The following is a 72089-nucleotide window of genomic DNA, read 5'->3' on the forward strand; positions in this document are numbered from 1 at the left end:
TTTAATAATTCTTACTCTTTGAAGTGCCTTAGGCATAATTCTCCTAAACCTCAACTATTTCTGTACACAATATCTTCATTATTTTGAAGTCGGTACCAGTTTTAAATATAAAAATATTTTGTCATAGAACTCAGTATTATTAGCTGGTACCGTCTTCAAAATAATGAAGATTGTGTACAGAAATAGTTGAGGTTTAGGAAAATTATGCCTAAGGCACTTCAAAGAGTAAGGATTATTAAATTATTTAATACTTTTTTGTTCATTATAAATTATTATTGTTTCTACCCTGGAAGTCGGTTTTAATTTTTTTGTTAATTCGATCTTAGACTAATAATAATTTGAAAAGGACGACACTACGATGTTGCCACTTTTTAATTCCTTCACTTTTTGACAGACTATAGATAATTATTAATTACTAGATGATGCCCGCAACTCTGTTGCGCCAAAACATTTTTTCGGAACAAAAAGTATCCTATGTCCTTTCCCGGGACTCAAAGTGTCTCCATGCCAAATTTCAGCAAAATCGGTTCAGCGGCTTCGGCGTGAAGAGGTAACAGACAGAGACACACTTTCTCATTTATAATATTATATTAGTACTACTTAGCTGAACCGATTTTGCTGAAAGGCATGGAGATTCTTTGAGTCCTGGGAAAGTACATAGGATACTTTTTATCCCGGAAAAATGTACGGTTCCCGCGCGATGAACGAGTTTTTGCGCAACGGTGTTGCAGGCGTCATCTAGTTTTCCATATTTCTCATAGCATTACTCCCTGCTCCCTAGGCATTATGTAGAAAATGGTTCCCCTAATTTTTAAGAAATATCTAATGTAAGCTACATCCACTTCGTGCCTATCAACGTTTTTTTTAATCTAGTATTTTTTGTCCCCAGCCCGCGAGCCGCGATAAGATGATGTCTCGGTCGGCCTTCGCCCTCGCCGCCATCGGCCTCGGACTATCCACCTTCAGCGTCCGCCAGATGATCATCCATCAGTCCAGACGATTTTAGACAACGCGGCAGCGTAGCACCACGCGCATGCTACACCGCCATGTTACAGCAACACCCCAACGTAACGCACATTATAAAAATGGGAAAAAGATAAAAATCTTAAAAAATGGAATTTTACCGTAGCATTATAATTTTAAAGGATTAAAATTTGTAAAATCCATTTGAAAAGATTCGATTATTATTGGTAAATTTGCGTCCCACTTGGCAACACCGTGAACAATGACGTCATCACATGTGCGGTGCGCGACCCCCAACTAACACCTAACACGGTCTAGCTAATATTGTATAAATTGGATTGTAAATTTGTTTTGATTTTGATTGATTCGGTATGTATGAGTATTATACATACCGAATCAAAACAATATATTTTATATTTATTGTAAAAATGTAATTTATTTCTTTTTATCTGTGTCAGTGTTGCCACCTGTTAGATAAATTTTAGTGTAAGTCGGGACTTATCCGTGATTGTGGTGTGGATGGACGATTGTTTCTCGTTTGTGATGGAAGCCAAATACATGTAGACAATAAGACTTGTTGTTTTATTCCCTTATGTATCCATAGCCATTTCTGTAACTTTAAAAAATTACATCAGAATAAAAAAAAGAAATTTTAAAACTATAAATATTTACTCACAAATACAAACAAAAATGTAAGTACTTAAACTATTTTTCACAACAATCAAAATCAACAAATTCATATTTCATACCATGTTTAATTAATATCAGAAACAGAACTTTTAACATAATCTCAGAATATAATTTACAGTTGTGCCTAAACTTGATAATGAAGTTTATATTATTGCTTATTGTAAGTTGGACATTGAACTAGGGCAATAGTAAGTACCTACTACCTATAAGTACAGATTAACATTTTCTATGCACTCTTCTTTATGCAATGGACATACTGAATAACGAGAAACATCACTTTGCATCTCTTTCAAATATTAGTCAGTATTTTCCCTTTCCTAATAAAATTATACACAATGGATATGGTATACAATGGTTTGCCCTTGTCTATCAAGCGGCTTTTTCCATATAACAGACAAGGATAAAACATTGTATTGCATCTTATGCACTGTTTAAATTTTTTATGAGTAACGCGCCTCTAGTCCACCGCTAACTGCGAAATATCTGCGAAACAGGTATAGAGCGAGATGCAATATAACGCTTTGTCGTGTGGCGGATGAGACAGTAAAAGCATAGTAAAGCGGCTTGTATGTGTGCGCCATAGTATCAATGCGTCGCCACGTACGGCACACAACAAAATCTCGGCGGCACCACCTAGTAAAACTGGCCGAGATTTTGTTGTGTGCCGTACGTGGCGACGCATTGATACTATGGCGCACACATACAAGCCGCTCGCGGTGCCTTTGTATGAAGATTTAACTTACTTCCCCTCTTTTTACTATAGTAAATCGGTACGCCGCTGTTTCGCAGTTCGCAGCGTCGGTGGACCAGAGGCGTAAGGGGGTTTGCAAAAAAAAAAAACAACATAGACTACTGTAGAAAGAGAAATAAAGAATTGACGCCTCTCGTTCTTCCTAAACTCCTAAACCTACCTAACATATTGTGTTTAACATTTAGTATAATATAACTTGTGACTATAGTTAGTATATACTAATCTACTCCATAACCAGGAACTGTAGACAAGTGGCAAAGCGCTAACGCTAGCGCTACAAAATGTATGCGATTTGACATAAGTCATCGCTTCGCTAGCGAATACTAATGTCAAATCCATACATTTTGTAGCGTTAGCGTTAGCGTTTTGCCACTTGTCTACGGGGGCTGTAGATTTATATTCAGCAACCTATTATAAATAGCTAACATCCACACCTATCTATGATAATAAAATATATTTTTTCTAAAATTGTAGGATAATCAACAGTTAAATGCTGTAATATTTCAGAGGTAGCAAAGCTGGATATAAAATACTTTGAAAATAAACTTTAGTGCCTCAATATACTTTTAGTAATAATTACAAACCCACTTACTAATAATATTTACGCAGCGTTCCAAGGTTTGCTGTGTTGCTGTCTTTTTCTGTCATGAGACGTAAGTGCTAGACAAAGATAGGCATACCTCTGCTGTGCAAACAATGCAGTACTCAATATAACAGTGCAGCTTGTAATATTTTTTTAAGGTATAAGGGAGTTAACTCCTATCAAACTGTGCTGCATTAAAATTTATTTGAACTATAAAGAATTATAACAGTGTAATTTGCGCCATGTAGGATGGCGCAATTACTACAAATTACAATCAAATGCAATTTAACATTAATGCGTACATTCAGTTCGTTTAATTTAGGCCTACTCGCCGTAAATATTTTTGGTTTTGAACATATTGAATTGGATCCTAAATACAGAGATTTTTTGCGCCTTGACGTGGTAAGCAGCCGGTCATTCTACAGTTGTTTTATTAGTCGTCCACTAACTTGTCTCTTTCACTTTTAATATATATATTGACTTTGCGTTTTAATCGCGTACATTTATTCGAGATAGCAGTATTATGTACTTTTGCACTGCGTTTGCATGTGGAAACGAGATAGCAATATGTACTTTTGCACTTCTATTGCATGTGGAAAAGAGATAGCAATATGTCCTTTAGCATAGACATAATATAATGCTAAAGACCAACAAAGAGTGCGAGAGAGAAGAAAATCCTTTATGGAATTATAACAAGATGAAAAAAGAGAGGCAGTCTAATGAAAATTGTAACAACTTTTATTTGACAGGTCGTCAAAAGTCGTCAATCGTTTTTATGCCCTTTCGGTATTTGCAATTTATTATTTAAATCGTATGTTATTTTCAACAAATACTATTATATATAACAATAATAACTTGTGCTGTGAGTGATTGCAGTGTAAATCATAGGAATAATCCTGAAAAATATACATTTCACACGTAATTAATCTTCATGTCCTAATTGCTACGATGTGTTTATTTTTGCTATATTCTGGTCTTTAGTTCTCTATTTCAAATAAAATATTGTGAATCCTCCCTTTTACTTTCATATTTTGCGTAACTAAAGGTACTATTGTTCCTATATTACACAAATTTTGAAGAAAAATTTTTCATCAAAATTTCTTACATATACGCTAGTGCTTGAATCAAATTTATCGATATGCTTATCGATATTTTACAATAACATAAATCTAAAATAAAAATCATTTACCTTTATATTTATCACCTTAAGCCCGGCCGCACATTATCCGAAATTTCTGATCAGAAAAATTCGGACGCCCGGCGGAACGCACTCTGTTCATACATTTTGTTGTAGACCCATCATACTAAAAGAATTTCTGACGTGTCAAAATGTATGAGCGGGGCGGGGCGTCCGAATTTTTGTGATCAGAAATTCGGAAAATGTGCGGCCGGACTAAAAAGGACATATTATCTTATTTTAACTAATATAATATAGTATAGTATATAGTATAGTATATATTATATAGAGTGACTCTAAAACTAGAGGAAGGTTTATATTTAAATATCATAATCATTTGTTTTACAGATTCCCTCAAGATCCTCTAATAAGAGGAAAATGGCTGAAATTAATTGGGCGTGTTGGTTGGAATCCCAAGAAAAATTCAACAATATGTAGCAAACATTTCATTGAAAATTTTTAAAGAAAAATTAGAATAAATACTATTTTGGTTAAAGGAGCTATCCCAACTTTATTTGTGCCAGTAAGTTTGACATACTGTTGCACTTGTTACTGAAGCAATTATTAAAAATAAGCAATTATAAGCAATTAATGCTTTTTAGTTCATTTAAGATTATACTTATATGAACTAAAAAGTATTAAATAATCCTTATTCTGTACTCAATCTTCATAATTTTGAAGTCGGTACCAGTCCTAAGTATATAAGTTGGTGTTATACTTATTCTGTCAGAGAACTGGCGATTAGGTTAGCTGGTACCGATTGCAAAATAATGAAGATTGAGAACAGAATTAATACTGAGTACAGAATAAGAATTATTCTGTACTCAGTATTAATTTAAGTATAATATTACTATTGTCATTGCCTTGGAAGTCGGTTTTAATTTTTTGTTTAAAAATAATAATTTTACTCATTTTAGCTGTCCTTAACGTTTTCTATACTTACAGTTGGTGTTTTGAAAAATCAAAATCAAAATTGCTTTATTTCTGAACAAATCTAAAATAAAATATATTTTCAGAATACATGGTGCCTACCACCGGTTCGGTAACTAAGCCGACGAGAAGAACCGGCGTAAGAAACTCGCACGCCCACTTTTTCCAAAAAAAGTGAGAAAATAAAATAATCTTTTAAAACAAAATTTACAATGCTGTAACTAAAAATTATACAATGTAAACATAGATAGATACATAATAATTGTAAGTCATGTAGAAGTAGCCTTGCAAGCAGTCATTCAGCATTCTACTCCCAAGATGTGCCATCAATTATGAAATCATTTTGGCTTTGGCACAAAACGTTCTTTGACTACTTTTTTAAATTTATTAATCGAAAGATTTTGAACGTTTTCAATAAAATATTATGATATTTTATAATATGTATTTAATTTAAGAATAAAATATAATATACTATGTGTGTTGTTTACTTTCAACGTTTACTTTCAATGTAAGAACTGATTTACCAGATAGATTTTACCTGAGTAATAAATAAGTAACTTTATAATGTGTTAAGTGTAAATTATTTAATCCTATAAGAACCTCATGTCATAACATATCCGACGATTGAAAAATCATTCCAAAAGAAAATGTGTATCTACTTTTCAATCGTCACCTTTTTTTGCCAATTAAAATTTATGATACCTAATTTGAAATACAAATCTATCAAAGTTGCATATTATTTATTTCTTATAGAAACTCAGGTAAAATAACTCGAACGGACTAAACTATCAATAGCAAAATACTATACTATCGATAGTAAAATATACATCACTAGCACACGCACACATTGACAGATCAAAAATGGTCACGCATTTTCGAGTTGTCAGGTGGTCTTTACGACAGTATATATTATGTCTATGTCCTTTAGCATTGCTATCGCAAATCGATCCGAGCTAGCAACATGAGCGAAAGAGACAAGCGATACGTTTACTTCTGCTTCTTTGTGCAGCCGAGCAGCTGTGCGAGCGGCAGGCAGTGCGTCTTCCTATACTTGGCCGTATGCTAGGGCCGCTTGAAGTATCTCTCGTCGATCCTCTTGGCCAGGCTGACCAGGCTGGTGCACTTACTGACCGTGTCAGCGAGCCGCCGGCACGGCAGCCGGGTTGTGATGATCGTGAATACGTGACCGAACACTAAAGCGTCTAGCTCCGTTGGCCTGGAATAGATGAGTTTTTTTTTATAAAAATAATGTGGCGTGAAATTAAAAAAATATATTATAGAAGTTTTCGAACCTGATTTTGCTGTTGTTTTGTTATGTAGGTACAACTTGGTGAAGTTAAGAAACACCTTTTACATTTTAAATTAATTAATATTCATAAAGAAAAAAAAAGTAAACAAAAATAAATAACTCCACTTTTAACACAAAATGTTTTTTTTCAAGCATGCTCCTCTTTCCAACTAAAGTCAATATCTAAATTCAAAAATCAAGTCTTCAGCGCACATCCCATCAGTTGTTACAACCTTTACATTATTATCTACAAAATACAGAAAAACAATTTTCATACTCGAAGAAAAAATAATTAACTACAAGCGCCATCTAGTGCGCAACTAAGAATTTACTAACAAATTTATGAAGGTAGTTTACTGACCACATACAATTATTAAACTTAACTACAAAATATTAACCTGAATATTTTCCAAGTAAATCAAAGTTATTTTGGAAGTCATTAAATCGGTTATTGGATATTATAGCATCCTGAAGTCCACCTTTTCTATTCCCGTGACTAAAACTGTCAAATTTATTTACATAACTACAAATACTACTTGATAGAATTGTTTATACTGTATAATGTTGAAGGTGTTACCTAGTTCCTTCAAAATTGTTACCATCAATTACTTCAAAATCGTCAAAATCAACCATCTCTTTCAACGTGTCTTCGACCAAGTCCAGGTTACTTTTAACACTTTTGTAGAGATTTTTTTCTGGGGTAGCTAAGATCTCAATTTCATATTTCAACTTTTTTGTAGATGTCTCTTCTACCTTATCGATTATCTCATGCATAATATCAACTATAAATCGGAATGTATCATCGATTCTAGGCTTATTGTACTCGCATATTATTTTTGGTTTTTTCACTTGGTTTGAAATAGGCTTATAACCTAAAAAATATTTTGTTCCTTAACAATATCCTACGATTAGGTAATAAAATAGATGATTACCGCCTTCTAAATTTTTGTATAGTGGCGGTAATCTCTAACATCAGGTGATCCCGCATTTTTATGTTTTAAGAAAAAATTGAAATGAAATAATGTCTAACCAAAGAAATCCTTTCCATATTTAAAACTGTCTCCACTCATGCCAAGGATGCATATTCTTGACCTCGCGTTGGGTTTAGTCCCTTTGTCGTCTGTGTCACGGAACCCAGTGTTCAATCCCTGAGTTATCAAGTTCTCTTCTTGGCACTGTCGACATTGTTGTGTACATTTTTCTAGAATCTAGATGGACGAATTATATGTGGACTTTTTATGACGGGATAGGGTGCCCTACTAGACAGATAATAATTCTTCGTCCAAGTAGACAGATAATAATTCTTCAGATACACAATTTTATTAAGCAACGGGCATTCTTCGTCCAAGTTGACAGATAATAATTCTTCAGATACACAATTTTATCAAGCAACGGGCAGTACAACAGTGCACCGCTTTTGCATTGAAGAAGTGTATTTTTTGTGCAGGCTACGAATAATAAAAAATAAGGAGTAAGGAGTAACTGTGTCAAAAAATTTGTTCCACAAGCTACAAAAAGAAACCCGAATACATGCATACTTTATGCAAAAAGAGACCCGAATACATGCAAGAATTTTGTGTGACAATTATTGTAAATGGCTTTATTTCGTTTTCAGTGTTAGTGTTTCGTAGCTATTGTCATATTTAAGTGTGCGAAAAGAAACTAATTTCAAAACGGTTGAAGTATGGGAGTTACGTTTCCTTAGTTTTTATTATTCGTAGTGTGCAGCAAATAAATTTCTACTGCCTAAGGGCTCAGACTATGACAATATCTTTATTTATTTACCGTCAATTTCAAGCCTGTTATATCTGTTATCTTGACAGCATGTCGCAGGAGCACATCAGATATAGGTTTAAACATAAGCGGCGCTTTTGGCCCGGTCGCGGACAGCAGAGCCCTAACGTGGCCGTATACGAGGGCGTCTATTTCTGTGGGGCTGGATGTAAGGGTTAGGGATTAGGAATAGAAATATACGTCATAAATCATAATATAAGTTGATCAAAACTACTACTACATTCATTTCAAAGATCAAAATTTTGTCTGGAGCCTATACCAAATATAGGCTCCAGACAAAATTTTGATCGCTTGACAATTATAATAATTGTCGTTGCAACAAATGGCAAAAAAAGGGTTCCGTTGTTTGCCATTTGGTTACGGAACCCTAAAAAGGGATATGTGAAATGCTAGTTTTTAGATCTCCTTGGTAAGGCGAAGAGTAAGGAGGTGCATGAAATCGCTTTTGGCGATCAGTGATTTTATAGACGGATCGTTGTTGGAAGATCGAGTTCATTGATTGAGCAGGTCAAATATGTTCAAACCTATTCGTTTGTCTCAATAAAATTAACCAATGAGACTTTAATTACATATTGAAATGCGCTGAAAACTTGATTTTCACATTGCAGGATAGTTTCTATAGTGCTTCAATAACTTACGTTCCAAAGAAGAATTCCTTGTCACCTAGGCGCTGACTTAACGAATTACAGCACTGCTCTACCTGAAATTTAGTTACATTTGTTAAGAATATTGGTATACATATTCCTACGTGAAGAAATTTTAAAAGTTATAGTGCGGTAAACGTAGAATTTTGTATTTTAATACCGAAAATTTTTGAGTGGCATATAAATTATAGAGCTACCCCAAAATATATTATAGCTGTGTATTATGTAAATTGTAATATTCGTGCGCGAGAGAAAGGAACAAGATGCAACGAAACTTTGCGTGCTCCGCAGCCATATTTAATTAATTATTACTTAATTATAAGCAAAACAAGTCTAAGGGACGAAGCATTTTAAATTACAAAATTCTAAATAAATCCAGCGTGTTTTTACGCCGTACCGTAATCGTACATTTTTTGGGTTAAAAACGTGCAATTTCTATCTTCATACTAAATTTTGATCATGACCATACAGCAGACAGAAATACTTTCGCATGATATTAGTATGCATAATTACATGTTTTTTATATTATCTTTCCTTAACTATCCTGCTCTACTACAGAGCAGAAACAGGCACCTTGGTCGCTACTCGCGACGAATACTCATCCACAGAGGAAATTAGTGACACCAACCCACCGACATAGATCAAGATAGATTCCGCATGTCGCTCCATTTGTATGAAAACGAGCGTGCCACTTTTTTATAGCTACTGTGACGTACCGATGATAAGAAAAGTGCCCATTATCTAGGCCAATGTTTCTATTTGAATTTCTACAGCTCAATACGGCACTTTTAGACATTTAGGCATTTTTAAAATTCCGATTGATTCGATCCGTCCGATTTCGATAGCAGACTAAAGAAAAGACTTTCGAAAGACGAGCATTGCTCGTCGTTTGGGAGAGCGATATAGCACGCGAAGTACATACACATGCGGTATCTATCATGATCTCTGTGCACCAACGACATCGTTCAATTTATGAGCAGCATTGGGTTGGGTTATATATACAATAGATCCTCAAGGGTTGCAGTGACATCAGGGCTACTATGAGCTGCCTTCAGGACAAAAAGAAATGTTTATTGTATACTCACATCAGCCAACACCTGGTCCAGTGTCTTATCGTGCCAGTGCAGAGCCTTCAGTCTCTTGACGACGGCAGCTCGTTTGGACCTCGTCTGTATCCAGCCCAGCGGCCACGGGTATACCGATGAGTTGCGGACTTTCGTCACCGCGTTGAATGTCTCTTGGTCTAGCCATGATATGTATAACTGTAAAAAGAAGGTAGTAGATGTAGCTACGTGTTATTAAAACTTGACACCATATTTTTAAAGGAGGAGAAAATATGTTGGATCTTTTAAAGGTGACTTTCCGATCCCCGAGGCAAGCAATCACGACGGAAAAAAAAGCCACCACTTTGTGAACTAGGCCAGGGGTTCCCAATCTTTTTCAGCCTGCGGCCGGCGCAGTTACACGTAAAATATTTTGTCACGGCGCCCTACTCTACCTAGATATTAGGAAAATATATATAAATAAATACCTTTAATAATGATTATAGTTAGGTTAAGCAGGTAAATAGTAATGAACTAATATTTAATCATCTATCTGCTTTACATAATTAATATTATAATTTAATTTTATAATATTAATTGTGGTTTCAGATAATGATGAAGGATCGACTCACGGACTACGGCGCTCCTCTTGCCTTTCCACGGCACCGTGGCGCACAGTTTGGGAACCCCTGAACTAGGCTATATGTTTCATTTTGCTTTACGCCTACGAAAATGAAAGCTATAGCCTATAGTCGCGCCTTAATTGTTAATTTTTGTAAAAAAAATATAGACCACAAAAGGTCTTTTTATATTTTATCACTATGCTCTGGGCATACCAAACATTAAAATAAGCATACGTTTTTTTATTAAATACAATAATTGTTTGGTCATACCTCTGCATTAACCAGGACATTGGTAATAAGACTCATGTAGGCCCTCATCTCTGCCCGCTCCTCCGACGACAGTTTGGAAGTGAGCGTCACGCCCTTGTTGGCGGCAAACTGAGCGATGGACTCCAGCTCGGGGACCACGAAGGCGCCGCATTTGATGAACGGCACCCGCCCCGACGGAGACATGAACTCCGCGTTCCACCGCATCTCTACTTCGAACGGAAGGTTGCACATCTGAAAAAACGGGTAGTAATTAATGTCAATGGAAATTGCTGGCAAAAAGATCTTTGAATCTCTTTTGCACACCAAAGAGATTCAAAGATCAAAGGCAAAGGAAGAAAATTCATACCTATTCAATTAAATTAAATTATATTTATTATGTTGTTACAAAAGTATTAAAAATAATAACATTGGTACTGTTCATTCTGCCATGAATTATTATGTGGCATTTCAATAAAGTCATATCTTCTATCTTCTTCTATATATACATATAAAACTCAAAGGTGACTGACTGACATGGTGATCTATCAACGCAAAGCCCAAACCAGTGGACCGATCGAGCTGAAATTTGGCTTGCAGGTAGATGATATGACGTAGGCATGCGCTAAGAAAGGATTTTGATCAATTCTACCTCCAAGGGGTTAAAATAGGGGATGAACGTTTGTGTTGATACTTCGTAACGCGAGCGAAGCCGCGGGCAAAAGCTCGTTATAATATAAAGTCAATAAAGTAAGTTTTTTATTAAAGACTAGCGGTCGCTCGCGGCTCCGCCCGCGTGAATGTCGGTTATCGCTCACTAAGAGGGCTTACAGACGAACGGCACGTGTCGGCGGCAGTTGACGGCAGGCGATGGCACGTGTCGGCGGCAGTCGGCTGCACGTGTCGCTTGCAGTTGTGACGTACCGCGTAAAGGTAAGCGTCCACAGGTCGGTATCGTACGCAACGGACGTCTCGCATCAAATAGATATTTATTTTACAGTACGTCCACTGTATCGGTAGCGTACGGATTACCGACTACTGACTAGCTAGTATGTTTATCTTCAAATTAGTCCAAACAAAGTTCCTAAGTCACTGCTTTTGACTTTTCAATCCACATCCCCTTTTTGAGCATTCATTTACTAGGCTAGTGGGTAATCCGTACGCTGCCGATACAGTGGAAGTACTGTGAAAAAATTATCCGTTTGATGCGAGACATCCGTTGCGCATGATACTGCAGAGCTAAAATGGTCGCTTTGGAGAATCATATAATTAATTATAATATGATTAATTTTTAAACTCCACTTTGCATGCAATTCATATAGTGATTCACTTAGATTAATGATTGGTCCCGCGAGCGGCGCTCGCGCGCGGAGACCAATCATTAATCGAAGCGAATCACTTTTAAACTCCACTTTGCGTGCAATTCATATAGTGATTCGCTTACATCAATGATTGGTCTCTCGCGCGCGGCGACCAATCATTAATCGAACCGAAGCACTATATGAATTGCACGCAAAGTGGAGTTTAAAAATGAATCATATTGTGATTCAATATATGATTCTCCAAAGCGACCATTTTAGCCCCGCTGACCTGTGGACGCTTATCTTTAGGAGGTACGTCAGAACTGGGGGCCTACCACCACCTCTACTAAGGGACACCGTTCGACAGATGAGCAATATTACTTTAACATCAAACTAGCGGTCTTAAAAAAGTTGATATTTCACAGCGGATTTAACAATGTTTTGCATTTTTTATGTTTTTTAGTAAAATGAGGTAAAATGATTATATTTGAAAGTAAGTATGGTAATGTTATTACTTATTATAATCATACAACCAAGCGTTCTGGAAACATTATAGTTTTAGGAAAGGTTGTGGTAGGCCCCTGCAAGCGACATAAACTGTCGACGGCTGCCGTCGGCTGCGGCCCACACGTGCCCCCGACACGTGCCGTTCGTCTGTAAGAAGCCTAACATCTATCATACTGACACTAACATCGACTATGCAGTCATATCCGCAGGCTGCACAGATTGTCTTTCTGTGGATGTTAAAGTTGTTAATTATGAAAATATTTAAATGTACTTAATTAATACTAATTAAGTTTTCACTTCTACCGGCAGTCCCAGAGTGCCTTACTCATAGATCTAAATTCCCCTCCCGCACGCGCACCCCTGCCTCGACATATTATTGTGTCCAGCGTTGCTGACTTTTTTGTAGATAAAGATCTACAATTAATTAGAACATTTTATGGTTCTGTCTTTTATAGTTTAAGCAGTATACGCAAAATAAGTAATTCCGAAAAACACAAATATCTTACAGAACCCTATTTTTTCCAAAATAAAATTTAGCCTATATTACTCGTGGATAAAGTACCTTTGGTGAAAGAATTTTTAAAATCGGTCCAGTAGTTTTTGAGCCTATTCATTACAAACACACAGTTTTCCCCTTTATAATATTAGTGTAGATAAAAAAATTACAAAATATATTATATAAATCAAGTACCGAAGTTATTATATAATTAATACATTAATAAATTATTACCTTTAAAAATGCTTGTACTGCAAGACAGCTTGCATTGTCAGGTAACAGTATCTGTTCTACCTCGTAAGGCTGGAACAGCTTCACGTTGTCTGGCCATGGCTCTTGTGCTGAAAATACCATTAAAATCATTATAAAAATATATAATTAAGATGACACATACAATATGTATTAGTCACAAAATATCAGACAATCAAACTTCAAACTGTATCTTCTCTGGTGTGGTATCAATGGATGGCAGTTATAATTCACCATCAACTTCATACATTTTCTTGTCGCAGCACATATCACATTAATTAAAAAGTCCAATATTTTATTTGCATATTCTTTTAACATCCTATCTATATCCACTACAGTGGTGTACTCAGTCGCTAAATCATATAATAATATGATGCTCAATTGTACATTGACACAAATAGATTTACTGACATGTTCAAATTTAGATATAAATGATATGTGCAATGTAATGCATGAGCCAAGACTATGTCATATAGATATAAATGGGATATTAAAACTAAATGCCAGAGTGCCAGTAAAACTAAATAAGCTTTTTAGGTACTATATTTCTCTAAACTTTACAATACTTGAAGACGTTAGGGCAGTTCTTGAGACGTCTAGAATGCAGGGTATATAAAAGTAGGAGCATATTATTATACTCAGTATTATACTATTACTAGAACAGGGATGGTGTACATACCCTTTTTTAAGACATGAATTAAAATAAAAACATTCAAAGTCATTGTGGAATGTGTTTAGGGATAGGTATATCAGGCAAAATTAAATACATCATGTTTGATTAAATTTATACTGGATGTTGCCCGCTACTATATTATTGTAGAAATTTTTCTTTACAAATACACAATTCCGGGAAGCAAAAGATATAAAATTTCATCACACCAAAATGTCTAAGAAAACTTTGTCTGGTTCAAGGATTTGTAAGTAAAAAGTTAACAGACAGACACAATTTCTGATTATAATATTAGTATGGATAGAAACACGAGTTTATAGACATCAAACACACTGGGCTCAAATAAAAAATACCAAAAACGAATCGTTCTTCTGACGTCATGTCTTTCATTTATATCACCGTAAACTAGAGCAGACTGAAGCTGAAATGGTGAAATAGAAGTCTTTCAGGAGGATAAGGTACATCCCGCATCTATAATTAAATAACTGTGTCACACAAAAGCTTTAAATATAGTAAAAACAATTATTATGTAATTTGCGTAGCTAAATAAACAAACGGTGTACAATATTTATTAATATCTTACCATTTAAGGACGTAACTATGGAGTCCGCTAAAGACATTTCCGGCATAATTCTTTAGATTCGATGGCAAATAAAAAGTTTATTTTACGTAAAATCACAGAAAAAGTAATTATCAAAAATCAAAATTCCATTCACATTTCACAGCGAGACCTTGAAATTGACATGAAATATGAAAGTACTTTTCTTTACGAATGATATTTTGTGCAAAGGTACTACCTACGGATTATGCGCCTGATACACGGTTTTTAAAAAATGGTGGTTTGAAACAGCTGAAGTTTGAACAGTGTTGAATACATAGATAAAGTATTATAGTATAGATGTAGTCTTAGCCCGTCATCGCGTGGCCACTTTGTGCTTATTTTCATACAAATAGTGTGCGTATATTTTCTTGAATATTTCTATTTGTCGATTATTTCGAAGCACTTTATGATACAGGAAATTGCAGGAAAGAAAGTCAAATAAGACCATGCGCGCACGGGCAACTTAGTTGCTCGGCGATTTATTTGTCTCTTTCGAAAAAATAATTGCCATGTCGCCGGGGTGCGCGCACGAGAGCGACAGCAACCCGACTTTTTTCAGTTTTTTTCTTAACAGTCATCAACATGGATTTGGTCGAGACGGCTGTGGTCGTTGCATTCGCTATAAAAAACCGAAGAAAGCGTCGAAAAATAGAATATTGGGTGCATCCACTATGGAGCGATCGGCTGACTCTCGGGAAATTTTATACTAGTTTTATGAAATTGAGAGCATACCCAAAAAATTTTTTTAGTTACTTTAGAATGAGTGTCGAAAGTACTCTAGTATTTTAGAAACTCATTGCTGCAAGTACACACAAACTCACGCAGCGGCGGTCGAGTGGCAACTGGCCGGTCGGCAACTTTTTTGTTGCCCGTGCGCGCACTTGCATAGAAACCAATAGGGAAGGAGACTGTTGCGTCGCGGGCTCTGGGCAACGAAAAAGTTGCCCAGAGTTGCGTCGCTACGTGCGCGCACTTTCATACTAGCTCGTAGACTTCATCAAGAGACAAATAAATCGCCGAGCAACTAAGTTGCCCGTGCGCGCATACCCTAACTGTTCATGATATCGATTAACTATACTGCCGTGCAGACACTAAAGCGCAGTAAGGCGCATTTTGGTGATTTTCCGTTTTTGATATATTCTAAATCAACATTTTTTTCTCTTTATTTCTGGCTTACTCACATTATCCTACGTTAAGAGCGTTTACGTCGTACGCATAAATTCAAGTTTCATGTAATTCAGTGCACTTTTATTCACACAGAAGCAAGTGCGACTGTGTGCGTGAGTTGGTTCATTATAGTCAAATCAAAAGATTTTGATCCGTGCGGAATGCGGATGCAATGTCGATGCGAGTCGATTTATTATTATTGATTATGATTTACTATTACATTTTAGCATACTATTACTACCATAGACTTAATAGGTATATACTGTCGTATAGACCACCTGATAACCCGAAAATGCGTGACCATTTTCGATCTGTCAATGTGTGCGTGTGCTAGTGATGTATATTTTACTATCGATAGTATAGTATTTTGCTATCGATAGTATAGTCCGTTCGAGTTATTTTACCTGAGTTTCTATAAGAAATAAATAATATGCAACTTTGACAGTTTTTATATTTCAAATTAGGTATCATAAATTTTAATTGGCAAAAAAAGGTGACGATTGAAAAGTAGATACACATTTTCGTTTGGAATTATTTTTCAATCGTCGGATATGTTATGACATGAGGTTCTTATAGGGGTAAATAATATACACATAACACATTATAAAGTTACTTATTTATTACTCAGGTAAAATCTATCTGGTAAATCAGCCCTTACATTGAAAGTAAACAACACACATAGTATACTTATTATATTTTATTCTTAAATTAAATACATATCATAAAATATCATAATATTTTTTTTACAATTATTTTTAACCGACTTCCAAAAACGAGGAGGTTAGACGTTCGGCTGTGGATATATTTTTTATGTATGTTCAACAATGACTCCGCCGTTTGTGATCCGATTTCCAAATTTTTTCTTTTGTTGCACATTGTATTGTTCCGAGTAGGTACCATGTTCACAAAAGTGGTGGTCTGGTGATGGAAACCATGAGAAATCGAGGTGACTGCTTGATATTCAAATAGGAACATATGGTTATTTTGAATTTATATGATGTATTTTGACAACATTTTTTTGTAAACATTTTTTTAAGCTTTTTGCATTAAATATCAATATAATTAATAATAAGGTTTTAAAATACATTAAAAAATCAATAATTATTTTTTTCTGAAATACTCAATTACGGGACCAGACTGATGTGTCGTGAAGCATTCATAAATAGCTAGCGACAGCCAGACTTTTGTCATTTAATAAAAGCTGAAAGTTTGCCTGTTTCTGACCACTACAGAGGTAAGAATGACCAGCAACTATGGAGTTTCGGTCGCGACTCGCGGTTACTTAAGGAGGTATCCAGTTCTGAAGGTCTACCTGACCTTCGAGAAAGAGTAAAGCTCAATATCATAGTTTGTATTCTTCGCAGTTAGTTGAGAAATCTCGTCTTCCAGAGCTGGACATCTTTGACTGTTGTTTCCCACTGCCAGACACCCTCATGACTCAAAGTCTAATACTTTAAGAAGGTTTAAGGGTGCCTGGCAGTGGGAAACAACTGTTAATTATTATTTTTAACAAAAAATTAAAACCAACTTCCAAAGTAAAAACAATAATAACATCCATATTATATGAACTAAAAACTATAAAATAGTTTTTCCTATCTAATAGTGCCTTTTTCCAGATTCGGCTAAAAATCAACTATTTCTGTACTCAATCTTCATTTTGAAGTCGGCATTCATCAGCATCATCATTACTACGACAGCGTAGTAATGATGATGCTGATGATGAATGTGATTTGCATAGTAGCATATGCTTTCAGTTCTTAAAACAACGCCTAAACCCCCAAACTTGTATCTATAAGGGATCCGGAGTTCTCTTTGTATCCTCGGAACCATAGTATACCTCGGTGCAAAATCTTGCGTTTTAGTAGCATATGCTTAGGATGCTTCTTATAAAACCAAAATCACTGTATGTTTTCATATACATTTCGAGGAGTTCCCTTGATTACTCATGGTTTCCATCATCAGGTCACCACTTTTGTGAAAATGGAACCAAATTGGAGTGAAACCTCATACAACAAAACAAAAATTTCAAAAATCGGTTCACAAACGGCGGAGTAATCGTTGAACATACACAAATAAAAATTAAAAAAATATATATATCCACACCCGAACATATAACATCCTCCTTGGAAGTCGGTTAAAAATGTCCGGCACTGAAAGAAGTGATTGCTACACTTACTGTAAATAATATAAGTTATGAAATTCAGCTTTACTCTTCCTCGAAGGTGAGGTAGACCATCAGAACTGGATACCTCCTTAAGTAATCGCGGCCAAAACTCCATAGTTGTTGGTCGTTCTTTTCTCTGTAGAGGTCACAAACAGGCAAACTTTCAGGTTTTCTTATAGCTTTCAGCTTTGCAGATAGATATGATTTAGGCATGAAACTAGCACATATTATTCTATTAACTGTACTAAACTTCGGAAGTCGGTCAAAATACTGCTATTCAAATACGAAAGGTACCTTTTCTGCGTGTTGGTTTTCACATTCATCTTTTTCCGTTATTGTTTCTTCAGTTGATTTACTTTTATATTGCCTGAAATACAAACAGAAAGCACACAAAACATGTTATTTGTAAGACTAAGTAAGTAATTAAATGAAAAAATAAGTTGAAGTAAGGATAACAGTGATAATTATAGCAACATTTTGGCCTCTCTTGCCTTTTCCAAACTTTCCAAATTTTCTACATTTTTGCGTTTTCTTTTCTTTGCTAAAAACATCTTCATTTTGTTTCCCATTAGTTCTGTAATGTAATGTATTTTAATAGTAAAATTATTTTCCGCCATAAAAAATACATACATAAAATATAATATATTACTTACCAACAAAATAAAATATTTTTCTTACCAAAGAACCAAGATTTTTCGATCGCGCTATAAATGTTCACCAGTCTGGTAAGCGCGACAAGGGTCAACAAAGGTCATGCGCAGCACGGAGCGATACGTCCTTCCTTCAGCAAGCCTTGCGGCGGACTAATTTGAATTGCTTTGCGCGCAGCGATTTATAGTAGTTTTAAAATATTTATAGAAAAAAAATGACAAAATATTTGTTGATTTTTAAAATGTATGTTTTTAATTAAAGTGTTCTTCTATCATATGAAGCTATTATTATATTGAAATAAGTAAGCTCAATAGGTAAAAATAAGGTTTTAAATTCTTGATATTTCTCATTCTTTGAATTGAAATTTCTTATAGTAATATAACAAAATGAAAAAAATTTTTCTCCTAACTGTTTGCTTAAAGATCTTGTCAATAGGTTATTATTTTTTTCTTATTAGATCTGTCGCTGGTTTCGTAAATTAAAAGCTTCGAAACTGATACTAAAACGGAATTTAAGAAAACCTCTGTTAAGGTATCGAGATTTAATGTACAAATACTCTAAAAATCGTATTTTTTTCTCTACTTACTGTAAGGACAGTGAAATTTCCTATAAAAATAAGTAATCAACATTTTTATAAAGATAAGTGGTTGATGACTTATTCAAGTTTTAAAAGTACAGTTTTAAGCCAAATTGAGCGTGAACGGCGTAAACGCTCTTAAATGGAAGTATTTTATTTTTAACCATAAAGTTTTTTGAAAATGCAGTAACGATCCCATTTTACCGCTAAAAAGACATTATTGCTATATAAATCGTAGTAAAATCACTTGCTGCAAGGATTTTTTTGTGATTTCAGATTAAAACGCAGTAAATACAAATAAAATACTGTTTTTTAAATAGTTTCGTATACACACACAGTCACGTGAAAACCTAATTAAAACGCAGTATATGTTAACTCCATACAAACAGTTTTTACTGCATTTAATCAGTACTAGTGATTACTAATTAAAATGCAGTAAATTCAGGTATGATACTACATTTTAAAAAGTTAATTGCTATATCTATATAATCTACTAGCGGCCCGGCCCGGCTTCGCACGGGTGGACATTGGTTTTTAAATTATTTTTTTTAAATAAAGGTAGTCAATCTTTAAGTTAAGCAGAACATAAAAATAGTTTACATTATTTAGCCTGCAACTACTATATTATAATTATTATGTACATATAACACATTTTTATTGTATTATTTTTTTTATATTTTTATATTTTAAGTGTTATGTTTGATTATTTTATCCTTACCTGCAGAACTATAAGACTATAGTCTTATAGTTCTGCAGGTAAGTAAGTATAGTCTTTGCGATAAGTAAGTATAGTCTATAATTTATAAAGCATAAGCAAGAAGGAATGTTTTGGTAGATTTTTCACACAATTATTAACACTTAATACGGTTCCCTTTTTTCTCTCATTAAATATAGCCTATATTCAGCAGAAATAGTGTGGATTAAAAAATATGCATTAATACTTCCATCGTGCATCGGCATCGTGGGTATCGCAGACACAATAGATCTTCAATTGTTATGCTGGCAGCCGGCTGCCGCTATTGGAGATTTATAGTTAAAGAAATTAATTAATTATAATAGCAATCAAAAATAATAGTCATTCAAAACTTATTTTAAAAAGTTCTAAAAATATTACTTTCGTAGTCATAACTTAAATATAGCCTATATTCAGCAGAAATAGTGTGGATTAAAAAATATGCATTAATACTTCCATCGTGCATCGGCATCGTGGGTATCGCAGACACAATAAATCTTAAATTGTTATGCTGGCAGCCGGCTGCCGCTATTGGAGATTTATAGTTAAAGAAATTAATTAATTATAATAGCAATCAAAAATAATAGTCATTCAAAACTTATTTTAAAAAGTTCTAAAAATATTACTTTCGTAGTCATAACTTTTAAAGCTTTTTTGAAATTAGGATTATAATAATGAAGCACGATAGTCTATATCAAATCAATAAAGCAGCACCCGGCTGTCGCATAACTATTGAAAATCTATTGTGTCTGCGATTCCCACGATCCAGGTAATATTTACGTGGACTCTCCGGGCGAGTCTGTGGCACTGATAATTAAATCTCTCCCCTACCGCACGCACACCCGCGCATCGCGCCTTGACGCCCAATTCGCAACGTGCAGCAGAAATCGTAATATTTTAATTTCGCCATAACATTAAAACCAAACGTCCAATTTTAATCATTCAAAGACCAAATATTATCTACATTAACTGTACTTAGTGATGAAATAATTTATTTTGATAAGGGTCAATAGCATGATTTAAATAAACGCATTTAAATATAGTCCAAAAAAAATTCTAGATTTTTTAATAAAAAAATGGTTATTGTGCCTCACTCAACATAGATAGGTATAGTGTGTCGCGGACTTTTTTGTAGATATTTAAAAGATCTATAATTACTTAGAACATTTTATGCCTCTATCTTTTATAGTTTAGGCAGCGTACGCAAAATAAGTAACTTTTCTGGTTGATTTTTTAAACCTTGCGTCCGAAAATCCCAAATATCTTACGGAACCTTATATTTTTCCAAAATAAAAATTAGCCTATGTTCAGCAGAAATAATGCAGGATTCCAATGGTAAAAGAATTTTTCAAATCGGTCCAGTAGTTTCGGAGCCTATTCGACTCAAACAAACAAACAAACAAAAAATCAAATCTTTCCTCTTTATAATAGTAGTGTAGATACTACTTACTAAAATGCAGTATTTGTATTGTATTCTTTGAAAGAGTTGTATGTATGCAATTCGTACAACTATCTTTTACAAAAAGATATAAGTCCTTGCAGGTAAATCGTATTTTGATATTCAATTATAATGATTATTATTGCATGGTGAGGTCAATATTAGATTTTACTATATCAACAATGGTTAAAATGACACCATATTAATTAACGATAAGTGTAGTCGCTTAATTTTGGCCGGTTTTAATTTTTATTGATGACAATTGATAAGTTACTAATTAATATACCACTTATTTCTCAGTTCCACCATTTTATAGATTTTTGTGTTCCTTTCAGTGCCAATTATGAACTGATTAATTTTATAATGAAGTGCTTAGTATTCCTAATGCACATAAAAATGGTATTTTTTAAAATATAGTTCTAGGTATTTACAGTTTTAAGCATTATTTCAAAATAACGATGTTAACGTACTAAGAGAAGATATTAATTGTTAGTTTTTTTACTGCAAAAATGCAGATTTTTTAAGAAATTTTTAGCTTAGAAACGAAGTTCAAATGAAAAACGCAACCTATTTGATTATTAAAAATAAAATTTTCATAATTAAATTATTATGATGTTCATGGTGTTCTAGAACACAAAACTAACTAAAATGCAGTAATGCACCTTTTTTACTGCGTTTTAATATGTAATTCTGGGTTTTTTTCTGTGCAGTAAAGGGGCCCCAAAAATATTAATGCCTGTAATAAATTATTCATGGGGTTTTCAGGGCATTCTTTACGTCTAGGATTAAGTTTACGTTATTCCCTTTGAGATAAAGTTGAAAAAGAACAAAACAAATACATTTTAAATTATTTTTTACGTTTTTAAACTTTAAATGCGTTTTCTCCGAATCATGATTTTGCACTAACTGCGCTTTAGTGTCTGCACGGCAGTATAGTTCAAGTGATGAGAATCCGTAAACACACGTAAAAAGCTATGCAATTTTTATAGCCAAATTATTAATTGATGTGACATTTTTAGCACTAATGCCTTACATAGCACGAATAAGGGATTAATAAACTTATAAATTATCTTTTTAGCTAACAAAAATACCGATTGAAAAGCCCAAAAAACGTTGTTCAAAACTTGCGTATTTAATGTTAAATCCACGTGTTTGAGGCATTCTTTGACCATTCTTATGGTTTATTATTTAGCGGAACCACAAAACTCAACAATATCTAGCATTAAATGTTCACTTAAAACCTTTATTAACACTTTTATTACATGAAATATGCAGACCGACTCCTTTGTTATGTCCTAGTAAGTAGGACATAGCATTACACGCTTTTGACGCTTATACACCGATATAAGGCTCTCTCCAGTCTATAGTACCTCAATGGTTGAATAGATGGTACGTGAATAGGACATCTCTTCGCTCGCAACTTATGGCGGCTCTCGACATAGGCGAACGCGTTGGCCAACGCGTCTGCAGACGCGTTGGCCCAATGTGTAGAACGGGCGTTCGCGCGTTGGCCAACGTCTAAATACCTACGGCCAACGCGCGAACGCCCGTTCTACACATTAGGCCAACGCGTCTGCAGACGCGTTGGCCAACGCGTTCGCCTATGTCGAGAGCCGCCATCACACACAACCTGGTGCCCTTACCTATCTAATGGCGGCTCTCGACATAGGCGAACGCGTTGGCCAACGCGTCTGCAGACGCGTTGGCCCAATGTGTAGAACGGGCGTTTGCGCGTTGGCCGTAGGTATTTAGACGTTGGCCAACGCGCGAACGCCCGTTCTACACATTGGGCCAACGCGTTCGCCTATGTCGAGAGCCGCCATAACATAATATATAATATATAGTCTGTCAAAAAAGTGAAGAAATTAAAAAGTGACAACATCGTCGTGTCATCCCTTTCAAATCAATCTAATGAAAAAGGGATGACACTACCATTTCGCCACTTTTTAATTTATTCACTTTTTTGACTGACTATAATAATTCATTTAATATGCTTATCTTAATAATTAAAGAAATTAAAAAAGTGGCAACATCGTAGTGTCATCCCTTTTTTTCTTATATACTACCCAAAAAAAAAAAACATTTGACAAGTGACGTACCCATCGGTCAGCGTCCAATTCATAAAATATTTTTATTTATTTCGATTATCGAAGTAAAACACAAATTATAAAGAAATAACTGTATTCATCAAGAATCCTGTTTTAAATAACTATCATATTGAAGTTATATTATCATGGCTGATGTTTTAGACATTGAAAATTCTGAGGAATTTGAGGTTGATGAAGATGGGGAACGTAAGTCGAAATTAACCCAAGTTCGTAATAAAGCAATAAATTTTTGGATAACGTTATGCATAATATAAAATAAGCTTAAAGTGTGAAACAAAATTTTCATCTAATATTTATCTTAACGACTAGTTTGTTCTGGTTTGAGACTTGAGAGGTTATGTGTATTTACTACTTTTACTTTTCTGCCTATTTTCATCTTAAATAAATTATCTTCGTAAATTAACTTAAACGTCAATTACTATTTCTTCAATTTTTATTTTTAATTTGTATTTTTTTTAGAGGGAATTGCCCGTCTGAAGGAGAAGGCGCGAAAACGCAAAGGCCGTGGTTTTGGTAATGAGGCTGGCAGTGGTGGTGCCGAGAGGGGGAACAGAGGAAGGTAATGCGCATAGTATAAATACGCAAAATCTACCTCTAAATTAAAAAATACAACTACTGCTTTTGTAGCCCTTTAAATAGTTGCTTCAACTACACCATGTTAGCTATTCAAATAAGATTCTTATAAATTATAGGAGTATATAATATTAGAAAGTGTATACTTGTTTATATTATTATCTTACAGTGCCCCTTCTGCATTACAGATACGATAGTCTAGCTCCGGAAGGGGATGGCAATACCCCAGGCCCCCAGCGGTCTGTGGAGGGTTGGATTCTATTTGTCAGCAACGTTCATGAAGAAGCTCAAGAGGAAGACATACAGGTATATTTGAAAAGATCTTGTAATATCATTTAATGTTTTATAGATAACTGTTAAAAGTCCCTTGGCTACATAATTAAAATTTTGTTTGTTAGTGAGTGTCACTATACCTATAGCGTCAGTGACGCCGCGGCAATGAAAATTGTATGGTTTGGAGTCGAGCACAGCGACATTAACGCGTCTGTGATGTCACTTACCTACGCCAAATCATACAATTTTAACAGTCGCGGCGTTACTGACGCTTTAGACACTTGCTTTGAAAGGCTACCTGAAGCAACACCACTACATTAGATAAGCTCCTAATGTTTTGGAAATCTATTGCCAAAATTTGACATCATTTAGTACAGATAATATATTTTACACTTCATAATGATGTTGTCTTTTGCTCACACAACAAAAGATTTTAATCCTTACTATTGTTAGCTTCATTGTACCCCTTTTTTTGGTTTTCAGAATCAGTTTTCTGAATTTGGAGAAATTAAGAATATTCACTTGAATCTGGATCGGCGTACTGGTTTCCTCAAGGGTTATGCTCTGGTGGAGTATGAAACATACAAACAAGCAGCTGTAAGTAATCCATCCAACCTATAGCCAAGCACTAAAATAATTGGCCACTTCCACACAGCTGATTACAGGGGCCTGAAATATAATTTTATCTGCTGTGTTACTGCAGTCATAAGGCAAATTAAAATAGGCCAAGTGTGAGTGGGACTCACGCAAGGTGGGTTCCGTACCACTATAAAAGTAGGTAAAAAAGTAGGTAAAAAATGTGTTTTAGCCGAAGCCCTCCTTAATTATAAATTTTATTTCAATATTATTATTAATTATTAAAGTATAAATAAAACTGAGTATTTTGTGAACATTTCAGGTGTCATTGATACCGACCAACAAAATGTATAAAAAATCATGTTTGTTGTATGTTGTTTACATATTAAATTGATTTTGTTTTTAGTATTTGTTGTTATAGCGGCAAGTGGCAATAGAATTACATAATCTGTAAAAATTTGGGGAAAATTACATCCTGGAGACAGACAGACAGTTTTTAAAGTCTCAGTTTTTATGGAATTGTATGGGTATGGAACGAAAGTCGATCAGTGATTCTGAATCACTGCACAGACTTTCTTACCATGTCCAAATTAATCTTGAAATAGGAAGGATGTTATGATATAATATTATACCTAATTTCTTACTACAGAGTGCTCGCGAGGCATTGGATGGGGCCGATATCCTAGGACAGGCTATCTCAGTGGACTGGTGTTTCGTCAAGGGACCAACTAAATCTCACAAGAAGAGGCGATAGACTTTGCACATATTTTATTCTTCTACTATTAGAAGTTTAATGTATCGCACCTAACATGCCAAAGTGACTGTGAAGTCCCTTTAAAACTTTACTCATTCATGCAGTTGTTGAAATATTGAATCAATGTTCTTTTTCAATGTGTTTCAATTAATTCAAACATCAAACTGTTTCTTAACAATCCAATATCATTTCTGATTTATGATCAAGAGACCAAATGAACATATTACTTATTTTAAGTGACTGGATAAAAGTGCTTGCTTTGGTTTGGGGTGAATTTAAATTATATTAATATTTGAAAATACTGTAAGTGCTGTGCATAATTCTTAGCACTTATGTAAGCTAGACTTATTTTATGTAATATAAGATCTTCTAAATTTAGCGTTTTTTATTATAATTAATAACATCTCTAAGTTACAGATATTTACCTAAATTGGTAGGTTTATTACTTTTTATTGCAATATCTTTAGGTAAAAAGTATGGAAAATACAATTTAAAGCAATATTTTCCATACTTTTTACCTTCGAAGTTACAGATATTTACCTAAATTGGTAGGTTTATTACTTTTTATTGCAATATCTTTAGGTAAAAAGTATGGAAAATAGAATTTAAAGCAATATTTTCCATACTTTTTACCTTCGAATAACAAAAACTAAGAAGGAGAAACCGTATCAAAAAAATTGTTCCGATTCTACAAAATGTGACCCATTACACCCAACATACATACTTTATGCAAAAAGAGGCCCGAATACAAGTAAGTATTTTGTGTAATTACTGATTATAGAAGTGACTATTGTCAATGGCTTTATTTTATCAATTTGAATGTAGTGTTTCGTACTATCTTTCGTAGCTATTGCCATATTATTTTAGTGTGCGAAAACAACATTGAAAACGATTAAAATATGGGAGTTACGATTCCTTTATTATTCATAACTTTTTACTTTAGAAAATCAAAATGTGTTGGGACAATTAACAATTTATACTAGCGTAGAGTCTAGTAAAACTGAACACAACAAATTCAACCGTAACTCCAAAGCGCTAACGCACATAATATTACTTATTTCTAAGTTCTAAGAATTTAAAAAGTCGCGCGCATTCTCACGCATTCAAGCGCACACAAGCGAATCTACGCGTCATCACTGTAGGCACACATAGGGTTCGACATGTTGCGAATTTGATGCTTCGACTCTGCGCTATTATAAATTGACCCTTATTGATTGCAATATTATGAAGTTCAATATTTAATCAAATATTATTGCATTGAACTGTTTATCGCATAAAAAGACAAAATCTCTGAAAACTAGGCATGTCCATAAGAATCACAGCACACATATCAACTTTGAAAGGGATCTTCACCGTATCGCCTCGCCGTCAACCTAACGTATGCATGACCAAAGCTTATCAGCAGCTCCTGTACGTCAACTCGGCTACGACTCGTCGTCCCCGCGCTTACGGCTCGCCGACCACTGGCCCCAGATCAGTTTACAGTAAGGGTGGACAAAGAGACGTAAGCTTGGGGATGACGAGCCGTAAGCGCGGGGACTGCTAGTTGATCACGCATCGCATCCCGGTTTAAAGCCTGTTCCAAGTCAAGGCGATTTTGTTACGATTCCACTTAGTGTGTGTTGCAGTAAGGAGTTTCATACAAACAATATTGAACGGCTCAAGGCAATACGGTGCCAATCCCTTTCCTAGTTGATATGTGTGCTGTGAGTTGTTTCTCTGCATATACTAGAGGACTAAGTCAATGAAACAATTGGTTTTTCTTAGCCATATATTAAGTTTAAGCTATAGAGCTTGCGTTGGATGCTATACGGGGCCATAAGTCTGCACACTCCTTAGCGACGGGTCCTGTGATGGCTGATCCTTTCATTTCACCTTTGTTATTCACTATGACCCCTGCATTGTCCTCAAAGTATATAAACACCCCGTCCCGCCTTCTGAAAGGTTTCCGCTGCCGAATCACCACCGCAGGCATTACCTGAAAAATATTATTTATGATTAGCTAAAGAACTTAGTTCTTAATATTCGAAATGATCATAAATTACTCTCAGTCAGCCAAGGCAATATCAACAGTCAACAATTCAGTGTTAGAAGTAGCGAAACCATTGGCATATCATCACATATTAAAAACTTTTAAATCATTTATAAATCTAGGTCTAGTTTATTTCAGGCATATTTGTTAGTATGATAAATAATTTTGCTGCACTTTAGCAGGTCTATCAAACAGTAAGTTATTTTAAAGAGCTTAATCACTGTTCTCATAATTTAATATCTGACAAAAATACAAAAATTACACACACAGTCAAATTGAACATGCACAAAAGAGTTAGTCTTAACCCAAGTTCATGATATTTAAGGATTATAAATTAGTGTGGTGCTTACCTTTTTCCTGAGTTCGGGTTTACCCTTCTTGACGGTGGCGACAATCATGTCTCCTGAACCAGCGGCGGGCAGCCTGTTCAGGCGACCCTTGATTCCCTGCACGGCAATCACATACAGATTCTTGGCTCCTGAAATGTTGTTATAATTTGTTACATATAGATCACACATGTAGCAAAAGACAGCTCCGAATATCAACCTCCATACACTGAAAATAAGAGGTTATGAGGGAAGTTAGAGTACTTAGTGAAAACTACATATATAAGTAAAACAACAATCATTTTAAGGTACTTCAGACACAGCCAAGGAAAATATCATCATATTTCAAAAACACAACGTGTTCTAGATAAAGTATCATCACCAGTACCCGTGTTCTCAGCAGTACAATGACAAGTTTAGGTTATGATACAAAACATTCGCATTTTACCTGTATTATCGGCGCAGTTGATGACGGCTCCGACTGGGAGACCCAGGGAGATACGGAACTTCGCTCCCGCGGAACCTCCACGTCCTTAGGAAACAGAAAATAAACACTTTATTCATCTCTACTTATGTACACTCACTACACAACACATGAACGAGATGTATGTAAAATATGGAAATAAACATGCATTCACAGTTGTGGGGGCAAAATCAACTATATTCGCTTAAATTTACGAAGATTTGAACATTATTTAACCCGATTAAAACAGATTTATTTTAGAAACGAACCTCTCTTAGACATTTTGTTGTGTCAATTTTTTGAAAAGGAAATCAAACAGAGAATGACATTTGACGTGAACTGCAAATCCAACGTTTAGAAATCAGAAGTGTCAACTGTCAATGATATGGGCGGTATAGCAAGGCAAGTGGCGGCTTCTCCGGTTGAGTGTGGTAACAAGCGTTCTTTTCTTTTCTATTTTTTGTTTTTCAGTGCTTAATTCCGATTATTATTTACTTTTTTACTGTTGAATCTTCTATTTTTGGTTCTGGGTGTCTAAATATTGTATTTGTCCTCGTGTAAGTGTGGTTTTAAGTAGCTTAATAGTTGTTGTTGTTTACTTATAACAAGCGTCATGGACGCCGAACCGCCCGATCCCGGTGGTGGTCGCGATGATCAGGTTTACAACATGCAAAGTATAGATGCTATGGAATGTAGCAGCATTACAGCTGTTAATACAAGGTCGAGAAAACGTACTAATCCAGACAGCGACAATGTAAATAATAAAAAAGTTTCTGACAATACTCATTCCGTTCCTTCTATACAATTGCAATATGCTAGCCCCGAGTTTGAGAACAAGAAAATGTATAGTGTTGATGATGCTGCGCCGTTCTTGGTTCATGTTTCCAAACCTGAAACAGTAAATGGATCGGCATTACGGCCCATGGAATTTGGACAGTTTCTTTTCAAAAATGAAGTCAAAAACATAAAGATGGACGGTATTAAGAAGGTCGGTCGAAATCGCATCTCAGTTGAGTTCACCTTAGCTGCCCACGCCAATGAATTTTTGAATTTACCTGTGCTTGCCAATGCTGGATATATTGTGGTGATTCCATCATATAATGTATCACGCATGGGTATAGTACGTGACATACCAGTTAACTGGTCGATGGAGGAGCTGGTATCTAATATTTCTGTACCACCTGGTTATGGCGAAGTAATAAGGGCCCGGCGACTGAGCCGGAAGACTTTTAATGATCAGAACCAACCTGTATATACCCCCACCAAATCCGTAGTCCTGACTTTCTCTGGTCAAAAACTTCCCCCCCGCACTTATTGTTACTTTACATCCCTTCCAGTTGAATCCTATGTCCTTCCTACTATCCAGTGCAATAAATGTTGTCGTTTTGGCCATATTAAATCTCAATGCCGTTCACAACCTAGGTGCTTTAAATGCGGTCAGGCGCATGAGGGCGTATCCTGTGATGTTTCCAATCTGTCTTGTTTGCTTTGTTCAGGCTCTCATGCAGCTAACAATCCATCCTGTCCAGAACACACACGACAGAAGGAAATCAAGCTTGTCATGTCGCAGGAGAATGTCTCGTACTTTGAAGCCTCAGCTCGTTTTCGTCCAGTGAGACGTTCTTTTGCGGATTCGACTAAGACTGTTCCCACTGTGATCTCCGCAACCAGTTCTAGATCCCCGCCCAAATCTCCCGCTACAACTTCCTACAAAAAAACCGTTTTTATTCCTCGCCGTCCTATTACCCCTGTGCTGTCTGGTTATGATCATCAGGCACTCAGAAATATTGTCGAAGAACCTGCTTCCCAATTACCTAATGGTAGTGCATATCCCTCTCCTTTAGAAATCTCCCCAAACGACAACTTTATTGACTCCCTCATCAATACCCTTTCCCAACTAATCTTCCGGTTCAGTGATACCGGCCTACCGAACAAAACTCGTGCTAACTTGACTCAGCTTCTTAATACCGTCCTAAACCATGGATCAGTTCCCGATGATCCAGTGGAATTGTCGTAGCGTCAAAAACAAAAAACAAGACATTATTTTCTTAGCTAATAGATATAGGCCATCAATTATTGCCGTCCAGGAGACATGGTTAAAGCCTGGCTCACGTTTTCGTGTCCCGGGCTACTCATGTTTCCGGGATGACAGAATTGATGGCAAGGCTGGAGTGGCTATTTTGGTCTCTAGCCGGTGTATATATTCTTTGTTACCTCTTCCTGTACATAGTAGTAGTTTTAATATTGTGGCTGTCCGTGTTTTAAATACTGTTTATATATCTGTATATATCCCCAATCCAAATCCTACTATCCTTTCCGAGCTCTCACAGATTATCTCTTCTATTACCTTCAACCAGCAGACTGCAGATACAGTGGATAAAAGGAGTTACGAAAGAATTTTATTCGTAAAATAGAGCAATAAAATTATTTATTCGAAATCAATAATAAATTATATTGATTAAGTAATAAGTTGTGCTTTAAAATTTATAATTGATTTATATAATTAATTTCATTTCTGAACGAAGTAACATTCCGTTCTACGCCCGCATGCTATTTAAATTTTTAAAAATTGTGTTGAAAAAGTTATAAATAAGTAAATAACCACACGAAAATGTGCCAAAATTAAAAAATCTAAATTGATAGATATTTTGTTTACTTTTTTTATAAATATTAAATCAACACCGTTTAAATTTCTCAATTTTACGTATATCGGAACAGAAATAAAAAATTGAATTGTCATTCTCAAAGCGGCTTGTCATTGAAAATTGCAATTTATTTTGTTGAGTTTCAGTATTTTACCGATAAAATTGTTTTGATTCTTAAGTAAATATGGCTTTTATGGGAGATTATATGATGCCAGCTCCCTTATGGCAGAATGGCCCATCGCCCGGGGCGTTTTACAACTTCCCTGGAAACTCATCAACTCATCAACCATCAAAACACACAGTTCAGGATTTCAGATCACAGTAAGTTAATTCAAAGTTCATGTATTCAAATTTTTACTTAGCTGGAACGTTACAAAATTACATTTATTTTGACAAGCAAATTAAATTTAGTTTTGTGACTAAAAATTAAATGTTTTTTTAGTTATTATACTCTTGCAATGAGAATGTGTTTTTTTTTCAGCTCAGCTACGCCTATAACGACCACAACCACGGTTATCGGTGTAAAGTTTGACAAAGGCTGTGTCATTGCTGCAGACACCCTAGGGTCATATGGTTCTCTAGCCAGGTTCCGCGACTGCTCCCGAGTGTTGAAAGTCAATGACCTTATTTTACTAGGCTCCGGTGGAGATTATGCTGACTATCAATACTTGAAGGACATCATTGAACAGAAAATGTAAGTTTCTATTCACGTAATACATCGATCGTGGGAATCACAGACACAATAGATTTTCAATTATTGTTATGCGACAGCCGGATGCCATGGATTGATGGGTTTAATAAACTATAATAATGTCATACATTCGATTTTAATCTTAAGCAACTTATTGTAAATCATTGTGATAAGTATTGTCCTAAACTAATGTAGAAGAAATCATAGATAATATATTTTAACTTTAACCTCCCACTCTTACCACTCCAATAAGGATTTTAAAACACCTTGATACAATCTCTCAAAAGCCCAAGGGAAAAGCTAAAACTGTCTCCGGGCCCACAACAAAATTAATAAAATGAAAGGCAGGGGGATTACTAGTTGCCACTTTTACTGTCTGACCTGTTTTATTTATATTTGCAGTATTGATGAGCAATGCATTGGTGATGGTCTGATGCTGAAGCCCCGCTCCCTGCACTGCTGGCTGACCCGTGTTCTGTACAACAAGCGCAGCAAGATGGACCCCCTCTGGAATAACTATGTTGTTGCTGGAATACAGGTACCATCGAGGAAATTGATTCCTAGGCAGTTGACAGACCAACATCATGTGGTCGGATCATGTCAATTCAATGTTAATTGTGATCTGTCGGCTGGGTTTGATGTATAGCAGCAAAACTACGTAGGTCCCCCATCTGCCTAGGAATCAAGTTCTCTGATAGTACATAATTTTAAAAATTGCTTTCAAGTTTAGCACTCTGTAATTAATTTTTGCTGCCTACATTTAAGGAAGTGTTAGATTAAAGTTTTGCATTTTTATAAAGATTAACTTTCATATCTCATTGTGATGTTACATTACAAAGAGCTACCTATGGTGTAGTCTTAAGACTATTTTATGTGTAGAAAGAATTTCTTACTCTTATAATATAATTTTCATATAAAACTAAGTCACTAGACCTGATTTGTCTGTTCTTGTGTTACAGGATGGTGAGCCCTTCCTAGGTGCAGTCGACAAGCTGGGTACGGCTTACGAGGATGCTGCTATTGCCACTGGGCTCGGAGCTTACATGGCCACTCCTTTGATAAGAGATGCGTTGGAAAAGGGACCTCTAAATGAGGAGTCTGCAAAGTAGGTTTACAACACAGTTTTGAAAAACTATGTGGTTTACTACACAGTTTTGAAAAACTATGTACTCATTTTTTATGTGAATGAACAAATTACCTGTTGTTATTTTTTTGGCCTTTAAAGTTGGAGGATCTATTTAAACATATCATAGGTTGCAAAGTGTCATTATTCCTTCTAGGCATGTAATTATTTCCATGGTCCTGTTTGAGTTACTTAATTATTATAATAATATGTTATATTTTAATCATAATTATTGTTCTTCAGGGCCCTAGTCCGCAAGTGTATGGAGGTGCTGTTCTACCGCGACGCTCGCTCGTTTCCCCGGTATCAGATGGGAGTGGTGACGGCTGCCGGAGTCACTGTGGATGAGCCCGTCGAACTCAAACACGACTGGTCCCTCGCACACATGATTCATATGAAGTGAATATAATGTTATTTTTTATGGAATTTCGTTTTTATTTATCATCCCCATAGTTTTTAAAAGTTATGTTGCAACACGCATTTTTTTTCGAATGTATAATAATAAATTATGGGTTTCAATAGTTTGAATTGTTTTTTGCACCTAAAACAGTGCGTGCCGCGACATATTTCAGTATGAGTTGATTGTAGACCAAAACAACATTGGTTATTCATATGAACAAGCATAATTTATTATTTTATTTTATTTTTATTTAAACGGAAAACATACAGTGATAAAACTTAAATTAAAAATTAAGGCTGATTAGTATCTAAGCACTATTAACATGTTTCCACAAATAGAAGTCTAAACATTAACAACATTGCTTTACATTTAGGTAGACAAAAGTATTTGGCAATGATACAATAGTACACGTTACAAAAGCAACCCAATGATAATATCCATAGTACAAGAGTAATGAATCCAACAATCAGTGACCAGCTTCAAACCAATTTTTATTGATTGACTTTCTGATAGCATAAATAGATGAATTAAAAATGTCAATGTCATGGTGTTTACTCAAATCATTCAGGCAAGCAGGTTTTCTAACGAAGAAGGAATTCCTTCCTATAATTGGAATGGGAGAATGGAATATAAAAGGGGTTGAAGGAGCATATTCTGGATGAGCGGGAAGGGACTTTCCCAGGGTAATTTTAGAAACAAGAAGGGAGGAATCTATTTTATTTTGGGCAATATTTAGGAATGTGCAAATGTCAGCTACTTGACGTCTGAGATGCAGGGGTAGCATGTGATACCTTCTGCATCTCGATTCATAGTCAGTGTCAGATGTTCCGCATTTAATATAAATATGTAGGAATCTCACAAATCGTTTCTGGACGGATTCGAGCCTGTTAATATAGGTAATGTACTGAGGGTTCCAAATTTGGGAGCAATATTCAAGGACACTACGTACATACGAGCAATACAGTACTTTTAGAATTTTTATGTTTTTGAATTGGGAGCTCATTCTGATTACAAATCCAAGCGACTTGTTGGCCTTCGAGATAATGTGATCCAGATGCTTGGAGTATGAGAATTTCGAATAGTGAATAACGCCTAGGTCACGAATCTCTGATACTTTCTTTAAAGACTGTTCACGTAGTGAGTAGGAAAGGTTCTTATCTGCCCGGCTAAACGTTATCGTATAACACTTACCTATTAATATTTAGGTCTAAATTATTATCTCGACAATATTTTTCAAACCTGTTCAGGTCCTCCTGTAATAAGTTGCAGTCAGTGTTCTAATATTTTTGTAAATTTTCATATCATCAGCGTATAAGAGAAATTTGGAGTGATAAAAACAAGTATGTATATCGTTCACAAATAGGTTGAACAGAAGGGGTCCCAACAGAGAACCTTGGGGGACACCTGATGGTACAGTAGTCCAAGGGGAGGTAAAACCATTAACCACTACAGCCTGCGACCTATTTCGAACATAAGAGGTAAACCACCTATACAAGTTTCCATGAATTCCTGCATTAAAGAGTTTTTTCAGAAGCAGCGAGTGATCTATTCGATCAAAAGCTTTGCTGTAATCTGTAAAAATAGCGTCCATTTGTCCACCCGAGTCCATATTCTCAGCAATGTATTCAACAAAGGTTAAGAGATTGGAAGTTGTCGATCTACGCGGAAGAAAGCCATGTTGTTCAGGCATAAAGTGGTTTGCTATATAACTACTTGTGTATAAACATTTTTTTCCAAAAGCTTGGCGAACACGCACAGTTTTGAGATGGGTCTGTAATTTTTAATTTCATTTTTACTACCACTCTTATGAATTGGTGAAACAAAAGCTGATTTCCATATATTTGGGACTATACCTTCTGTCACAGATCGTTTAAATTATAGGGTGATAGGTAACGTTAAGGAATCTGAGCAACGGGATATAAATTGTGGTGGGACATTATCCGGGCCCGCGCCTTTAGTGACATCAACTGAACCGATAAACTTATTAATAGTTTCAGGTAGTTATATTTCAATACTTGATATTACTGAGTTAAATACTTATTTTGTTTTTGGGGGGGAATGTGTTGAACAAGTGGATTGTTACAGAAAATTACTATTGAAGAAGTCTGAGAATAAAGAACAAGCTTCCTCGCCCGAGGTAGTACTGTGACCTTCAAATGTCATAGAGGACGGAAATGTGCTATTGCTCTTATTATTTTTTATGAAAGACCAAAAAAGCTTGGGGTTTTTAGCTATCGCGAGTTCACAATTATCAAGGTAAAACTGATAACAACTATCTTCCATGGCCTTAGCCCTTTTGCGTAATAATTTAAAAGATTCATAATCAGATGTATTTCCATAGGTACGGTATTTACGGAGGAATTTGTATTTCTCCTTAAGTACTTTTTTAAGGCAGAACTATACTATAAGACTATATATATAAGAAAGAAATATAATAAAATAACTATATACCTATATAAGAAAGAAAAAGTTTTTTAAAACTTTTTTCTACCCAGAATAAGTTCACCTTTGTCATGTCACATGTGCTTGTTGGTAAATGTAATAGATGTAGGTAAATTATAATTTATTGTTAGATAATCACTATATTTTGCGGGATTAGATTACCTTTAAGAATCCTTATGCATAGCAGAGTAGATCATGAGTAGAATTCTATCATGTGAGCAATAGTGTCATTGAAATTACGGTAGATCATCTAAAAAGAGAAAAAAAATAGTAAGTTGGCAGTCTATTTGAAATATCCATTGATAATTATTATAAGTTTTATTTATCTGCTTACACATTTAATGAAAATAAGAGTTTTAGAATAAAGACTTATTAAAGGTTTTTCATCTTCAACTTTAAAAATTTGATTACTCAAAAAATGTGGAACGCTTCACGATTTTGCGTGTCATCCTTGCGCAGGGGCCATGCTAATCTTCTCTGTATCGTTCCAATTTTAGTATATGTACTGCCGAAGCGAGTACAACTACTGAGCAAACTTCATTCTATATATACTCAGTGACACTAAAAACATCAATAGCGCGATTCAGGTGTTACGAAGACTTTGTATGAAAAAAATTGCGACATTAAGGAAAACAAGTATTTTTCCAGAAGTTCATATCAAATAACTTGGATATTGTATAAAAAACATATAATTATTATTGTCAATATTGAGGAAAGTAATAATTTTAAATAACTTACTAATTAGCGACATCTATCGGACACGTCGGGAAGCATTGGCATACTGCTGGTAGAGCCACTAGAGCTATGTTTTGCTCTACCTACCTTGGCTGTACACGTACAGTATAATCAGTTGTAATTAAAATAGGCGCTTCAAATTAATTAAGTAAATTACAATAAATTTATATTAAGTATAAATGAGATAAGTTCTTAATGTCAGTTTCATTTTAATATTTTAAGGACCATTTCATGCTCTACAATTATTAATATCAAAGTTGTACAGCAAATTTTCATAGATGGCGCTCTGTCGAACCATTTTCAAGATTATATTAATTATTACTTATAAGTTATGTTATAAGGCTTTAAGATACTTCCTAATATTTATTTATTTAATATTTGTAGCAAGCAAGCAACAAAATTATTATGTATCTATGTCAAAACTTCTACATTTTTATACAAATCCTAAATCGCGCTAACGGTGTTTTTCGTGTTCCTGAGTCTATATTGAACAAATTTAGTACAGCAGATGTACTCGCTTCGGCAGTACATATACTAAAATTGGAACGATACAGAGAAGATTAGCATGGCCCCTGCGCAAGGATGACACGCAAAATCGTGAAGCGTTCCACATTTTTTGGACATTTCATTTTCAAAGCATTTTATAATAATTATGCTGTCCCGGCAAGGTTGTTATGCCATATAAACTATTTCAATTTTCGCCCATACCTATTAGTTTATTGAAGTGACTAAATAAGTATGTCACCACTCACCATGGCAAACTCCATCGCTATCCCATCGCACAAAGTTGTAATATTATAATTTACTATTCTTTATTCAACATATTATGCACTTATCAATATAAAAAGTAGATGTCGTCCGATTCTCAACCCTAGCCGATATGCTCGCTAAGATTCACGAAAATCGGTCGAGCCGTTTCAGAGGAGTTCAACAACGCACCCCGTGGCACGAGAATTTTAAATATTAGATGTTGCCTTTATAACTAAAAAGATCTTAAGTAGGTACGCCAGTGCAAGATGGGGAACCTAAATTTAAAGAAATAGAGCTTAATAAACTTAAAAGCTCAATCGACGGCAAACCCGATAAACAGTGTTATTTTTTTACTTCTAAGTTCCTGCCATGATTGTGTTGCATCAATTACATCAACAATTGTTGGTTACTGAGGTGCTGTTCCGTTGCCATATAAAGTGTAGTTTCCTCACGGAAAAAGTGCCGAGACTCGCACTCTGAGGCAGAGGGCGTTGAGTATAATAATTTAATTTCTGTTATGTAAAGTATGGATACAGTGCCCGTCACAAGTAATAGTACTTAACTAATTATAATCTAATGTTATCTATGCAAAAGTTGACGTCCTCACTGAGAGAAGTGTCATGAACTCACACTCAGTTTTTTGAACTTTAGTTTCCCCGTCATATTTCATAAAACACAAAAAACGAACAGACTTTGCATTACGAGCTTACGGTAATCAACTACGACATAGGTCGTAGTTTACAATAATTGAGGCCGGAATTAATAAATCCATAGAAGATTCTATGAATTCGACACATGCAAGCAATAGACGGCCGACAACAGTGCAGACTGCAGACAAGGCTTAAAAACGGCTCACCCCAGGTCACAACCATAGGTCTACCGGGATCTGATGGCAAAAAGTGAGAAAAGAAATTAACTCTAGCAATACCGGGGTAATTGGACTAAAACATTTTGATTTTTTTTCCTTATAACGGCTGATTCTGTGTGTGAAACATGCAAATATAAAAATTTATCCAATGATCACAGATATTTTTTGAAAATCTGCCATCCAAATTTGCCATCAGATCTAGACCTATACAGCGTGTAACAAAAATAAGTGATAATACTTTAGGGTGTGTACGTGTTCCTTGTAGAGAGTTCACTGTGAAAGTATCAGCGCTGAAAGACCAAAATTTTTTTTGACTTTTGTATGGGGAAACTCGTGACGCTCGGGCCCTTGCCCATACAAAAATGAAAAAAAAATTTCGTCTTTCAGCGCTGCTACTTTCACAGTGAACTCTCTACAAGGTGTACCTATACAGTGACGTGTGCAGTCGTTGAAATCTAATAGATGGGTCTAATGGCTTACCTATTAGATGTGCTTTAAAACCTAAGGGGACCAGCGGGGCTAAAATGGTCGCTTTGAAGAATCATAATATGAATCTTAATATGATTCATTTTTATAAAATCGCAAAATGCAACTCTGCTTGCAATTCATTTCTGTATTTTTGTACTGATTTGACATTTGTCATTTTGACAGTTTTGACAATTCATTTGCTGAATTGATTGAGAGGAATTGCTAAATGTGACCATTTTAGCCCCGCAGGGACCCTTAGCGATCGGAAATAGATACGCAAACAGAAAACGCTAAGTACGAGTAGGTAGGTGGTGGCCCACGTCGCCCACGACTTACACCGCCTCTGGCTAGTAAGAATTATTTAACTATGCAAAAATGACCAATCATTGTTGAGGAGGTTCAGACTAACGAACGGACTGACGGAAAACAGAAGGGTCATGGATGGATAGCGAAGTATCTAGTTGGTGTCCTGGTTCATAAGTCATACCTAACTTATAATAATATTTTACATTATCTGTATTTACGTAACCAGGCCGCTGAGTAAAAGATTTCAAAACAAAGTGGTATACGATCAAGGATATAGTACATGCAATCCAACAAAAAAGAAAATTTTCATACAAGGTAAACTTAATTTACTTCAATCATAAGCCCAAAGAGGATAAAAACGACGTAACACATAAACTTGAAATGATAAAATAGTCCAAAACAACCCTAAATTATTTTAGTACTTACTTTGAATCGACAATCGACATGCCATGTGACCTAATGTCTACGCACTACGTAGTTTTGTACTGGCCTAATAGAAGACTTCAACGAGCGCCGTCGTAGCTATAGCTACAACTGACACGACAACTTTTTTATTCTTTTTATTTTTTAGGCATTTCAAATTATATTATTGAACTGAACTCATGTTTGATTGATAGATATTGTACTGTATTTATGTAGATAATTATAAGGTAGTAGCAAAATCAATTTTTGTTACGCCTACACTATTTTGCGAGCTGTCGATGAACTTTTGCTCTGTCTGCAATACTTACATTAAAATTAAACAACTAAAACCGCTATAATATAATATAATAATCAGGAATTATTTTGAAAATAACATCAATAAGTATTATATTATAGCTTATTTTAATTTATTTATGGAGATAAAAAACACCTTTACATAATTTGGAGTTTGGTTTACTCATGAATGACGAAAGTTTCTCGACGACTTCTTTGAAAACGACACATAAGCTGGCGGTGTGTCGATTCCTCCAAATAAAGGAAAATCCTACTTTCTCTCAAAAATTTAGATACCTAACCGACTGGCAACAGTAGCAGTAACCGGCCGCGGTTGGAAAGTAATTTAGTGTGCCAGCGCCAGGCGAGAGGACGCGCTCAGTGAGGCCGCAGTCGCCTAGCGGTCAAGGCCCGTCAACGTCTTCAATTTAAAAAAAAGCAAAAACCCGCGCGCGTAACTGTCAAACTATTTTTTTAATTCTCCTCCTTCTTTCGCTAATTGTTTCTTTGTTTTTAATTTAGTACGAGTAACTGTGAATGTGGATTTCGCATCCGAGAAGCGGTTAAACAGGTGAATATTATTTTATTTGCGAATATTTTATTGTTAATGTTGAGGTACTCCTTTGTTTCAATGACTTCTTTTGTTTCTAATTAAGAGAATGTTGTGTAGTTTTTGCTCTTGAAGTTAAGGTCAATTTAGCTGCGGTATTTAATAAATTATGCTTAATATAAGTATTTACAAGATCAAAATAGTAGTGTCTAAGATAATTTCATTTCTACCATTTATAATCTCCAAAGAGATTAGATAAGACTTTGATTAAAATCACTGTGTAAAATAAAATATGGAAGTAGAATTTCTGACAATTTATTTTAATTTCCCCGGTAAAGTTTATATTTGTTTTTACTTATCGGTGTGCAGTCGAGACGATCGGGAATAACGGCCCTGCAATCATAGGTTGTTGCTCCTCCTCGCACCAGGGAAATAAATCCAACTCGTTTATTAAAGGAAACTAACCAGTACTAACTCTAACGGGAGTTTCGCTTACACGGCAAACCTCTTTGCATTTGCGGTCAGCAAAAAAAAAACATCGATACCGATGCGTTCGAAATTCGAAAATGTAAATTTATCGAGTGACATTCACGCGAGCTTCGCCCGCTTTAGTTCTTAACAAGTTAAGGCGAGGCATTTGTTGTTATCGCGTTCCGTTGTGTTGCGACTTGCGTGAATGTAGGTCAGTGAAATGATCGAAACACGGTCCCGTACGACTGCGACCCGGACGGCCGCCCGATTTTGTAGCGCCGCCCGCCGGCCGACACCGCCCCACATTCTCTTTAACTAAAATATAAAGTCTACTCATTATTCAATAACACGCCAATTCCCGCGAATAAGAAAACTGGCTTCCAATTTCAAATCGGAAACTTCAAATCGAGTTCCATTTTCGAAACGGTGTCACGCATTTTTTTCACGCGTGCGAAGGTCCGAACGGCGCGGCCCAATTGCGTTTCACGTTAATTGCAATAATCTTCCACGTCGATTGACTTACTTCGAGATAAGCTCGAGATAAGCAGGTTCCGGCGGGGTCGTTAACATCGGCCGCCTGTGCCGATGGGAAAGTACGGCCGCGGTAATGTTTGCCCGTTATTGTGTGAAATTACGAGGTTTTTTTTACGGTGCGATAATTTCATTTTCTGTACTTTAGGAATTATTATGTCATTACTGTCGAGATTGTCTAATTGGAAGGTAACGGGACGGGCGAGGCCTCCGACGAGATGGATTCATTAGATAAATGCAAAAACTTAACGAGTATCGAAATACTCGATCTGGGTCAGAAGCTTCTTATTAGGTAAACGTTGTCCGCTTTTCGATCTCTAAATTATTGATATTGAATTTAATTTGCTATTGAGTGTTTCTTCTTCGATTTGAGTTTTATATAAATTAGGATTTGCATTATTCTTTGGTACGTTATTTGGAACCTTCTGTTTCGCCATAATAATTGATAAAAGTAAGATAGAGTACCTCTAACTTTTTTTTTTATCGCACCTTTGAATTCAAACATTAGACGTAGTTAAATATTAAAATATGCTTCAACAATTACACCAGTTTCCGTCATAACTGTTCTGCGATTTAGCGACGTTCATTACCATACAATCGCAAAATGTAGCCCGTCTCACTTACGTGTCCGTCACGACCGAATATATTTTCTGCAGTTGTACTAGGGTCTAAGCCTAGCACAATAGCAGAAGACGCGAGGTGTCTACGACGATTTCGATAATTGAGTTAATAAGGTTCTTCTCGCCGGGTTAGTTCCCGAACCGCTGGTTAGCACCAGTGTAGCCCCGACGTTCAGAGAATATTTGAAAAAAAATATTCTGAATAAATTTTTTTGAGTTTGAGTTTGAGTCAGCTATACTCAACCTGCGGCCCACGAGCCGCATACGGCCAGCCGAGGCTTTGTCGGTGGCCCGCGTAAAAAGATCATTTTGAACCAACACCACCACCAATTTTTTACCCCTAAATAATTTTGATTACGGCCCGTGTCACCAAGACTCAAAGATTTTTGTGGCCCGGACAAAAAAAAGGTTGAGTACCACTGCTATAAGTAATCTGTGCAACAAAAATTTGATGCAGAAATTATGACAGGGATTCTGTGGCGTCAGGTTTGAATAAAATTTTTCAATTATTAACATATTTTTGATTTAGCATTAAATATACGGCGGGAAAGCTCTTCTTGCCGGTTTCATAGTTTTTTTAATAAGTACATAATATATCATAATTGAAAGTAAGAAAGAAAAAAACTTTATGTGTGAAAAAGTAATTGTATATTAAAAGAAGAAATAAAACATTTGAAAACCGTATCTACCAAATTGGTGCTTACTCAGCATGTGTTGCGACCATAGTCGCAACCCTGATTTTAAGTAAAATAGGTAAGTAAGTAAGCGCCTTATGCTTTAAAATAAGTAATAATATAAAATTAACCTTTAAGACATTTAATGTCTAGACATTTAACAGTCTTGACAGTCTTTAAAGTCTTTAAAACACAAACAATAGAATTAATCTTTAACAATAACAATAATATCAGTGTAAATCACAAATAGCCACTTAACATAATATTATTAATAGTATCAGTCTGTATATATAACTTATAACAAAAATATTATTACTTTATAATATAGGAGCTAGAACTGTGTTGGATTCACAGTAAATATATTATCAAACGGAGTTTTTTTGTTTGTTCAGAAGATAATCGCGCAGTTTACGTTTGAACGTGACAATTGTTAAGCAGTTTCTGATAGAGGGAGAAATATTGTTCCAGCATTTCGCAGCCATATACTTTAAACTACCACGGAAAGCGGATTTACTAAATGACGGGTATATAAGCAGATCGGAATTTCGGACATCTCGCTTGGAAATGTTTAAGTTCTCATAGAAGTATATTGTCCGTGTGATTTAATTACACCAAACAATAAGGAGGTAAAATTAAGTGTCCGTCGGTTTACCATTTTTAGATAATTGGCTTTGTTGATGAAAGGGGTGACGTGGGCTCGGCGAGGAACTGGGAAACAGAAGCGGGTGCATGCATTTTGAACACGTTGAAAGATTATTTTGCTTCTAGAGAGAATACAACCAGTAATTCATAAGTAATCGGCAACAATCGAATCAGGACCAAGTTATAGTAATTGGTACATATTATCTCCCCAATAAGGGTTCTATGCAGCGAAATATATTTTTTGGTGCACACTGGCACAGCATATGACTGAACTCCCGGTACCTTCAACATTAGTTCTAATATCCATACTTACTAATATTAAATGCGAAAGTGTGTCTGTCCGTCTGTCTGTTTGCCTGTCTGTCTGTCTGTTACCTCTTCATGCCCAAATCGCTGCACCGATTTGGCTGAAATTTGTCATGGAGATTCTTTGAGTCCCGGGAATGGACATAGGATACTTTTTGTCCCGGAAAAATGTACGGTTCCTGCGCGATAAACGAGTTTTGGCGCAACAGAGTTGCGGGCGTTATCTAGTCTTAATTATAAATGCGAAAGTTCGTCTGTCTGTCTGTTACCTTTTCACGTTAAAACCGCTGAACCGATTTTGCTGAAATTTGGTATGGAGATACTTTGAGCCCTGGGGAAGGACATAGGATACTTTTTATTCCAGAAGAATTTACGGTTCGATAAACAAATTTTGGCGCAACGGAGCTGAGGGCGTCAACTAATAAGTATTATAATATTATAATATAGAAGCGGAAAAGTTCCTCAAGTTTATATGATACATAACACAGAAAAAGTACGTGATAGAGTAATGACGGAGAATATTAATGTATCGTAAGACGACGTAACTAAATGTTCCGTTACCTCCGCACTGACGTCGGAACAAAAATGTTTACTACGAGTATATTATTGTTATAATGATAAGTAGTTCTAAATTTTTTTTATTTATATATTTATTCATCTACTTCATCATAATATTTAAGTATTATATGTCGATCGTGGGAATCGCAGACATTATAGATTTTCAATTGTTATGAGGCAGCCGAGTAGGAGCTTTGGGACTGAAGGGTTAATAGTTTTCCCTTTTTTACATCAATCTCACTATATTCTCACGGCCTCCCCTTAAGGTTTGGCTGGAAGAAAATACCCGCCTTTGTACCACGATGTGCAAGAAGTTTTAAATAAATAAATTACTTTGTTACAACAATATGGTCACATAACGATTCCATATTAAATTCCTTTCCAGATTCAAACACGTAAAATTCTAAATTTAAAATACAAGATACTTCCCTCAACTTTGTTGTGAATTGCGCGAATGTTGCGCGGAAACTGTACAGGTAAAAAAAAAACGATCCTATACGTGTCCTAAGCTGGACTCTTAACTCTAATCTGTGTTTTATCAAAATCGGTACAACGGCATATACGTGAAAAGGTAACAGACAGACGTCAAGGCACTTTTTACGCTTTGAAAATAATTCGTTTGGACTGGACTCTGGAGTATGGATATGCATGCAGGTAAAAACTGGACAAACAAGAGCAAAGGCCAACCTAGATAAATACTAAATAGCGATAAACCTACTTTTGTATTAATTTCATAAAATTGTTTATCTGGAGGACTATATTTGCATTTCCAGTTTTACTGAATAGTATTTGTAGGTGATAGGAAGTTTAACCTATTTTTATATTTACTTGCCCATTATAGAGCACTAAAATGTGCTAACTTCAATTTAATATATATTTTACAAATTGAGAACGTAATTTCTGTCTCATTGTCAAAATATGTGTCTTTATTGTATTAATAAAATCTAAAATAAATCTTATCTGAATAGCTTTACCAACATTAAAAACAAAGACCTCGGCAGTATTGCAATTAATGCTTATAAGTTCTAAGTTAGTACGACATAAATAATTTTCTTCGCCAAAAAATTCGAGGTTAAGGGGGCGACTAATTACTAAAATGTCGATTTTATAATTCATTTTTATACTTGAAAATAAGCCCCGAATTGTTACATTTTCGAAAATTAGATACTACATTATATTTCCGAGAATTTGATCTGAGCAAAAACACTATATCTTAAAATTTTCTCGATAGAAAAAAATCACAAAGATGCATCTAATTTTCACGAATTTTTCATTTATTGCCGTAACCGTGCATTAAACTAAGTTAATATTTTAACACATTGTATAAAATTCTATCATTGAGAGATCGACCTAGCGAATTTTTAAAATGTTGTATATTTATCGAGTTATTGAGAAAAAACTAATTTGGCGATGAATCCGCGTCGTTCTTCTTCACCTGGCATACGAAAGACGGGCGTGAGTGTGAAGAGAGAAGGACGATGTTTGATTTTTGGGGTTAGTCGCCCTCTTAATGTTCTGCGCCTACAGTGTCCTGCTATCACCTTATAATTACGATGTTGTTCATCTAATCTTCGATCTATCACACTGTCATTATTGCTGGGATTTACAGTTGCCGGCCTACGCGCTACAAGTAGACGACAACGACAGATAGGTATTAAGTTAATTATGAATGTTTATTGTACGGTCATGGAAATATGTAAGTAACACTAGATGACGTCCTTTGCGACAAAACTCGTTTATCGCGAGGGAACCGTACATTCTCCGGGATAAATGTATCCTATGTCCTTTCCCGAGACTCAAACTATCTCCATACCCATCTAAATCGGTTCAGTATTTTAAGCGTGAATAGATAATAGACAGACATACAGACATACTTTTACATAAATATAACATTAGAGTATATTAGTAGGCATATACAAGGTGTAACAAAAATAAGTGATAATACTTTAGGATGTGTATGTGTTCCTTATAGAGAGTTCACTGCGAAAGTAGCAGCGCTGAAAGACCAATATTTTTTTTCACTTTTGTATGGGGAAAGTCGTGACGTTCGGGCGCTCGCCCATACAAAAGTGAAAAAAAAACTGGTCTTTCAGCGCTGCTACTTTCACAGCGAACTCTTTATAAGGAACACATACACACCCTAAAGTATTATCACTTATTTTTGTTACACCCTGTATAACAGTATGAACAATGAACTAAGGTCTTTAATGGAAACAAAATTAAAAGCTTTACGTATCTAACTCTATCGTGTGTGTGAAAAGTAACAATCGAAATACTTCCCATATCAAAGACAGAAAATTAAGAGAATATTGTAACTTATTTTAAAAGTCAGTCTCAACAGTATGAAATGTCGCTCGTAGAATTCGTAAATGGGAAATATAGGAGAGGGCGTTAAGTACGTAATACGTTTTACCTTATTATACCAGATTCTTAGTCCTCACATAGGACCAAAATAAACCACGCGCGTAATTTATGTCCCATTTGTATTTAATGTCCCGAGTTTGTGCCGGCAAGATTTACGATTGCGATTCTTTTCAGACTGTTTATTTTCCAGCGTATCTTCGTAGTTCGATCGAATGGATTATAATCGGTCGACTTTTTATATCCACATTCATACTTAATATTATAAATGCGAAAGTGTGTCTGTCTGTCTATCCGTCTGTCTGTCTATCTGTCTGTCTGTTACCTGTTCACGCCCAAACCGCTGAACCAATTTTGCTGAACCGATTTGGTTAAAGAAAACCAAAATAACCAATATGAAATTTCGTTTTCGTTTATCTTTCTCTATCTTTCTTTTTAGGATAACCAAAATTGCCCATCTGTCTATTATACACATTCGACTTCGACCATATACTTAAATGTTCTTCTACAAGTGCGCAATTGCCTATAATTCTTCATTCTCAGCCAACTTGGAATAGGCTCTATGAGACATATTCCAATATCACACATTTTTAAAAGCTTTTTTTATAACTCTTTCTTCCTCTTTAAAATCTTTTAAAATCTAAAATCGAAAATAATTAAAAATGATCGGAAAACAAACCATGTTATTTCATACTGTCGTCAAAGGCCGATGGTTCCGTTGTTAGGAGATTATAGATTAAGGCCCAGATGAGGAGAATTAGGCCGTGCACTGGTAACGGTCCGACTTGATAATTGCCGACCGGCTAGACCGGCACACTTACATTACCGATGTGCAGATATCATGGAAATTAATACAGTAAGCATTTTCGGTGCAGGTTTCTATAAGTGCTTACAGACGAACGTAAAATGCCAAAATTCACATTCTTTCAGAAGAGAGTTTGAGGTGGGAAATTCTGCGTTCGGTGCAGAATTTCAAGGATTGTACGAATATTTAATTTGGCAGAGCTTAAAGCTAAAAGATTATACGAAGTTTGTTTTGAAAATAATTAGTAATACTAATTAAACATTAAGTTAATAAAAATAACGATGGGAAGAATTTTAACAAAGTTACTCTGTTCTTATACTCGATTTACACTCGCGCGCGAGCCACGAGGCGAGCCGCGAGACGCGCCGCGAGCCCTGAGTGTAAACTCGAGCTCGCGGCTTGTCTCGCGGCGCGGCTCGCGGCTCGCAAGGCTCGCGTCGAGAGCGGTTTCCAAAGGAGCTCGAGGGGGACGCGAGCTTTGTGTTTACATTCGCGCTTCGACGCGAGCTGCGAGACGCGCCGCGAGCCGAGCCACGAGACGCGAGTATAAATCTCGTATAACAGTTCTATATGTGTTTACATTTTGACTGCACATTACTTTAGCGATGGAAAACTTTAGGATGTTTTTTTAAACAATGTAAAGATTGAAGCAATAAAATATGAAATAAATTCTCGTAAAACATAACTGAACTAGGTGTATCTTGAATCTCATTTACAATTTAAGCTGAGTAACAGCTCTATGTAGAGTAAAATTGCTACGACGAAAGGAGTAAGATAAGAGGTACTCTTTTTATTTTTTAATATTATATTATTTTATCCTATAGATATTTTGCAAAGGCATCTTAAAACAAGTCTCAAGTTCTTCTTGTTCTGACCACACATCCATATTATCACCTGTACAAATAAAATTTAAAATGGCAAATAAATATTACTGAAGAAAACAAAACACTAAACTAACACTATATTTTAATATTATTATAGCTGGAATGTGTTATGTGATGGTATCGTAGAACATATATTTTGTCGGCCCGTGCTCACTGCTATTAGGATAATCTAAGGTCAAAGTTAAAGCCATGATCACACATACACAACACGTGAAAATATTTCACGAATATGTTAACGATATATTTTTATATTAAAATTGTTGCTAATATTTTGTTCTATATAATATTTTCCTTTTTTGAAAAGCAGAATATCAAAAGCAGCACTTTTCCTTTTAGTTTCTTAAAGGGTTCTAGTTAATAATATAATTTTCAGCCATGTTTGGGTTTATTATAAGATTCTTACTTGAAGGTAAAGAAATTCACAGCTGAACATAGAACCTCCTCTTTTTAGAAGTCGGTTAAGTACTACTGCAAGTGAAAATAAAACAAAGATAGAGAGCATGCGTCATTGTGGGGTGAGTGGTGACGCGGGAGAAAACAATGTGGTGACAAATCGGAGGTTCTTGTTAACTAATTAAGTCACTGATAAACTCTTTTAACTTTGTTATTTAAGTATTTTAATGAACGGAAATGTTGTTTACTCCTATTTTGATGAAAACAACTAAATTAACTTCGCAGAAAATTAATGTTTGTGATCTCAATAGATTGTATGCGATTTACATATTGCAACATTAAAATTTTGTTTTCTTAATTTGAATATCAAATTGGAATATTATTGAGGTCAACGGTCTATACTCTATAGTATCAAAGTCAATGCTACCTTAATATAATTGTAGATTTGGATTCATATTATAGTATCTAAAAATTTAAATTAAGACGTGGGAGAGCCATGCTTCGGCACGAATGGGCCGGCTCGACCGGAGGAATACCACGTTCTCGCAGAAAACCGGCGTAAAACAGCCCTTGCGCTGTGTTTCGCCGAGTGAGTGAGTTTACCGGAGGCCCAATTCCCTTCCCTATCCTCCCCTATTCCCTTTCCTTCCCATCCCTACCCTCCCCTATTACCCTATTCCCTCTTAAAAGGCCGGCAACGCACCTGCAGCTCTTCTGATGCTGCGAGTGTCCATGGGCGACGGAAGTTGCTTTCCATCAGGTGACCCGTTTGCTCGTTTGCCCCCTTCTTTCATAAAAAAAAAAAATAATAATAATAATAACGTTCTTAAAAACATTGGGCCTTAGAAACTTTGGGAATACTTGGCGTATACAGTTTTAATTATTAATGATTTTGTATACCAAGACTGAAAAAAATAAATACTTTAATTATTAATTAATTCATCAAGTCCCATAGTCACCGGTGATCGAGACACAATAGAAATTCTATTGTGTCTCGTTTTTCCATGATCGACGGGTTACATTAATTTTATGGTGATCCGGATATGTGCCCAATTAGTGTAACGAGATACGTTTTATAGGTTGAGTATAAAATACGAGCGCCTTCCTTCGTCCTGCAGCTAATGCTCCGTATATTATATCAAGTTAACGATGTACTTGTCTGAACTTACACCGTCATTAATCATTAATAATAAAAATATAAATATAGATATAGATATCTATATTCTATACTAATATTATAAATGCGAAAGTATCTCTGTCTGTCTGTCTGTCTCGCTTTCACGCCAAAACTACCGAACCGATTGTAATGAAGTTTTGTATACAGATAGTCTAAAGCCTGAGAAAGGACATAGGCTACTTTTTTACTGAAAAAAAGGGTTGTAAGGGGGTGAAAATACGAAAATTTGTTCAAATTAAGTTAGTTCCAAAAAATCATACTAGATAGCGCTGTGCGTCTCTTACATCGAACTAACGCTTGCCCAACATCTTTCTATAAGAGGTGGTATTATCATACATTCGAGTTTCGATTTTTTCCGATTGTTATTTCTTTTTTACGTTATTTAATAAGTCAGTACTTTATATTATATACAGTGACGTAACCTTATCAATGATAAATATATATACCTATCAATGATAAATAGTTTATGGGTAAAGTTGTGTAATTGGGGGGCTAAATAAGCTTTAAAATTTGGCATAAAATATAAAGTTTAATTTTAAAAAATGAACTACTATGTGCACACTGCACAGCTGTTTTGATTTAAGGGGTACCTACCAGGGTTTTTTATAAAAGCTTTTGACACCAATTTTGTTGACATCGCGCGCTATAAACTGAAGTCCACGCGAACGAAGTCGCGGGCAACAGCTAGTTATACTATGTTAAGAAATCTTAAATTCATTTTCGGAAATCTTTTTCTTCAACGCTATGAGTCGAGGTATCCTGTTTATATTATAAGACTATGGCGACGCAAAAAGTATCGAAAAGATCATGATTTTGGCTATCCACATAATGTTTTATTGTGTTACACACATTCAGTTTGAATGTTCAATCGTTCTTATCGAACTTTGGTTGCGATTTGAACTTACTTGCATTAATATCGTCTAAAATTTGCCATTTCTCGATAAAACGTCCAAGGCCCATTTGCACCAGTTTAGGTTTAGGTTCTTGTATTTAATCTCATTCCTCGTATTTAAGAAGGAAAACGCACGATTCTTTTATAAAAAAATTAACAATGTTCTTAAGCTTCCTAGAGATGTAGGTACTTAATTCAATTTCTCTTGTTTCAGGTGTCAAGCCATGCTCACGTTATAGCCGCACCATGGGCCCCCCCGTCACCCCGGCCGGCCGGCGGCCAGGTGTCAGTGCAGTGACAGTGAGTGGTGACAGTTGGCGAGTGTCACTCGCGGTAGTGCTGACAGTGTTGAACTTGAGTGCGGTGGCCGCCGGCCCGGTGATACTTAATTTGGGATACTTACAAGGTGAGCTATTGGATTGTTTTTACTAAAAACGGTAATACGGTTTTAATCTGAGACTGGCCATAGACGGACCGCAAGTTGCAGTCGCGATCGCGTTGAAGTCGTACACGACTGCAACACGACAGCATCATGCAGTCGTTGTTCGACCTGTTACATTCCGAGTTACTTAATACATTCCGTTTAATAAGCATTTCTATATTCTTCCACATTTTTCCGTTTGCGTTGCAGTTTTCATTTAGCATTCAATTCTAGAGGAGTAGCGAGTAGCAGGAGATCGGTCATCTTGGCGTTCATTGAGAGAGGCCTATGTCCAGCAGTGGACGACTATAGGCTGATATGATGATGATTCAATTCTAGTTCAATTTATTGTCAGTTAGATTCTGCAAGCCGGGCAAGTAAGGTGTGGGAAGTCGTAGTAAAGTGTAACTAATTAATTTTGGGTACATAAATTAGTTTAGGGTGAACTTTTGTTTTTTTTTTAAACTGACACAGAGGGAGAGGCGAAACTCGACCGCAGAGTGACTGCTCCGACCGCTCAAGAACTGTTCGAGCGGTCCGTGTATTACGGATATGAATTTAGTATGGAAACCGCGCAGATCGCCGTGCGGCAACCGCATCTTGCAGTCGGCCCCGACTGCAAGATGCGGTTCGTCTATGGACGGCCTTATCTATTTTAATAAAGTTTCAAATCGTAACTAAATCTTCACTTAGGTCCACCTCTGCTGTCAAACAGACACTACCTACATACTGCGCTGTCTGCATGAATGTCTAAGGCTGGCCTCACACAGCCGGAATTTCATAATCGGAAATTCATATTCTTACAGATCGATCTATGAAATTCATAATCTGAAAAAATCAGAATGTGTGTGGAGCGTACTGATATTGTATGGTATTCCGGTCTTTCTGAATTAATAATATGAATTTCCGATTATTAATTTCCGGCTGTGTGCGGCCAGCCTTAATAATTAAGTCAAACATGGATCACGTGATTTCTTAAATTGAAATATATTAGATTAATAAATTAAAACGGAGGATTTTAGTTGACTAACCAGTGAATAATCTATAACAGTTAACATCAATTTGCAATTGTGGGCGTACAATCGAATAAATTAGCGATTAAAGCAATTACAGTGCGATCGATTCCCTCTCTCTACTTACTATGTACCATCGAGAAAATTGATGCCTAGACAGTTGACGGACCTACGTCATGTGGTCGGCTTAAGTCAATTCAATGTTGGATGTGACCATGGGTGTGAGGATGGGTTTGACTTAACACGACCAAATTACTTAGGTCCGCCATCTGCCTAGGAATCAATTAGGAATCAATAGGAATCAAACTTCTCTGATAATACTTCTCTCTTTGCGCTTCCCTCTGACAGTACCTTTATGACGACATAAGGGAAACTTCGAGGTAAGATATTAATATAGTTCTAAGTGTGTACACTAGACCATGGGTTCCCAACCAGTGGGCGCGCCCCACTTGGGAGGCGTAGGGTGATCCAAAAGGGGGCGCGACGAGCGGCTGAAAATATTCATAATTTCTATTAATAAAGTGCAGGCCCAATATTTTCACTAATGGTCATTATAATACGTTGTACGGTGTACACAATAATTTGATTTGTTTGATTAATTTGATTATTGTTGAGTCTAGTTGGTATAAGGGTGAAGGGGGGGTGTAGTATTTTAGCGTAATCTTTAGGAAGGCACATAGGGAAGTAGGTTGGAAACCGCTGCACTAGACGGATACGAATTCGCAACATTTATGAAATGAGGCACTGACGTATTCTCTTTCCATAACGCTCCGAATAGGCTGCTATAATTAATTCCTGCTAAGCTCACGGATTAACACATGAACACGACAATCTCTGACCCGCTTACACGATCACACAGATGATCGGCCGAGTCAATGTACGATGACTCAGGGGTTTTATGTAAATTCCTCGCATATTGCTCATTAGTCATAGATTATAATATGAATACGATCAACACTGAGACGGCTAATTATTATTTAATTAAATAATATCATAAATCTATCATGTGCTATCCATACTAGTATTATAAATGTGAAAGAGTGTCTGTCTGTCTTGGTTTGGATAAACTTTGAGGCTCAGGACATAGGATACTTACTGTCCCGAAAAAATGTACGGTTTCTACGCGATAAACGAATTTTAGAGCAACAGAGTTGCAGGCGTAATCTAGTATTATTATTTGCAATTTACAACAACATGGAAAACTTCTAAAAGTTTACATTAGAACGATAACGTTCCAATAAATATAATTAGACATATGACTTTAAATATTGCAGGTTCAATAATCCATACTAATATTATAAATGCGAAAGTATGTCTGTCCGTTACCTCTTCACGCCCAAACTGCCGAACCGATTTTACTGAAATGTATGGAGATACTTTGAGCCCCGGGGAAGGACATAGAATACTTTTAGTCCCAGGGAAATGTACGGTTCCCGCGCGATAGCGAGTTTTGACGCAACGGAGTTGCGGGCGTCATCTAGTTACTTATATTGATATATCTGTGTGTAGAGTTGCTGCTAAATAATTTTCATCACATGCCTGATCGTGTCGGGTCAATTTTGTCGATAGCTCATGTACCAAAAACAACTGAAGTTTTTTCGAGTAAGACTCGCACTTGCACTTTTATTATGAATTAGCAAATAGGTAATCGCATGATTGAATATTAAAACAAATTAATCAATAATATCTGTAACAACGTCGAACTATCGCATATTGCAAAGTATCAGATATGCTCGGCCCAATAAAAGAGTTCAACGAGCGCGGTGCTACGCTGTAGCTACAAGTTACAACTTTTTCATAAGTTACAAATATTTTTAATTGTTTAAGATTCAGCACTTATGATTTACTAGCTGTTGCCCGCGACTTCGTCCGCGTGGACTTTAGTTGATAGCGCGCGGTGTCAACAAAATTTGTGTCAAATTTAAAAACTTTTTAAAACCCTGGTAAGTGGTAAACCTCTTAGGGCCGCGCTACACTGGAATGGCAGCGCTGCAGAAAGTGCTCGCCTCGCCGCTGCCATTCCGGTGTAGCCCTTAATTAATCAAAATACCCAAAAACAGCTGTGCAGTGTGCACTTAATCTATGCTAATATTATAAATGCGAAAGTATCTCTGTCTGTCTGTCTGTCTGTCAGTCTCGCTTTCACGCCAAACGCCAAAACTACCAAACCGATTGTAATGAAATTTTGTATACAGATAGTCTAAAGCCTGAGAAAGGACATAGGCTACTTTTTTACCGGAAAAAAGGGTTGTCAGGGGGTGAAAATGCGTAAATTTGTTCAAATTAAGTTACTTCCAAAAATTCATAATAGATGGCGCCGTGCGTCTTCTATATCGCGCTGACGCTTGCTCTAAAATATTTCTATAAGAGGTGGTATCATATATTTAAGTTCTGATTTTTTTCGATTGTTATATCTATTCTACGGTATTAAATAACTCAGTACTTTATCTGTGCAGTGACGTAACCCTAAATCTATCAATGATAAATAGTTTATGGGTAAAGTTGTGTAACTGGGGGGCTAAATAAGCTTTAAAATTTGGCATAAAATATAAAGTTTAATATAAAAAGATGAAATACTTATTGTGTGCACACTGCACAGCTGTATTGATTTAAGGGGTACCAGGGTTTATTTATAAAAGCTTTTGACACCAATTTTGTTGACATCGCGCTTTATAAACTGAAGTCCACGCGGACGAAGTCGCGGGTAACAGCTAGTAACTAATAAGTTTGATTAGTTCTATGTTACAATGAAGTAAAAAATAAAACACCATCTGTTGAATCGTATTAGAACTAAAATGTTCATTGCATCGATATATTTCTGGATCTTTTATAATATTATACATAAAATATATTTAAGTAAAAAATAAAACGCCATCTGTTTTCATATATTAGAATTAAAATGTTGATTGCATTGATATATTTTCTGGATGGAATATAGGCCAACACGGTACATAACTCCTTTATTTTAGAGCGCCTTCTGTTGTCAACTTGTCACATATAATGAGAAATGCAGTAGGAGTTCTTTAAGATAAGATAGATTGATTATTATTATACCAAGTGATTATATTATTAAACACAATATTCTAACGTATTAAAAACTATAAACAAAAACATAATAACTAATAAGTATGATTAGTTCTATGTTACAATGAAGTAAAAAATAAAACGCCATCTGTTGAATCGTATTAGAACTAAAATGTTCATTGCATCGATATATTTCTGGATTTTTTATAATATTATACATAAAACATATTTAAGATTTTTGAAATTTTATTTTAATACACATCCAAGACCCAGGAACATTGAAAACTTTTTGTTCCGCCTGCGGGACTCGAACCCAGGACCCCCGGGATGAGCGCTGGCCACGCGCAATGCGAATTCATTTTCATCGATATTTTCATGGAAATAAGATATTTAAGTATGATTAGTTCTATGTTACAATGAAGTAAAAAATAAAACGCCATCTGTTGAATCGTATTAGAACTAAAATTTTCATTGCATCAATATATTTCTGGATTTTTATAATATTATACATAAAATATATTTAAGATTTTTGAAATTTTATTTTAATACACATCCAAGAACATTAAAAACTTTTTGTTCCGCCTGCGGGACTCGAACCCAGGACCCCCGGGATGAGCGCTGGCCACGCGCAATGCGAATTCATTTTCATCGATATTTTCATGGAAATAAGATATTTTCCCACATCAAAATGTAGCCTATGTCCTTTCTCAGACTCTAGAATAACTGTGTACAAAATTTCATTGCAATCGGTTCAGTAGTTTTGGCGTGAAAGCGAGACAGACAGACAGACAGAGATACTTTCGCATTTATAATATTAGTATGGATTATATCGATGAAATATGTATGTATAGAAATAATTAAAACCAAAATTGTAAGTTTAGCATATGTATGCTAAACTTACAATTTTGGTTTTAATATACTACTACTACTTCTATACTACATCGACTATTTAATATTTCGACTTCTTCTCGAAATTGTCACTAAACTCTTTCTTATCTTTTAACTCCAGTATCTTCTCTTTTAACTTTTAACTCTAGTTCTTGATCGTCGCCGATTATACAGGGTGTAACAAAACAAAATGATAATACTTTAGGGCGTGTATGAGCCTCCTGTATAGGGTTTACTGTAAAGGTAGCAGCGCTGACATAGAACATTTTTTGTAATCTTTTTATGGGCAAGCGCAATGTACAGTAATAATAACTGCCACACTGGTTTCGGTGGCGGTTGCCGGTTTCATTGAAACCGGGCCAGTTACGCAGGAGTAATTTTATAGTGCCCAAGTGTGTGCGTATACAAGAGCACTCTGTTCCTTTACTCTCATAGTCATAACCCAGTGGGACGGAAGACCGACATGACTGCCTGGCGAGAGATTTTACTTTTTACATGCCCCTCCGACACATGGATCATCTTACTTATCAGACAATCAGGTGATCAGCCTGCATTGTCCTAACCAAACTTGGAAATAACATGTTTCCAACGCGGGAATCGAACCCACGACCTTCGAGTCAAGAGCCACGCCCTAAGCCACTGGACCCCGGATGCGTTAACTTACTTTCACAGTGAACTGTATACGGGGGACCTTTACACACCCTAAACTATTATCCCTTTGTTTTTGTACAACCTTATATTTATTATAGGGTTGACCAGAGGAAGGATCATACAGGCTTTTTAGTAAGGCGTATTTCTTCAAAACGTGCTTTTTCTCGGGATTTCGTTTTCGACTAGTGAAAAACGTTTAGTTTTTAGGGTTCCGTACCCAAAGGCTAAAAACGGGACCCTATTACTAAGACTTCGTTGTCTGTCCGTCTGTCCATCTCAAGAACGGAAATAGATAAAAAGTTGAGATTTTCACAGATTGTGTATATCTGTTGCCGCTATAACAACAAATACTAAAAAGAAAACAAAATTAATATTTAAGGGGGCTCCCATACAAAAAACACAAGTTTTGGCCTAATTTTGCTCTTTAATGGTAAGGAACCCTTCGTGCGCGAGTCCGACTCGCACTTGGCCAATTTTAATAATACAATATTAAATACTATTGTTACAGTAGCGAACAGCGGTGGTATAGTGACACATATTGCTGTGTGTACTGTGTGTATGTAACATGCATAACTAATGCTTTGTTACTGAACGGAAAAGTGAAACTTCTTTGTTCAGTCGCTGTTTCCGATCAATATTGGGAAATATGGAAATGTACGTGGTGGGAAAACTCTAGTTATTGTTACTAATCTAGCCCTCTCATTATAAAAGACTAGCTGTCCCGTCTCTTTTATTTTAAACTTTGAGTCCCAAAAGGAAATAGGAGTACATATACAGTTTTTATCTCGAAATAATCTTCATCTTTTACGATTCCTGCCTGATAATCGCATTTGTAATTCTAATTAAATATTCTAAGTAAATATTATGATAGATTGAAAGTAGATTTTTAGGGTTCCGTGCCCAAAGGGTAAAAACGTGATCCTATTACTGAGACTTCAATGTCTGTCCGTCTGTCTCCAGGCTGTACCGCAAGAACCGCTATAGCTAGACTTCTGAAATTTTTACAGATTGAGTATTTCTGTTGCCACTATAACAACAAGTACTAAAAACGCAATAAAATTAATATTTAAGGGAGCCCCCCTTAAATATTAAGTTTAAGGGGGGCTCCCTATACAACAAATGTGATTTATTTAGGTTTTTTCCCTCGTAATCAATAAGTAATGGCAACAGCTACGCACTTGAAATTTTCACAAAATCCTTATCTAATTATATTTGTACTCTATTAAATAATTATAAAATTTTAATTAAACTGTAAATATTTAAGCGGGACTCCTATACAAGAAACACAATTTTTGCCTACTTTCGCTGTATAGTCGGACTATAGTAAGACTCGCACTTGGCCAATCTTTTTTTTGATCCGGGAAGTACCCGTGAGTAAGTGGGCTGGTATCGGGAAAGTATGTTAACGAGCGTTTTACTTTACAGCGTTATCCACGGACGTACTTGTAGTGTGATGACTCCGGAAATTGGTTCAGATAAGAATATTATTGTCATAACACTTTAATGCTTTAAATGTAGCTATGCTATACGATATAGTTAGCCTTTCCCAAAGTGGGCGATGACGCCCAACACCGCCCCCTTGAGACCTTCAGCGCCCACATGCAAAAAAAATGGGGGCGTTGTGTAGAGGCTTGGGGGGTGATTTATTTCATCAGGATGCATTTTAAATTGAAACAATGGGGGCACTAAAATATAATTTGGTCTTAAAGTGGGCAGTAGACCAAATAAGTTTGGGAACTTCTGCGATATACGAATGGGCCGCCGCGGCGTGGCCAAAATACCACAGTATAGCAATATGACATATTAATATTGCTATACTGTGAAAATACCATGGACTAAAAAATGACATGATAATGCTTAGGGCCTGATCACACCTACCGAGTGGACTGGTCACAGTCTCGTCACTCTACTAAGTAGGTGTTATCAGGTCCCTATGTAGCATAATGGTCGAGTTAGTGGTAACGCATTGTACCAGGTAGCTTGTTTCAAAAGGAAAAATCCTTATCTTCTTTTAAATTAAAGCGGTACTATATCATAGATATGAAATCGTAACGTCAATGTTCTACACTGTAAAAAGAGTAGACTCTAGACTCTAGAGCATTTCAAACCTCTTCGATACAAACAAAAAGAATCAAATCAGTAAAATATACCAAGAAACTTGGTTACAAATTACCGCCACATTGACGACCCTATTTTATATCCAAAAGATTATTTAAATAAGCTTTATATCATCACAAATATGAGTGAAGGAGAACAAGGAAACAACAATAAACCATAACTTTCTATTTTGGCCAAAACTGGTTGTGGGGGAATATAATTGAATTACTGAGATTACCGTTGTAGCGGCTTACGGCAGGCAGGTGGCCAGGGCTGCCACTGCGCTTCTAATACAGCAAATAATGAAAATTATGCTTAAAAAAATATCAGATATTGTTAAAAAACATTAAACTAGCTAAAAGCCGAGCCTTGTGAGGGCTCGCGTCGTCAGTCGTTACACCTTGACTGACTGATGATGACACATCTACATATAAATAAAAATTACTATGTTAAAGCACAAATCAATAGGCCTGATAGTTTTTCCGTAAAGTGTACCACAAAATGTACAGGTTGTGGGATATACTAGGTCTCGCTTCGCTCGCCCTGATAACGAAAAAGCATGGCGTTGCAAATTAAAATATTGACACAGTGAAAAATGTTGTAGTCTTCTTTGTATATCAAGTGTCATCTCTCTAGAGGCTTTTTGGATGTATCAAAAGACAGCAACATTGAACAGCAGTATGTCTAATTGCCCCTCTACATGAGTGGCCAGCGCTGGCCGATCGAATGGCGCATGCGATGGCTATGCAGTGGTCGCAACGCCTCTACATGATGGCCGTGTTCAGTTGTGATCTAAACGTCGTTCAAGACGGACGACGTTGCCCGTCGCAGCGTAGTGGGCCATCGTGATGGCCCACTACACTGGCCCATCGTGAAGAGCCGCAATAATGATCTAGAAAATATACAATTAAAATTATTATCGGTCTTTATTTTTATGATAATTGATTTGCACTATACTTGAATAGTTACACCTCGTATAATATTATACACACAAATAATCAAAACTGTAAATTGTACCGTAAAAAAGATTTACCACTATAAAAATTACAGTAGATATTCCTACTAGAAATATGTTATTAAGAGTTCCCTTCCTCAGCCGGTGGCAGCCCTACGTATATGTGTCAGGAGGTCTGAATCTCGTCAGTTCGTCACCTTGAGATAGGCTTCACTCAAACGGTGCATTGTGACGCACGTGCTATCTCACTGCGGAATTTGGGATGCTCCTTTCTTTGGGGTCATGTGTCTCATATCACCTTCGTAATTAAAATCCTTTTGTTTTGTTTCGAAAAATGTCTTGAATAAATGTCTTCTTCGTAATTAAATTCCTTTGTTTTGTTTTACAGTTTTTTCAACGAAATATCGTCGCTGCGCGTGCGATACCGCGTATGAGCAGTTGGTAAATACCGCGTATCTGCTTTTTGATGATTTTACAGGAGGAAGAAAAAACTGAATATCTCAGCTATTTTGACTCCTATTACCGACTGAACTTAACAACTAGTTCTTTGTACTTTCCTTTAGTGGTTAGTAACGTAAATTTGTTCGCAATTGGCTTAGGTTTTGTGTAAAGTCAAGTCAAAAACACTTACGCGTTTTTGTATTAACTAGTTACAAAATAAGTAGGCTTAATATTAAAGATACGCGGTTTTGAAATCAAACAATTTAGTAAAAGATTGCATTTTCTTATTAGAAAAATCAAATATTTTATATTTTGTTCCACTGTAAATTAGCAAAAATATGACGTGTTAATTACCAAAATCATTTAATTAACAATAATATTATCTATTCTTAATTTTTAATTGATATCCCAATTTTTCATAGATTTTTGATTTTATCTGACAGATCATAATAATCATTTAAAATATACATACTGAAGCCCTGCTCTTCCATGGACCTGAAGAAAAGCACCCCCACCCGGAGCACTTGTTATCAGAAGGTCGAAGGTCAAAATGAGTCCGACGCTTAAATATAGGGGCCACAGCAGCTATACTCTCCAGAGTATAGCCGCCAGAATCCAGTCTATCGGAGCTTAGCTCTGTACGGTGGTTCAATATAGGCAGATTCCGTTACTAATTTCGTAGTAATAAGGCGGGCATGAGCCGGGCGGCAGCTACTCTTCGCAATGTAGTGGTGAGGGTTACCAGAAGGTGCCGTACGGTCTCCTAGGCGGCAGCTACTGCCCTAGCGGGAGATTCATCGTGACAGCTGGTTACGAAGGTCTTCATCAAGTGGCTCATCCTCGTTCCAGAGAGGACGTCACGGCCTGCAGTGTGAGTTCCGGAGGGTTTAATGGCAAGGAAAGCAGCCACGAGGCATACGATCGTTAGGCCATAGAGTAATAAAGATAATGAGCTATTATCTGTTCCGCATCGGGAGAGGTGATGTATCATTATGCGAACCTCCAAATTTCAATGCAATTGGGGCTTCGGGTGAGGCTGGAAACCTACCCGGCTTAGCTAGTCCCGACGCCGAAGGGAACTCTACAATTTACCGAAGCGTTTCCTTACTTTGATGGTAGTCTGCTCCCTTTTGGAGAAGACCGTCCGGTCGTGGAGGGAGCCCTGTGTTTAACAAGCCCAGAACATCCCTCCGTATACGGCTAAAGGAAAATCGGTGAGGCTAGAACCTACCCCGGCTTAGCTAGTCTCGACGCCGAAGGGAACTTTTCAATTTGCCGAAGCGTTCTCTTACTGTGATGGTAGTGTGCTCCCTTTTGGAGAAGACCGTTCGGTCGTGGAGGGAGCCCTGTGTTTGACAAATCCACAACATCCCTCCGTATACGGCTGAAGGCAAATCGCAGGTGGTTTTAGTGGGTAGGGTTAGCACAACTAGTCGCCCATATCCCCGGGGTGCTTTAGCTTAACTGAGATACTTCCCCAACCTGGTGATCATATTATTTAGTCGTGGCGATTGGTTGCCGCCTGTATTTTTAAGGTGAAGATATAATGATCACGTCATGTAACCTTCCTTGATCTTCAAAGCAATGGAAATGGTGGTAAATTAATTGAAACATTCTAGCATGAATACAATACATATGAACAATATTAAACAATAATTAAAATATACTTACGTGGTGGTTTATCTCAGACAAATAGTTATTTCTGGGAGCACTTTACTATTTTCGATATATTTTTCATGCCGCTGTAGTAAATACGCGGAATTGCTTCTAACTTCCGGCCGCCTACTGTTCCGCGGTATTGTTTCGATGGCATAATGTACGTTTCTAATTGGATAATTTAAATTCTGTGAAGCCTAATATAAGCCAATATGCGTTTCGAATCGGCTGGCACAATATCTCAATATTGCGCATTTTGCTGTTACGCGGTATTTACCAACTGCTCATACGCGGTATCGCACGCGCAGTGACGATATGGAATTTACATCTGTTTGGAAATTTCTGTAAATTGAAATGTGACTAATTTTAAACAACGCTTTATTTGTTCAAGATGTATCACGTTTTAGCAAATTAAAAGCAAATCATAAAGGATCATTTCGACTATGATTCCTAAAAAATGAATTAAGTTATTGGAGTAATTTAATTATTAGTTGGATAGTCCTATTCTTAATACTCCGAAAAATGACATGTACTGATTGATAGATCGCGTTACGTAGTTAATAATATTTGATAATGAATAATATGTGATTTATAAAAATGTATACAGAACAATATTATGTTAAACCTTACAGGTTATATTCTTTTATAGTTCGAATGCATTGCGCTTCCATATAATTTAATGTTGTTTGTATTGTGTAATAACCGATATTCTGTATTGTTTCAGGTCCAGTAGCTGTAGCTAGGAATATAAGACACTTGCCATGTGTGTCGAGAAAAACGAGTCAGGAGGGCTTGTGTATGTTCGCGATAGACTGCCTCAAGGCGAACGGTACACATCTAGGCACATGTATAGACAGGTTTTACTTCGGTTCCTGCTGCCAAATACCCGATAAGAATGTCCTCCCACAGATAGTAGGAAATAATATAGAAGATAATTCAATAGAGAACGCAAACTTCGTTCATCAAACAGACGATAAATATGTCAGTCATAATATAAACAAAATAATAGATACGAATAAAAATAAATATGGTACGAAAAAACCAGTTTCGAGTACGCAAGCGCCCGCAGAAACTATGGAGCCGAGAACAGATCTGCCGCCTCAGAAAGATGATACCAAAGCAGAAGACGACCAGACGACTCTCGACAATGATATATCTGATGAGGATAGTAAAGTAACAGCTAGTTTTAGTTCCACAGAGATACCTAAGATTGATACGACGAAGACAGTCACAGAAATACCGATGAAGTTGTCCACATTCCAAACTGTTTCCGGCGGAAACAACTTACCGGATAAACCTGATTCACACAAAACGAGTGAGACTACTACACCTAAAGTAACGACAACGACCAGTGAATCCAGCTCAATCCCACCGAGACCTTACCGACCGACCTACAAACCCAGACCGGGGTATAGACCAGTTAACTTCACGAGACCACAATACAGTACGAAACCCAGACCGACAAAACCTGTAACTGTTTCTAGTACAAGAAAACCCCCTTACAGATTACCAACGAAACGACCTTCGTCTAAGAAACCTTTACCCATACCTCCAAGACTCAACATTACCATACTACCACAGTCCACAAGCTCAAGACCTATATTTACTAAGCCATCAAGTACTCCCATTACATTCATTAATACATTGAAAGATGAAACCAAACCGTCAAATATAACTACAAGTACAACTACAACCACTACTACAACAACAACTACTACTACTACTACAACTACAACACCAGCACCAACTACAACAACACCAGAACTAACCACTACACAAGCGACAACTATAGTAACCGCCGCTCCGACAACCGTTACAACTGAACCTGCAACTGAAGAAACTACTACATATAAAACAACAGAATCTGATGTAACTGAAGCTTTCTCTCCAACGACAGAAACAGCAACGATTAACGATGATACAACAACAGATAGAGGAACTACTGTTGGCACTGAAACTGATTCTTACGAAGAAGCAACGGAGGCATCTGAGGTTACTACAGAAGAACCAACGACGGAAGCTCCTAAACCTGAAGAAGCCCCGGCCACGTCTCCAAAACCGTCAACAGAGTACCCTCCCTTAGTGACATGGTCTAACCCTGTTGAATCAGCCAGCAAGGCGCCCGAGCTTGGACCTACTAATGATGGTAAGACCTTTTAAATTATCACTACATTTTTACACTATGGATAAAGTTGCTTGTACTGACAGAGTTAAATAAACATTAAGTATGGCTTAATCATTATGACATAACCAGTTTTATTAAAGTAAAAGAATCGAAAAACATCGTCATTATTAACCTACGTCTAAGTATTTTTTAATCATAAGCTATAAAAGCACATTATTATGATTACTCAGAATTTCGAGAAAGAAAAAATCTTGTTTCTAAAGTCGTAAAATATTTGTTTTCCTTTAAGTTTCGAAATCCCAATGATCAGCTCATACATACTCACCTGCACTTTCTCCACCGACATGTGTAACTTATAACATCATAATAATTATGACTCATAAAATCCGGCTGCAGTTCCGATCATTCGTAGGAAAACAAACATAAATAAACGGATATTTTATAAATATTAAACTCTAACTAACTACTCCTTTACTTAAATGTACTTAAATAGGAGAATTCGGTAGCTATCAGCTATGATTTACATATCAGCAAACAATAATATGAGTCCAGGGACTATAGAATTCCGCGTACTGGTACCTTTTAGGGGAATATAGCAATTATTTACCCCGTGCGCCGCACACCTGCATTTATTTTAAATTCCTTAAAAAGTAGTGCGCAAACTTTATTACTGCTTTATTATAATTTACTTATAACAAACTATAAATTATATTACAAATAGCGAAAAGCCTACCTAAAAAATAAAACTAGTTTTTGCTCGGAATACAATAAGGAGCAATTTGTATTATGTATTCAGTCCAAACGCCTGGCCAAGGTGACCAGGCCGTTGCCACTGTGTGACCACTTTCTTCCGATGGCAACCAGCCAGCTTTTATCTGGCGCCTAAAAACTTTCTCTTCGCCTAGATATTTTTGCAAAGTAGTCAATTAAGAGATTACCATATTGCACTAAAATATAATAAGATAAATGGGACTAAGTAATTATTCTTGAAACTGTTGTTTAAAACTTTAAACGAAATTAAAATGTCAAAAAAATGTGGAACGCTTCACGATTTTGCGTGTCATCCTTGCGCAGGGGCCATGCTAATCTTCTCTGTATCGTTCCAATTTTAGTATATGTACTGCCGAAGCGAGTACAACTACTAAGCAGACTTCGCTCTATATATACCCAATGACACAAAAAACACCGATAGCGCGATGTAGAAATTTTACAACAATACAAGAAAAAAAGAGATATTTATGAAATATTATTCCTTCAAATAAAACATATAATAAAGTAAGACCTTTTCATTTATTTTTATTTATTTTTAACTAATCTTTGTATGAATATAAAATTAAAACTTTCGTAGTCCCTTAAAGCGCCATCTGTCGCAATACGCAAAAACTACTCTCATGGTAGAGTCTTGCTCTATATTTTATTAAAACATTCATTACAATATTTTACAATAAATATTATTGGATGGTTTTTTATTATCAACTTTGACTATTTTATCACGCGCTTGATCTCACTAATAGGAACCGTAAGCTAAAGGCACGCTGTTTAGGATCACGATAATCGTGATCCAAGCGTTCCACATTAGTGTCTATGTGGGACAAACGCGATCAACCTAACAAAGACTGAATAAAAATAGCAACGCTTACAGTAGATTACTAATTGCTTGTAATTCTATTGTAAACTTATAAATAATAGTGCTTAAAAAATGTGTTTTTGTAGAGTACCTATACGTAGAGCTGGCTCGAGACTGTTTTTACCTCCCGTTAGTAGATGGCGCTTTCAAGTCTGTTTCAATTTTTAACTGTCGAGGCTCGACAGTCGAGCAATTCTTTTTTTTTCTTTGCAATTATTTTAAGCAACCTAATATACTTTTCATTTATTAAAATACTAATTGTAATAAATGTTGAAAGCAAATACCAAATATAGTCTTATTAGTTTAATAATTATACTTACTGTAGGTAACTTGCTACAACTTCGTGAATCTTACATCCAATGTTTCTAGAGTGGGAGCCGGTGACGCCTCCGGAGGGCTGGGTGCTGATATCCACCATGTCGCCGAAGCCCGACACCACACAGAAGGCCACTACTCCCAGTATCTCCTCCTCAACAACAACACCCATCGACATACCGAATACCACATCAAAAACGGAATCCCCGACAACATTCACTCTGGAGTTCCTCACCGAGTCTCCCCAAACGACAAAAACAACAGAGAAGTCTGAAGTGTCGGAAGCAACAACACTTCCATCGTCACCTTCCTCACCTTCTGTGTCGACTCAAGGACCGATCCTGGAGTTCACAGTGAATGTGACTCTGTCACCGACCGTTCCAACCTCCACTGCGAGTATTGAAATTACCACCAAAGCTGCTGAAGAAACTACAGCCAACAAGACTGGTAAAGTATATTCATTTGAAAACATTCATCGTTATAAAGCATATGCATATTTTAAGGTTTTTAGTAATTTTAAACCAAATAACAATGTTAAAAGTGTTAAGTGTGCCTTCGAGTTTCGACCATCCCAAAAAACTTATTCTAATTTTGTGCTAGCCTAATTCGTTGGTATTCTGAAAATCTTAGTTGGTCCCTCTTATTTGTTCCCTTTTCAAGTTGTCTTGTACTGTTTCCTAAGATTTTTACATTCATAATTTTATCAAAATAGTTGCTTGAAAATAGGAATGATTGATTTTCAGATTCTGCAACCACAGAGGAGTCAACAACGGAAGCCGCCACAACCGCCAAACCCACCACCGCTGCATACGACATGTCAGACTATAAAAGCGGTGAGTTCTTCTTGATAATAAAAAAATAAAGGCAATTATATCAAGAATACTAAATAGTTACATACCTACTACGTAAGTTGAAAAGTTGTGTCTTCTCAGGCGAATGCCCGACGTTTAACACGTTTTCTATCACATCAATTTATTTTTTGCTCTTTATTTTTTTAAATAAATTATAGCTAATGAAGCAGTAACTTTGAAACTAGCATATTTTTTTTTTGTTCGCTATAATCATGTTTTATAATATTAATGAGGTTGTAATGGTTATTGTTTTGTAATCAGGAACTAAAGACTTGAAATGTTAATAGTACTCCAAAGGGCATTATAATCCGTGAGAAATCATGTTTTTCACTAAAGTGTGTTTTCCCTCGGCGTAAAGTGAATTAAAAATATTACAAATAATATTATTTATCATCAATTCAACATAAGCAGTAGCATGAAGTGTTAAACATTCAAAAAATTTAAAACATCTGGAGCAAATTATAAAAATAACAGTAGTCCTGTCTAACTGTCTTGCATCGAGGAATGCTTAAAGAAGTTCAAAAGGCATAATTATTGTTTTTCCTCAACGTATACTCTTCAATAAAGGATAAGGAAGATAATATTATAATAACGACTACAATTATAACACTGACCTCAACAGTAATAATATGCTGAGATATTTAAATAATCATGTAAAATCGTTCGGTGTACCGCAAGGTTAAGTACACGGCCGTGTTCTTTTCCTATGTTTATTAACGCTGCGCTGAAAACATTTTTTTTTTTTCAATTTTATCATCCGAACGTTTCTAAATGTTACTCAATACTAAAAAACATTTCGTACAACATATTTAAATTAATATTTTAAGCATATTGTTGTTAAATACTTGCGACAAAACACAATAAGCAGGTAGTAGTTGGGTATCTACCTCTCGAAGTATTATTATTATATTTTTATTGTTTGTAACGATTAAACTTGCATGATTTAGTTAAATATGACAATGAAATAATAAATAAAAACACAGCATTGTCCCAGCATTGTTGCTATCGGAGTTCCGCGTTTGTCATCTATACGTGGCCAATTAGGTCTCTCAGATAATATTTTATTATAGGAGGAAGGAGCTCCACTTACAAACTGCTTCGTAATCTGTGGCACTACGTTATCATGATAGGTCCTATTTCCTAGGTCTAGAATCTAGAATCTTAATTATTTCGCAACTCTGGATAGAAGGGCCTGTTTCACCACTTCCTGATAAGGTGCTGGATAGGATATCCACAACTTATTTGACAGATGCTCCATACTCTATCTGTCAAGTTAAGTTGTGGATAGCCTATCCGACACTTATCAGGAAGTGGTGAAACAGGCCCCGAAAATTCTTAGTTTATAGCTTAGTACGATTTGTCATTTAAGTAGTAGGTACTTGATCATTGATCAATATTATCAGGCCATAAAAATGTACACCGTGAAACCACAAATAGTTTTTGAAGGCAAGGTTAAGAGTTAAGATATGAATTCAGTCGTTGAACATAATTATACAATACTAGCGACCCGCCCCGGCTTCGCACGGGTATAAAATAAATTATGGCCTAAGTCACTGAAAAAATGCTTAAAATCGATTCAGTAGTTTGATTTTAAATAATTTATATTCATTACTACCCGTGGCCCGCATTGGTCGGTACTGCCGCAAAAGCTACTTACGTCCCGCAATTTTTAAATCTGTAATATCTTCGAAAATATTCATTTAAAATTAAAATCGTAATAATTATGCTGTAAAGGGCCATAATCAATAATGTATTTAAAGTATTTAATTGAATAACCATTATTGCCGTATTGGTTAAAATCGCTTCGAAAATTAGCCATTATTTGAAGTTAAAAGTAAATGACAAAAAAAATATGTTATTGTGGGATATATCCATAAGAGATATACTTATACGTGGGAGAGCCATGCTTCGGCACGAATGGGCCGGCTTGACCGGAGAAATACCACATTCTCACAGAAAACCGGCGTAAAACAACGCTTACGCTGTGTTTCGCCGAGTGAGTTTACCGGAGGCCCAATCCCCTACCCTATTCCCTTCCCTACCCTCCCCTATTCCCTTCCCATCCCTGCCCTCCCCTATTACCCTATTCCCTCTTAAAAGGCCGGTAACGCACCTGCAGCTCTTCTGATGCTGCGAATGTCCATGGGCGACGGAAGTTGCTTTCCATCAGGTGACCCGTTTGCTCGTTTGCCCCCTTATTTCATAAAAAAAAAAACCATCGCGGAGTTTTCTGTAGACCTTTTCAATGTGTACAATGCGCACCCCTGTATTGGTACTTATACTATTATCTATTCTGTGGCATTGGTAGCGCCCACTTCGAAACGGGCGTAAATCGCAATATTTTAATTTCACCATAACTTCTAAACAAAACGTCCAATTTTAATCATTCAAAGAGCAAATATAATCTACATAAACTGTACTTAGTGATGAAATTATTTATTTTGATAAGGATTATTAGCATGAGTAAAATAAATGCGTTTAAATGTAGTCCAAAAAAATCAAGATTTTTAAATAAAAAAATGGTTTTTGTGCCTCACTTGACATAGATAGGTATATTGTGTCGCGGACATTTTTGTAGATATTTATAAGATCTACATTTACTTAGAACATTGTATAGTTCTATCTTTTATAGTTTAGGCAGCGTACGCAAAATAAGTAAATTTTCTGGTTGTTTCCGAAAAACTGAAATATCTTACGGAAACCTATATTCTCCAAAATAAAAAGTAGCCTATGTTACTCGTAAATAATGTAGCTTTCGAATGGTGAAAGAATTTTTAAAATCAGTCCAGTAGTTTTTGAGCCTATTCATTACAATTAAACAAACAAACAGACAAACAAACAAACAAACAAAGTTTACCTCTTTATAATATTAGTATAGATAATAAATAAAATGAAATAAAAATACATTATGCAGTGATACAGTACGAAACAAAACACATAGAGTTACAACCACGTTACAACATAATTATCTCCGTGTATATTAACTCTACCTTTTTCGAATAATTAATTAATTAACGATACAGGCTGTTAACATTCTTAATGGCTGTGTTAACATGCGGAGAACATCGTATCACTTTTTATTGGTCGGTGCAACTCCAAAAAAGGCACCTGTCATCGGCATTCCCTGGCAAAACGCAGGTCAAAGAACTACCTAGCCCCTGACAGTGTATCTACAGCGTCCGGACAAACAATAAAAAAACTCCTCGCACTCAAACAAACAAAGAGTTGTCAGAGCTGAGAGCACCGCGCGAGCCGCCAAGGTGCAAGGACGCGCGTCGATTTTATTATTTCGAATTTTGAATTTAAATATCGTTCTACGAGGTGTTTTTTTTTTCTAAAATGTCATGGGAGTACGAGGATTATTGCCAGTGACATTCGGTGTGATTCGAAATAAAACGTAGCCGGCTTAATAGTAGTGTTCGTTTCAAAATAATGATTCAGTGATATAGAGAACGGTGTAGTACAATAGTTTATCATAATTCATAAAGACAATATTAATATTAAATAGTTCTCAGACACAGACCTTCGCGGTCTATAACTTTTTGATGAGAGTCAGTGCGTTAGTTGTAAGTTGTGATCAGTGTTGCTGGAACAGACTTCTTCGGTGTTCCTATAAAAATTAACTACATAATTAGACTCAGTTCTGCATGCGGATAATGTAGAATATAGGCTCGACGTAGCTCTATCTTCGTTTAAATTTTTGAAGAGACAAAAGTGTTCTCTTAGGATTAGCTAAAGGCAACGTCGCTGTTGCTAGTTCTTGCTAAACGGGACGTTGTATAGACTCCAATGTTATAACCACTAGACAGTATAATATGATGATAACCATGACATTGCTCTTCTAAGACTCAGTGTAAACGTTGTTAAACTCGGCACCGCTGTTCCTATAACGAGACTCTGTAAATGTTGTGAAACTGGACATCGGTGTTCTAAGAGTGTGCAAAATGTTGTTAAACTCGACGTTGCTGGTGCTGGCAGTGTGCGGGCGGCGGCTGTGGCCGGCGGGGCGCATCGTGGGCGGCGCGAAGTCGGGCTTCGGGCAGTGGCCGTGGCAGATCTCCCTGCGGCAGTACCGGACATCCAACTACCTGCACAAGTGCGGCGCCGCGCTACTCAACGAGAACTGGGCCATCACTGCCGCGCATTGTGTGGACCGGTAAGTTTCTTATATTATGACTACGACTTTGCGACTGCATATACCTACTGCACACACCAGTCGCGACTCGCGACGTATGCAGTAGCAAATAACCCCACCCCCAATGAGATTTTTTATTGCACGCGTTTGGACTCTAAGTAGTGGCCCTATTTGTTGATGCGGCTGTGACTGTGATTATAATATTATTATATCTCTTCATTTAGAGTATACATCCATATAGTTCGTTAAAAATTGTTTTGCCTACCTATTTCATTTTACGATTATTATAAGACTACTTTACAAGTTTACTCTATATATGAGCTGAAGTACAGCTGTTTTTCAAGTGTTTTTAAATAACGGTTAATTTAAATGCTAGAGAAGTAATTGAACACCATTACATTTTTAATAAGCGAAATTGCGAAGGCATCGCTCGCACTTGCCAGGATAACGAACCCGGAAGTCGCGACGCCATATTGTCTTTGAACTGTCAACTGCAAGTCAGCTGCAGTAATTTTTTTTTATTTCGTGCAACTGTCATTTTTAACCGACTTCCAAAAAACGAGGAGGTTATATGTTCGGCTGTGGGTATTTTTTTAAATGTGCCGTTGTAAACAGCTGATCTTTACGATATCTTCACAAGTTTTTATTTACCAATTTTACGATTATTTTATAACATTGAACACGTAACGTTACCTGGCTTACCAAATATGAACGCGGAATGTACAAAATACGTGTTCCGCGCTTATTATGACCATAAAATACGTGCACGTGATTTGAGTGTGCAATTTGCTTCTTACTTATAAATAATATTAAAAGTGTGGGTACTTTGAAAAAAGATTTCGTACTTAAATTCCAACGCGGATTCATATTATATAAGCTGGATCGTAAAAAACATTCTTGTTTATTGCAATCCTTGTTGTTACATTATATTTTTCCTTGTAATTATGTCATAATATTACTATACCAGCTACTATAATACATATACTAATATACTCAATATAGTGGTTAAGAGATAATAGTATGCTAAAAATATATTATATAGCGAGTTTCAAAGTAGAGAGACGTGCGAATTATCGTTAAGCAAAGGTGCATTAAAGTTAAGCGCAGTATGCATGTAAAGATAACTAATCGCGGTTAAGATGAGATCTTAAAAACGACTCGAGGAAACTAGATTATTTATTTAAACGTAATTCATAGGAAAAATGACGAAGCGCTAACGATGACCTTCCGATATTGCATCTAATTTAGTACGTTTACAGAATGTCAGTTTTTGTTCCGCGACAAAAAGTCGGGACGGACGGACGAACACGCAAATTAGCGCTTTATCGAATTATTATTTATGTTATGAGTCATAAGTTCGTTGCCTGCGGCTTAGGAGGTCAAGATGGGTATACTAAGTTCACACCGATCATTATAAAATATGATGCTATTAGTTTTATTTTTGAGCTTTTATTAAATGTCAGCGTAAATTGTTGTTATTTTTACTCTTTAGGTAATTCTTACCAGTTGCT

The 72089-nt window shown here is 36.1% G+C and overlaps 6 protein-coding genes, 1 long non-coding RNA gene and 3 other non-coding genes across 17 annotated transcripts in view; 5 read left to right on the forward strand and 5 right to left on the reverse strand.

Moving 5' to 3' along the window:
* The first annotated feature begins 1021 nt into the window (after positions 1-1021).
* LOC121740041 lies at positions 1022-26333 on the forward strand. The gene is made up of 3 exons (XR_006037527.1): positions 1022-1336; positions 14849-14858; positions 26323-26333. It is a non-coding gene; the product is annotated as an uncharacterized LOC121740041 (long non-coding RNA).
* Positions 6017-14694, reverse strand: LOC121740036 (metaxin-2). Of its 7 annotated transcripts, none has more exons than XM_042132737.1 (7): positions 14539-14694; positions 14309-14376; positions 13271-13377; positions 10757-10987; positions 9906-10082; positions 8815-8876; positions 6017-6310 (listed from the first exon to the last, which is right to left on the reverse strand). In XM_042132737.1, exons 2-7 carry the CDS (start codon positions 14343-14345, stop codon positions 6157-6159), a joined length of 768 nt encoding a protein of 255 aa, XP_041988671.1. In that variant the 5' UTR covers positions 14346-14376; positions 14539-14694; the 3' UTR covers positions 6017-6156. The 7 variants fall into 7 exon arrangements, with proteins under 7 accessions (XP_041988671.1, XP_041988670.1, XP_041988669.1 ...); XM_042132736.1 differs by having other exon boundaries at positions 14309-14426; XM_042132735.1 differs by lacking the exon at positions 14309-14376.
* LOC121740038 lies at positions 6573-8350 on the reverse strand. 2 transcript variants are annotated; one of them, XM_042132742.1, is made up of 4 exons: positions 8168-8350; positions 7413-7557; positions 6960-7254; positions 6573-6638 (listed from the first exon to the last, which is right to left on the reverse strand). In XM_042132742.1, the coding sequence occupies exons 1-4, from the start codon at positions 8240-8242 to the stop codon at positions 6626-6628; spliced, it is 528 nt and encodes a 175-aa protein (XP_041988676.1). In that variant the 5' UTR covers positions 8243-8350; the 3' UTR covers positions 6573-6625. The 2 variants fall into 2 exon arrangements, with proteins under 2 accessions (XP_041988676.1, XP_041988675.1); XM_042132741.1 differs by having other exon boundaries at positions 6579-6884.
* LOC121740039 (RNA-binding protein 8A) lies at positions 23387-25703 on the forward strand. Its single transcript, XM_042132743.1, has 5 exons — positions 23387-23580; positions 23854-23953; positions 24156-24273; positions 24724-24837; positions 25466-25703. Exons 1-5 carry the CDS (start codon positions 23520-23522, stop codon positions 25568-25570), a joined length of 498 nt encoding a protein of 165 aa, XP_041988677.1. The 5' UTR covers positions 23387-23519; the 3' UTR covers positions 25571-25703.
* A 994-nt stretch (positions 26334-27327) lies between the features above and the next one.
* On the reverse strand, positions 27328-28767 carry LOC121740040 (60S ribosomal protein L23). The gene is made up of 4 exons (XM_042132744.1): positions 28661-28767; positions 28377-28460; positions 27953-28080; positions 27328-27548 (listed from the first exon to the last, which is right to left on the reverse strand). Exons 1-4 carry the CDS (start codon positions 28671-28673, stop codon positions 27351-27353), a joined length of 423 nt encoding a protein of 140 aa, XP_041988678.1. The 5' UTR covers positions 28674-28767; the 3' UTR covers positions 27328-27350.
* A 2358-nt stretch (positions 28768-31125) lies between these two features.
* Positions 31126-33276, forward strand: LOC121740037 (proteasome subunit beta type-4). The gene is made up of 5 exons (XM_042132740.1): positions 31126-31357; positions 31518-31730; positions 32130-32265; positions 32687-32832; positions 33094-33276. Exons 1-5 carry the CDS (start codon positions 31221-31223, stop codon positions 33251-33253), a joined length of 792 nt encoding a protein of 263 aa, XP_041988674.1. The 5' UTR covers positions 31126-31220; the 3' UTR covers positions 33254-33276.
* A 2830-nt stretch (positions 33277-36106) lies between these two features.
* On the reverse strand, positions 36107-36213 carry LOC121740168. Its single transcript, XR_006037596.1, has one exon. It is a non-coding gene; the product is annotated as a U6 spliceosomal RNA (small nuclear RNA).
* Positions 36214-36937: 724 nt separating this feature from the next.
* On the forward strand, positions 36938-37044 carry LOC121740169. Its single transcript, XR_006037597.1, has one exon. It is a non-coding gene; the product is annotated as a U6 spliceosomal RNA (small nuclear RNA).
* Positions 37045-39911: 2867 nt separating this feature from the next.
* LOC121739963 (serine protease filzig) overlaps positions 39912-72089 on the forward strand; it is a 34758-nt gene continuing 2580 nt past the window's right edge. Inside the window, exons 1-6 of the mRNA XM_042132620.1 lie at positions 39912-40086; positions 50594-50785; positions 62250-63671; positions 65647-66039; positions 66336-66425; positions 70422-70599. Of these exons, the coding sequence (XP_041988554.1) occupies positions 50626-50785; positions 62250-63671; positions 65647-66039; positions 66336-66425; positions 70422-70599 (2243 nt within the window). The 5' untranslated portion in view covers positions 39912-40086; positions 50594-50625. The remainder of the gene's footprint in view (positions 40087-50593; positions 50786-62249; positions 63672-65646; positions 66040-66335; positions 66426-70421; positions 70600-72089) is intronic.
* On the reverse strand, positions 64680-64786 carry LOC121740171. The gene has a single exon (XR_006037598.1). It is a non-coding gene; the product is annotated as a U6 spliceosomal RNA (small nuclear RNA).

The sequence above is a fragment of the Aricia agestis genome, chromosome 2, assembly GCF_905147365.1.
Source record: "Aricia agestis chromosome 2, ilAriAges1.1, whole genome shotgun sequence".
NCBI classification, from domain to species: Eukaryota; Metazoa; Arthropoda; class Insecta; order Lepidoptera; family Lycaenidae; genus Aricia; species Aricia agestis.

Bases quoted from the DNA above. Each gene is read 5' to 3' on its own strand.
- LOC121740038 (XM_042132741.1), bottom strand. From the start codon at position 8,242: ATGTTTAAACCTATATCTGATGTGCTCCTGCGACATGCTGTCAAGATA. The intron at 7,558-8,167 runs GTAAATAAATAA...CAATGTCGACAG, and splicing joins TAACAGGCTTGAAATTGACG to TGCCAAGAAGAGAACTTGAT. The intron at 6,885-6,959 runs GTAACACCTTCA...TAAATTTGACAG, and splicing joins AACAATTTTGAAGGAACTAG to TTTTAGTCACGGGAATAGAA.
- LOC121740036 (XM_042132732.1), bottom strand. From the start codon at position 13,603: ATGTTAAAAGAATATGCAAATAAAATATTGGACTTTTTAATTAATGTG. The intron at 10,988-13,270 runs GTAATAATTTAT...CCGTTTTTTCAG, and splicing joins CAGTACAAGCATTTTTAAAG to ATGTGCAACCTTCCGTTCGA. The intron at 10,083-10,756 runs GTATGACCAAAC...TTCTTTTTACAG, and splicing joins ATGTCCTGGTTAATGCAGAG to TTATACATATCATGGCTAGA.
- LOC121740039 (XM_042132743.1), top strand. From the start codon at position 23,520: ATGGCTGATGTTTTAGACATTGAAAATTCTGAGGAATTTGAGGTTGAT. The intron at 23,954-24,155 runs GTAATGCGCATA...TCTGCATTACAG, and splicing joins GAGAGGGGGAACAGAGGAAG to ATACGATAGTCTAGCTCCGG. The intron at 24,838-25,465 runs GTAAGTAATCCA...TTCTTACTACAG, and splicing joins AAACATACAAACAAGCAGCT to AGTGCTCGCGAGGCATTGGA.
- LOC121740040 (XM_042132744.1), bottom strand. The intron at 28,081-28,376 runs GTAAAATGCGAA...ACAACATTTCAG, and splicing joins CAACTGCGCCGATAATACAG to GAGCCAAGAATCTGTATGTG. The intron at 27,549-27,952 runs GTAAGCACCACA...AATATTTTTCAG, and splicing joins AACCCGAACTCAGGAAAAAG to GTAATGCCTGCGGTGGTGAT.
- LOC121740037 (XM_042132740.1), top strand. From the start codon at position 31,221: ATGGCTTTTATGGGAGATTATATGATGCCAGCTCCCTTATGGCAGAAT. The intron at 32,266-32,686 runs GTACCATCGAGG...CTTGTGTTACAG, and splicing joins ATGTTGTTGCTGGAATACAG to GATGGTGAGCCCTTCCTAGG. The intron at 32,833-33,093 runs GTAGGTTTACAA...ATTGTTCTTCAG, and splicing joins CTAAATGAGGAGTCTGCAAA to GGCCCTAGTCCGCAAGTGTA.